Source organism: Oryctolagus cuniculus, chromosome 9, assembly GCF_051225735.1.
Source record: "Oryctolagus cuniculus isolate XC-2025 breed Fujian yellow rabbit chromosome 9, ASM5122573v1, whole genome shotgun sequence".
Lineage (NCBI taxonomy): Eukaryota > Metazoa > Chordata > Mammalia > Lagomorpha > Leporidae > Oryctolagus > Oryctolagus cuniculus.
Window position 1 is genome coordinate 88969578 of NC_142875.1, and position 72089 is coordinate 89041666.

At 39.2% G+C, this 72089-nt stretch overlaps 1 protein-coding gene across 1 annotated transcript; it reads left to right on the forward strand.

Annotated features, from left to right (window-relative positions):
- The first annotated feature begins 25513 nt into the window (after positions 1-25513).
- On the forward strand, positions 25514-26470 carry LOC100356508 (olfactory receptor 10H5). The gene has a single exon (XM_070048337.2). The coding sequence runs from the start codon at positions 25526-25528 to the stop codon at positions 26468-26470; it is 945 nt and encodes a 314-aa protein (XP_069904438.2). The 5' UTR covers positions 25514-25525.
- Positions 26471-72089: the final 45619 nt, after the last annotated feature.

The window sequence follows — 72089 nt, forward strand, 5'->3', positions numbered from 1 at the left end:
TATCTACTAAGTAAAGATTTCAACAGTTTGCACCCACACATACACACAAAGTATAAAGTACTATTTGAGTACTAGTTATACCATTAACTCACATAGTACAACACATTAAGGACATAGATTCTATATGGGGAGTAGGTGCACAGTGACTCCTGTTGTTGATTTAAGAATTGACACTCTTGTTTATGGCATCAGTAATCACCTGAGGCTCTTGTCATGAGTTGCCAAAGCCATGGAAGCCTTTTGAGTTGGCCAATTCCAATCTTATTTACACAAGGTCATAGTCAAAGTGGAGTTCTCTCCTCCCTTCAGAGAAAGGTACTGCCTTCTTTGGTGGCCCATTCTTTCTGCTGGGATCTCACTCACAGAGATCTTTCATTTAGGTCATTTTTTTCCACAGTGTCTTGGCTTTCCATGCCTGAAATACTCTCATGGGCTTTTTAGCCAGATCTGAATGCCTTAAGGGCTGATTCTGAGGCCAAAGTGCTATTTAGGATATCTGCTATTCTATGAGTCTGCTGTGTAAGGGATCCTATTTCAAGCAGATATTGTAAGCTTTGTGGCATTTTTGACAGACATTCAAAAAAAAGTAAAAGTTCCAAATTTTCAGACTTTGACTTTGATATTTCCAGTTGGTCCCCTGGAAATATCAAAGGATATATACCTCTCATTTTGTACAGATACCAACTAATAGGCTATTTGGATTATATTAAAGGTATTATCAAGATGTAAAGCAGTGCTAAATTTTGTTATGATAATGTAAAATGCTACTGATACAAATGTCCAATTGTTAAAAAGCCTAATGATCTTGTATTACCAGACATGATGATTATATTAATGAAAATGGCTCAGAGGCCTAAAAAGTTTAAATGTTTTATAAAATCCTACATGTACATGGAAAATACTGTGTGGAATAAGCAAGTGCCTCTTCTTGTTGGTTAATGAGTTTATAATTTTAAACATGGCTATTTAAAGCCTTTGTCATCCAAAGTTTTGTATTCTCCAAACCCTAAAAATCAAAAGGAGATGGACACCTGACTGTCGTAGAAGTGACAGAGCTATGGGTTAAGAGCAGATTGGCCAGCATGTGTGGAATGATGGCAAAGGTGTAGAGGATTTCAGAGATGGAAAGAGCACAGAGGAAGAGGTACATGGGTGTTAATAGGTTGGGCTCACTCCAGATGGTTGCCATGATGAGCAGGGTCCCCAGCAGTATGAACAGATACATAAGCAGGAACAATAGGGAGAAAATCAGCTGAAGGTGGGTGATAGAAGAAAGGCCAACTAGGATGTTTTCAGACATGGAGGTGTAGTTTAGCCCTATCGTGTCAATTGCACCTTGTTGGGGAGAGAAGAGAAAGACCCAGTGGTTAAGAACTCAGGTTTTTTATTGAATTCTACCTTGGGAGGATATCTCTGAAACTCCTTCATTTATACAAGTTATGGTTAGTTTATCTGGAAGAAGTTATTAACATGCTTGTCCCTCAGTGTCTTCAAAGGTTTAGTTCCAGGACTCTTGTAGATACCAAGACCTACAATTACTCAAATACTCTCTATTTTATGGTATAGTCATATAGTCAGGGTAGATATTCAATACAGCTGTTAACACATTGCATGGGATGCCTGCATCCAATATGTGAGTGTCTGGGTTTGAAGTCACAGTTATAATTTGGTTCTAGCACCATTTTAATGTACCCCCTTGGAGGCAGCAGTTGAGACTGAAGTGTTTGGTTTCCTGCTGCCTACGTCAGAGGTCTGGGTTGAGTTCCTATCTCTTGGCTTCCACCTGTTTCTGTACTGGCTATTATGTAAATTTAGGATTCTCTCTTTCCCTCTCCTTCTCCCTTCCTCTCTCCCACTCCCTCTCCCTCTCCTTCTCTCTGTCTCTCTCAAATGAAATAAAAATAAACAAAAGTTAAAAAACAAAATGACATATATTTGTCTATAACATTCACACATTATCCTATATACTTTGAATCATCCCTAGATGACTTATAATACATAACATATAAATACTATGTGAAAGTTATTATACTCTATTATTTATGGAATACTGACAAGAAAACCTATACTTGTCTGATACATATGTTACTATTTGGTGCTTAATTATATTTCAATCTGTAGTCTGTGTATGTGAATCCAGAAGACTTGGAGGATTGTTTGTGACAACGTGTTGAGGTTTAAATAAGATCATCTACCTACAGGATTTCACATAGCTTCTGAATGAAATGTATCAAGAATGCAATAAGTAATAACACTGATAATAACAATAGCCCTTAATACTTTTCAAAAAATCTCAGTGATGGGAATTCAGCACTCCTGTGCTGAGTGTCCACTTTAGAGATAAGGGATCCTAGGCGGATTACTATCTCTTTGTGACCTTATTTTTTCATCACTAAAAATAAGTTGATAATAATAATCCCCAAATTGCTAGATTTTATGAAGATTAAATAAGATTATGCTCATAATATGCCTACAGGACTTTTTGGAATAAACACTTAAGAAAATGAGGATAGACTTGGCAAGAATCAGGTCCTCTTAAATTATAGCAGCCCCTCGGTGTAGTTCACCATTCATTGGTGAGTTAAACTCATGTGTCTTTTTGTTAATTACTGCTGTTTGGAATTTCACTCTATAACTTTATTTAATACTTGAGATATTAAGTTTATATATAACATAAAATAGCTTTTATATATGTATTTAGCCTATATTAAATGTTTCTAAATACACACAAATGGGCACACCCTCCTTTCACCAAAACAAAAAAAAAAACACTCTCTAAGATTTTAGTTGTTTGGGTTATTTGAAAGGAAGACAGACAGAGACAGAGACACACAGAGAGAGCTCCCATTCAATGGTTCTCTCTTCAAATGCTTATGACAGCTAGGATTGAGTTGAGCAGAAGCCAGAAGCTGGAAACTCAATCCTGTTCTCCTTTGTGTGTAGTAGGAACTCAACTACCTCAGTCATCACCTCTGTCTACCAGGGTGTGCATTAGTGGAAGTTGGAATGAACAGTGGAGCTTGGACTTGAACCCAGGCACTTTACTGTGGGATGTAAGCATCCTAAGTAGCAGCTTAACCCACTGAGTGAAAGACCTTCCTTAAAGCATTCTTTTAAAATGTGAAATCACACCAAAAAAGATCTTGTACTAGACAATGAAAGAAAAATTGATAGGGGATCCAAGATGGCTGAATAGTGAAAAGATGTATTGCTTCAGACAAAGGGAAAATAGCAGGGACAAAAGTGGAAGAAGCACATTCCCAGGGGAGAGTTGGAGTGAAACCTGTAGAGGAAAGTCTACAGAAGGAAGAGGGATGTCTTAGAAGAGAGTGATAGAGGTGGATGTGCATCAGTGTGCATGGACACCACACATGATCCCCTCAGCCCAGAGCTGGAGGATACACCAGCTTTGGAGCTCAAGGTGAGCACAAACTGCAGCAGCCCCTGCTACTGTTGATATTGCCTGAGGGAGAGCCTTGTGGACCACAATGTTTCTGAAACTTAACTAGAGCCCTGATAGAGGACAGGATAACTGCATAAACCACTGATTAAAAAAAAAAAAGCATGTTTATTTCTCCCCATCCCACGTAAGTGTGCCCAGCAACTGGCAGGGAGAAGGCACTGTTTTGACACCAGTAGCTGTTGCAGTGGCTGTGTGTGTGTGTGTGTGTTTGGAGGATTTTACCAGAGGGAAAAAAATCTATTCTCCACTGACATTGAGTCTGTTTAGGGGGTTGACAGGGAGCTAGTTACCCACATAGGACTGTGAGGTGTCCCCAACTTCTCAACATATCATATGCTCTAGGGCTCAAACCATCAAGGTGGAGCACCCACAGGCAGCTGGCTCTGGGAATGTCTTTGCTGTCTCTATGGACAGAACAGGCTAGTGGGTCAGAGCAGATCCTCTGCATCCTGTGACTATAGGAAATTTGTGTGCTGAGGTAGTGAGAATTCTGTAACTGCATGATAGTACAACGGTGTAGCTGGGTCATGGGTAATCATTGTGTCCAGTGCCAGAGGCTCAGAGCTCTCTTATGCCTGGGGTGTGTCATTTCAGAGGGGACTGTGCTCAAACTAAGGACTGCATGGATCCTTTGTGTAGTTCATTTGGCAGTGCAGCTGAGGGTTGCACCCACTGTGGGCTAATCCTGGGCATTGATCACCTTGGAAGAGAGGCAGTGGGAATGCGATTATGCCAACAGAGGTTATAATTCCCTCCCCTGCTGAAAATAGAGGAAATCTACCATGCCCAACTTGGGTGTCACCCTAGATACTTTCCCCACCTTGGGGCCCTGACTAGAGCTCCCTAGCTGCACCCAGCACGCATCTTAGGGAATTCAATGACAGAGCAGACACTCCTCTAAACCACAGAGGCATGGATCAGAAATAAAATCAATCAGTGGAGAAAATCAATGAATATTTCCTAAAAATAAAATTCATAAATTCAAGATACAAGTATAAGGAAGACAACATGACTCCCCTAAAAGAACACAACAAGCTTCAGTAGTAGAATGTGAATATGAACACATTGATGAAGTGCCTAAAAAAGGAATTCAAAAGATTGATCATAGAATTACTTAGAAGCAATGAGAAGCAAATTCATGAGTTAAAGAAATCCATACATGACATGGATGAAAAAATTCCCATGACTTTTAGATTTTGAAGAGAAATCAAACTGAAATACTAGAAATGAAGAATTCGGTATGTTAAAGAGAAATAGAGTGGAAAACCTTAGAAACAGACAAGGTGAGACAGGAAATAAAAAAATACAATCTAGAAGAAGATTCTTTAGAGATATTTGTCAGACCGAAAAAAAGAAGTAATTAGATAAATTAAAAACCAGTGTTTACTACTTATGGGATATTATCAGATGACTCAAAATATGGGTCTTATGAGTTCCTGAAGGTGTGAAAAGAAAGAATGAATTAGAGGCTTGTTTAGTGATATAGTTACAGAACACTTCCCTGATTTGGAGAAAGAAAGGCCATGAAAGTACAGGAGGCAGGCAGAACCCCGAATAGATATGATGACTAAAGAGCTTCTCCAGGACACGCTGTAGTCAAACTTTCAGCAGTAAAACATAAAGACAAGACATTCATAAATGAATATACACCCAATGGCAGGGCATCTGACTATTTTAAAGAAATGTTAATGGATCTAAAGTGAGACACAGACTCCAATACAATAGTAAGGTGGGACTTTGACAATGCATTTTCTTTTTATTTTTTTATTCATTTATTTTTAATTTTATTTAAGGGATACAAACTTCATACAGCTCATATATACAAATTTAGGAACAAAGTATTCTTCCCACCCTACCCTCCCTCTCACCCACACTCTCATCCTTTCTTCCTCCTCCCTCTCTTTTTCCATTCTTTTTTTTACTAAGATCTATTTTTGATTAACTTTATACACATAAGTTTAGCCCTACACTAAGTAGAGTTCAATAAGTAGTATGAGAAGATAAAAAAAAAAAAAACCTCAACAGTAGGAACAAGGGCTATTCAAAATCATCGCATCTCAAAGCGTCAATATTACTTCCTATAGATTATGTTTTAGGTACTCTGTTAGTTACCACCAATCAGGGAGAACATATGGTATTTGTCTTTTTGGGACTGGCTTCTTTCACCAAGTGTAATGGTTTCCAGTTGCATTTTGCTGAAAATGACAGGATTTCATTTTCTTTAACCACTGTGTGATATTCCATGATGTGCATATCCCATAATTTCCTTATCCAGTCTTCAGTTGGCAGACATTTGGGTTGAATCCATATTTTAGCTACTATTAATTGAGCTGCAACAAAAGATGGGGGCACAGATAACTCACTCATACCGATTTCATTCCACTTGGGTATATTCCCAGGAGTGGGATGGCTGGGTCATATGGTAGGTCTATATGAATATTTTTGAGTTATCCCCATACTCTCTTTCACAGTGGCTGTACCAGTCTACATTCCCACCTTTGTCTATTTCTTAACTGGATTGTATGTTTTGTTGATGTTCTTGAGTTCTTTATGGATTCTAAATATTGATCCATTATCAGTTGCATAGTTTGCAAATATTTTTTCCAATTCTATAAGTTGCTTCTTCATTTTGCTGGATATATCCTTTACAGTGCAAAAGATTCTTAACTTGTGCATTCCTATTTCTCTATTTTGGCTTTGATTGCTGGTGCTTTGGGGTCATTTCCAAGGACTCTTTGCTAATGCCCATGTCTTCAGAGTTTTCACAATGTCCTCCTCTAATAATTTGATAGCATCAGGTCATAGATATAGACTTTAATCCATTTGGAGAATTGATTTTTGTATCAAGTGTATGGTAAGTGTCTTGTTTCATATTTCTTCATGCACACATCCAATTTTCCCAGAACCATTTGTTGAAGAGACTATCCTTTCTGCAGGGATGGATTTCAGCACATTTGTCAAAGATTAGTTGGATGTAGATGCACAGATTGATTTCTGGGCATTCTATTCTGTTCCATTGGTCCACATGTCTACTTATGTGCCAGTACCATCCTGGTTTAATTGTAACTGCCCTGTAGTATGTCTTGAAATCTGTCATTGTGATGGCTTTGTTTTTGTTTTTGTTTTAAATGTACTTTCTTTATTTTTTATAAAATTTTTATTTTATAAATATAAATTTTGAAAGTACAGCTTTTGGATTATAGCAGTTTTCCTCACCATAACCACCCTCCCACCCACAAACCATCCCATCTCCTACTCCCTCTCACATCCCATTCTTCATTAAGATTCATTTTTAATTGTCTTTATATATAGAAGATCAGCTTAGTTTATACTAAGCAAAGATTTCAACAGTTTGCACCCACACAGACACACAAAGTATTAAGTACTGTTGAAGACAAGTTTTACTGTTAATTCTCATAGTACAACACATTAAGGACAGAGATCCTGCATGAGGAGTAAGTGCACAGTGACTCCTGTTGTTGATTTAACAATTGACACTCTTATTTATGATGCCAGTAATTACCCGAGCTCTTGTCATGAGCTGCCAAGGCTATGGAAGGTTGAGTTCACAAACTCCAACCTTATTTAGACAAGGCCCTAATCAAAGTAGAAATTCTCTCCTCTCTTCAGAGAAAGGTACCTCCTTCTTTGATGGCCTGTCCTTTCCACCGGGATCTCACTCACAGAGATCTTTCATTTAGGGTCATTTTTCGCCACAGTGTCTTAGCTTTTCATGATGGAGAAACTCTCAGGGGCTTTTTAGATGGCTTTGTTTTTGTTGATTCAGATTCCTTTAGCTATTCGGGGGCTTTTATGTTTCTGTATGAATTTTATCATCATTTTTCTAGGTCTGACAAAAATGTTTTTGGCATTTTGGTAGAGATCACATTGAGTCTGTAAATTGCTTTGGGTACTATGGATAGTTTGATGATATGACTTCTTCCAACCCACAAACATGGAAGATTTTTCCATTTTTATGTCTTCTTCTATTTTTTTCTTTAATGTTTGTAATTTTTATTGTAGAGATGTTTCTTTTTCATTTTTTATTTTCCCCCAAAAGAAATATTTTATTTAAGAAATACAGATTTCATGCATTTCATAAGTACAACTTTAGGAATATAGTGATTCTCTCACCATACCCATCTTCCCACACCTCCTCCTCCTCCCTCTCTAATTCATAGTCCCATTCTCCTCTTGGACCCATTTTTAATTAACTTTATACACAGAAGACTAACTCTATACTAAATAAATAGTTCAACAATTTGTACCATAAAACAAACAAACAAAAAACCTGTTCCTCAACAGTCAAGACAAGGGCTATTCAAAGTTATTGCATCTTGAAGTTAATTTAACTTCTTTTCTTTAGAAAATTAATTAAATTTAAGGAAGCACCCTAGAATGATACATCTTTTGAGAACACTTAGACATAGTCATAATATCACTCTTTGTGGACAGAGGTCCTGCATGGGAAGTTAGTGCACAGTGAATCTTGTTAATTTAACTATTAACACTCTTATGTATGATGTCAATGACCACCAAAGGCCCTTGATATGAGCTTCCTAGGCTGTGGAATCCTTTTGGATCCACAAACTCTGTCAGTATTTAGACAAGGCCATAAGCAAAGTGGAAGTTCTCTCCTCCATTCAGAGAAAAGTACCTCCTTCTTTGATGACCATTTCTTTCCACTGGGGACTCACCCACTGAGGTCCTTCATGTAGGATATTTTTTGCCTCAGTGTCTTGGCTTTCCATGCTGGAAATGCTCTTGTGGGCTTTTCAGCCAGACCAGAATGCCTTAAGGTCTGATTTGAGGTAAGAGTAGTATTTAAAGCGACTGTCATTCTTTGAATTTGCTGTAAGGAGTGCTTCCCATATTGGAGCATTCACTCCTTTTTAATTCTATCTATTATTATTATTATCAGACCCTTAATACAATTCACATGATCACTTTAACACTTAAGATGGTATTTTTACCACCCAGCTTAAGGGGTTTGGAGACCCATGGAAAGATTTTAAACTGTACCCTTAGAAGTAAGTCCATAGTAATCTATGCAGAATTATACAGCTTTACAGTTACAAACTTCATGCATTTCATAATTAAAATTTTAGGAACATGGTGATTCTTCCCACTGTGCCCACCATCCCATACCTCTTCCTCGTCCCTCTCTTATTCCCACTCATTTTTTACTGAGATCTATTTTTAATTAACTTTATACACATATGTCTAACTCTATGTTAATTAAAGAGTTCAACAAATAGTATTTAAAAAATAAAACTGTTCCTCAATAGTCAAGTCAAAGGCTGTTCAAGCCATTACTTCTCATAGTGTCAATTTCACTTGTACAGATTGCCTTTTAGGTGCTCTGTTAGCTATCAGAGGTCAAGGAGAACATGTGGTATTTGTCACTTTGGACTGGCTTATTTCACTAAATATGATGTTTTCCAGATTCATCCATTTGGTTGTAAATGACTGGATTTAATTTTTTTACTGCTGTGTGGTATTCCAAAGCGTACATATCCAATAATGTCTTTGGTCAATCTTCAGTTGGTGGGTGTTTGGGTTGATTCCATGTTTAGATTTGTGAATTGAGCTGCAAAAATCATGGGGATGTTTTCTGGTGTTTCAATTCTGTTCCATTGGTCTATCCATCTGTTTCTGTACCAGTACCATGCTGTTTTGATTACAACTGCCCTGTAGTATGTCCTGAAATCTGGTATTGTGATGCCTCCAGATTTGTTTTTGTTGCATAAGATTACTTTAGCTATGTGTTTCCATATGAATTTCAGCATCATTTTTTCTATATCTGAGAAGCATGTTCTTAGTATTTTGATTAGTATTGCATTGAATCTGTAAATTGCTTTGAAATTATGGACATTTTGATGATATTGATTCTTCCAATCTATGAACATGAAACATTTTATCTTTTTTTGTATCTTCTTATGTTTCTTTCTTTAATGTTTTGTAATTCTCATTGTAGAGATCTTTGACATGCTTGGTTAAGTTTATTCCAAGGTATTTTTTGTAGCTATTGTGAATAGGATTGATCTTAAAGTTCTTTCTCAGCTGGGACATGTCTGTGTTTACAAAGGCTATTGATTTTGTGTATTGATTTTATATCCTGCTACTTTAACACACTCTTCTATGAGTTCCTGTAGTCTCTTAGTGAAGTCTTTTGGATCCCCTACATATAGAATCATGTAATTTGTGAATAGTTTGACTTCCTCCTTCCCAACTTGTATCCCTTTGATTTCTTTTTCTTGCCTAATGGCTCTGGCTAAAACTTCCAGTAGTATATTGAATAGCTATGGTGAGAGTAGACCTACTTGTCTAGTTCTGGATCTCAGTGGGAATGCTTCCAACATTTCCACATTCAATGGGATGCTGGCCGTGGGTTTGTCATAGATGGCCTTGACTATGTTGAAGAATGTTCCTTCTATACCCAATTTGTTTAGTTTTCATCATGAAAGGGTGTTGTATTTTATCAAATGCTTTCTCTGCATCTCTTGAGATAATTATATGGTTTTTCTTCTGCAGTTTGTTAATGTGGTGTATCACATTGATTGATCTGTGAACACTGAACCATCCCTGCATACCAGGGATAAATCCCACCTGGGCTGGGTGGATGATCTTTCTGATGTGTTATTGAATTTGAATGGCTAGAATTTTGTTGAGGATTTTTGTGTTTATATTCATCAGGGAAGTTGGTCTGTAGTTCTTTTTCTCAGTTGTGTCTTTTTCAGGTTTAGGAATTAAGGTGATTCTTTCATAGAAAGAATTTGGGAAGATTCCCTTTTTTCAATTGTTCTGAATAGTTTGAGAAGAATTGGAGTTAGTTCTTCTTTAAATATTAGAATCTTGCAGTGAAGTCATCTGGTCTTGGGCTTTTCTATGTTGGGAAGGTCTTTATGACTGATTTAATTTCCATCTTGGTTATGGGTTTGTTTACATTAACTATGTCTTCATGGTTCAATGTATATGTGTTGTATGTATCCAGGAAACTATCCATTTCCTCTAAGTTTCTTGGTTTTTTGGTATACACCTCTTTGTAGTAATTTCTGATGATTCTTTTTTATGTCTGTGGTGTCAGTTGTTACATTTCCTTTTTCATCTCTAATTTTGTCAATGGGTTTTCTCTCTCCTTTTATTGGTTAGTTGGGCCAATGGTGTGTCAATTTTGTTTATTTTTTCAAAAAACCAGCTTTTCATTTTGATGATATTTTGGGTCTTTTGTTCTTGTTATTGTTTCAATTTTGTTGATTTCTTATCTAATTTTAATTATTTCTTTTTTCCTACTAGTTTTAGGTTTGGTTTGCTGTTGTTTTCCTAGAAATCTTGAGATGCACTGATAGCTCATTTATTTGGTGCCTTTCCAATTTCTTGATGTAGGCACCAATTGCTATCAACTTGCCTCTTAACACTGCTTTTGCTGTATTCCATAAGTTTTGATATGTTGTTTTGTCATCTTCAGGCACTACATTAATCTCTTCATCTTCACATTCCAACACTGAAATGTTATTATGTACTTTTGGGGAGATGTCATGTTGTCTTCCTTATTCTTTTTTCTGGAATTTCTGTTTTTATTTTTAGGCATTTTTGGAGATACTTGTTTTCTTTCCCTCTGTTGGCTTTTATCATTGAACTATTCCTCTGTAGTTTAGTGGAATGTCTGCTCCTTCAGTGAATACCCAGAGGTGTGTTCTGCGTATGGCCATGTGGGGCAAGTATCTAGGGTGACATTCAAGTTGGGCATGGTATATCTTCTCTGATTAACAGAAGGAGAGTATGGTCAACTCTGTTGGTGTAATCACATTCTCACCTCCTTTCCTCCAAAGTTATCAATGTCTGGATGTTAGTTCTCAGATGAAATACTCATCTGTGCCCCTCCATGAACTGCACAAAGGATCTATGCAATCCTCTGTGACCGTAGATCCCACTGCAAAGTCTTACCCCAGCAGTCAGGGAGCAGAACTCTGAGCATGTGGAGCTGCATGCAGTGATTGCCCAGAGATGCAGCTACACACCACACCCTCTCATGCAGTCCCAGAATTCCCACAATCTCAGCACACAGGACTCCACACTCATAGATGCAGAGGATCCACTCCACCCTATTAACCTGTCCCATCCACAGAGAGCTTGAGATGTTCTCAGAGCCAGCTGCCTGTGGGTGCTCTGCATAGATGGTTTGAGTCCCATTGCCTGTGAAATGAGAGGCTGGGGTCATCCTACAGTCATATGTCTGTGACCAGCCCCTGTCAATCCTCCAAGCCAGACTCAAAAACAGTAGGGAATGTGGGTTTTTCTCCTCTGGTAAAATACATGGATCATACACATGAACAGGAGCTAACAGTCACAGACCTACTCATTTCACAATCTAGTCATCTATTTGCCGGTTGCTGGGCATGTGCAAGAGTCTCTGCAGCTGGCACTATTGTCAGATTTTCTCCTCTCCACTCACTGCTGGGTGCATGCACCCAAGCTGCTGTGGGTACCATTGCTGACTAGATGGTGTCTGTCCCTGCCAGTTGCTGGGTGCATGCACAAGAGCTGCCATAGCTGCTACCTACTTATGTCCAAATTAGCACCTGCCCTTTCTCAGCCAGCTGCTGGGCACCATTTGGAGGGGATAGGGAGAGAGAAATGTGCCCTATTTTCTCTGGGTGAGTGGCCACCCTGTTCCCCTCAGGACTCTGGGCCAGACTCAAAGACTGTAGTCTGCTAGGTTGTCCCTCCAGCTATATCACCAGTGGCATGGGCTCTGCAATGTGATCTCACTATGCTCTCCAAAGCTGGCACTCAGGGCTGCTGGGATCCTGTGTTGTGTTCATGCTCATTGTTGTGCAACCACACCTTCCACACAGATCCACAGTGTCTCTCCTTCTGCAGGCTCTCCACTGCACTTTCTGTGCAACTTGCCCCTGAGAATGTACTTTCTCCCCTTTATTTTCACCTAGCCTAGAGCAGTCTGCCCTTTCTCTATTCTACCAACTTGGAAACTCTTGTTTCTCTCCTGCACATTTTATAATATTTTATTTTATTTTACTTTTGAAAGTTTGACTACAATGTGTCACGGTGACGATCTTTTCAGTTCACCTTTATTAGGAATTCTATGTGATTCCTGTACTTGGATTCCCTTTCTCCAAATTAGGGAAGTTTTTTGTTACTATTTTCCTGCATACACCTTCTCATCTATTATCTCTTTCCACACCTTCAGGAACTCCTAAGATCCATATGTTTGGTCATTTGATAATATCTCATAAATCTTGGACATTGTTTTTAATTTTTTAAATTTCCATCTTCACTTTTTGGTCTGACTGAAAAATTTCCAAAGATTTATCTTCTAGCTTGGATATTCTTTCCTCTGCCTTACCATGTATATTGTTGAGGCTTTCCACTGATTTTTATTTGACATATTAAATTATTTATTTATAAAATTTCAGTTTGATATCTCTTCAAAATCTCAATCGCATTGAAAAATGTATTTCCATGTCACATATGGATTTGTTTAACTCATGAGTTTGCTTCTCATGGATTCACAATAATGCTATGATCATTCTTCTGAATTACTTTTCAAACATTTCATCAATTTCTTCATTTTCCCATTCGATATTGAGGTATTTTTGTGTTACTTTGGTGGAGTCATGTCTTCTTTATTCTTGATTATTGAATTGCTGCATTTATTTTTAGGCATTAGTGGAAATTCTTGTTAGTTTTCTCCTTTGGTGGATTTTATCTTTGAACTATGCCTCTGTTGCTTAGTGGAGTGTCTGCTCTTTCAGTAAATATTTAGAGGCATGTGTTGGGTGTGGCCTAGGAGTTCTGGTTGGTGTTCCAGGATTGGGTGACAATCCAGGGTGACACCCAAATTGGGCATGGTAGATCTTCCTATTGTCAGCAAGGAGAAGGTATGATCCCAGCTGTTGGGATAGTCATACCCTCATCTCTATTTCAGGGTAAATCAATAGCTGGGGTTAACCCACAGTGGGTACAACCCCCATCTATGCTATCACATGATACATAAAAAGCATTTGTGTGGTCCTCAGTATGAGCAAGGAACTTTCTTCAGTGACACCCCACAGGCCATCAGGAAGCTCTGTGCCTCTGGTACCAGACACAATAATTGTCCAGAGACCCAGTTACACCTTGCACCCTATCATGCAGTCACAAAAAAATTCCACAGTCCCTGCTGTGGCATAGTGGGTAAAGCAACCGCCTGCAGTGCCAACATCCCATATGGGTGCCAGTTCTAGTCCTGGCTGTTCTACTTTTGATCCAGCTCTTTGCTATGACCTGGGAAAGCAGTAGAATATGGGCCAAGTCCTGGGGATACTGCACCCGCATGGGAGACCCAGAAGAAGCTCCTGGTTCCTGGCTTTAGATTGGCTTAGCTCCGGCCATTGCGGCAATCTGGGGAGTGAACCAGCAGATGGAAGATCTGTCTCTCTCTCTCTCTCTCTCTCTCTCTGCCTCTCCTTCTCTCTTTGTGTAACTCTGACATTCAAGTAAATAATAATTAAATCTTTAAAAGAAAATTCCCTGGGGCCGGCGCCTTGGCTCACTTGGTTAATCCTCCGCCTGCAGCACCGGCATCCTATATAGGTGCCAGGTTCTAGTCCCGGTTGCTCCTCTTCCAGTCCAGCTGTCTGCTGTGGCCCAGGAGGGAAGTGGAGGATGGCCCAGGTGCTTGGGCCCTGCACCCGCATGGGAGACTAGGAAGAAGCACCTGACTCCTGGCTTCAGATCAGCGCAGCTCCAGCAGTAGCAGCCATTTAGGGAGTGAACCAACGGAAGGAAGACCTTTCTCTCTGTATCTCTCTTTCACTGTCTATAACTCTACCTGTCAAATAAATAAATAAGAATATATATTTTTTTACTTTTGAAATTTATATTTATTAAATAAAAGTTTTCTATAATTATAACATATCTGAATAGAGCAATACTGAGTAAGAACATTAAATCAGGAATAATGTGTTCAAATGAAAGATCAGCAACAAATATCTTCATTAATAAAATCTACAAAATTGAAAAAAATAACACCAATCTTTTGAAAAGTTAGAGGGGTAACTTTTCCAAACTCATCATATGAGGCCAGCTGGTAAAGCCATTATGGAAGTCTGTTTGGAGATTCCTCAGAAACCTGAATATAACCCCACCATACAACCCAGCCATCCCACTCCTTGGAATCCACACAAAGGAAATTAAGTTGGCAAACAAAAGAGCTGTCTATATCTTAATGTGTATTGCAGCTCAAATCACAATAGCTAAGACCTGGAATCAACCCAAATGCCCATCAACAAAAGACTGGATAAAGAAATTATGGGATATGCACTCCACAGAATACTATACAGCAGTAAAAAAAATGAAATCTGTTCATTTACAACAAAATGGAGGAATCTGGAATACATCATGCTGAGTGAAACAAGCCAGTCCCTAAGGGACAAATATCATACGTTCTTGATCGGTGACAACTGACTGAGCACCCAAGAGGAAACCTGTTGAAGTGAAATGCACACCACGAGAAAAAATGACTTGATCAGCCCTTGTCCTGACTGTTGAAGAACAACTTACTATTTTGTTCCTTTTAGCATTTTTTGTTCTACTTAATGCCATTGGTTGAACTCGTTAATTAACATGCAATTATTCTCAGGTGTTTAAACCCAACTGAAAAGTGATCTCTGCCAAACACAAGAGTGGAAATAAAAGAGGGGGGAGATGTACAGTATGGCCCATGCTCATCAGACATGCCCCTAGTGGTAGAGTTAGAAACATGCCAGGGGACTCCAATTCAATCCCATCAAGGTGGCATGCACCAATGCCAGCTCACCAGTCAAAGTGATCAGTCTCGATTCACAATTGATCATAATGATAGGACCAAGAGTCAAAGGGATCACCTAAACAAGACTAGTATCTGCCAACACTAACTGACAGAATCAAAAAGGAGAGAACAACCCAAGATGGGAATTGGGACACACAGCAGACTCATAGAATGGCAGATGTCCTAAACAGCACTCTGGCCTCAGAATCAGCCCCCTAGGTTTTAGATATGGCTAAAAAGCCCATGAGAGTATTTCAGGCATGGAAAGCCAAGACACTCTGACAAAAAAAAAAAAAAAGGCCTAAATGAAAGATCTCTGTGAGTGAGATCCCAGCGGAAAGAATGGGCCATCAAAGAAGGAGGCACCTTTCTCTGAAGGGAGGAGAGAACCTCCACCTTCACCATGGCCCTGTCTAAATAAGATCAGAGGTGGCGAACCCAAGAGGCCTCCATAGCCCTGACAGCCCATGACAAGAGCCTCGGGTGACCATTGATGCCACAAATCAGATTGTCAATTGTCAAGTCAACAACAGGAGTCACCGTGCACCCACTCCCCATGTAGGATCCCTGTCCTCAATGTGCTGCACTGTGTGAACCAATGGTAAAACTACTACTAAAACAGTACTCTATACTCTGCGTTTCCGTGTATGTGCAAACCGCCGAAATCTTTCCCTGGCATATACTAAACTGATCCTCTGTATATAAAAATAATCGAAAATGAATCTTGATGTGAATGGGATGGGAGAGAGAGTGGGATATGGGATGGTTGCAGGTGGGAGGGAGATTATGGGGGAGGGGGAAGCCGCTATAATCCAAAAGTTGCACTTTGGACATTTATATTTAGGAAATAAAAGTTAAAAAATAAATAAATAAACTTAGGTTTAATTAAGGGAATTATAAAAAGTTTTCTATAATAATAATAAAATCTCTGAATAAAGCAATACTGAGAAAGAACATTAAATGAGGAATAATGTGTTCAAACGAAAGATCAGCAACAAACGTCTTCATTGCTAAAATCTACAAAATTTAAAAAAACACCAATTTTTTGAAAAGTATTATACAAATTGTTAGGGAGGTAACTTTTCCAAACTCATTATATGAGGCCAGTTTTTCCTAAAGTGACCTGATAGATGCAAGATCTCTGTTTATCTCTGATTCTCTTTTTTCAAATAAAAACTTACAAAGCAGAGTCCCTGCTGAATATAATGCAACACTGTCATCCTGAAGTGGTGGCATCCCATATGGGTGCTGGTTCTAGTCCTGGCTGTTCTACTTCCTATCCCACTCTCTGCTCTGGCCTAGGAAAGCAGTAGAAGATGGCCCAAGTCCTTGGGCCTCTGCACCTGCATGGGAGACTCAGAGGAAGCTCCTGGCTCCTGGCTTCGGGTTAGCACAGCTCCAGCTGTTGCGGCCATTTGGAGAGTGAACCAGTGGATGGAAGACCTCTCTCTCTCTCTCTCTCTCTCTCTCCCTGCCTCTGCTTCTTCCTCTGCCTCTCTGTAACTCTGCCTTTCAAATAAGCAAATAAATATTAAAAAAAAAATAGACTGGTGGTTACCAGAGGCTGAGGAAGAAGGAGGTAAGTTTGGTGAAAATTGATAGAATTGATAGTAGACTGTAGATAGTTAGGGATAAATAGTTCTGGGATTCTATTGCATAGTAGACTGACTATTGATAATGCTAATGTGCTGTGTGCTTCTGTATTGAAAAGCTTGAAGGTAGAATTTTGTGTTTTCACTAAAAAGCAATGTTAAATGGTTAAGAGATATTCACCCTGACTGAATGTTGCACAATATATAAAAGTAAAAAATCCTATAGTTTCTCATATATATGCATAATTTTATGTCTCTAAAATTTTTAATAAAATAATAAAAACCTATTTGGCAGATATTTTATTTCTGCACACAAAATAATTTCATATATTTCTGGAGTTTCCTTTCAATGTTGAGAACTTTCGGTTCACTTGACTATAAAATCTATCCTCACTCCCCTTCTGGTGTTTTTTACTTTTTTTCTTTTGCTTTAACTTTGCATTTTTACTTGATGGTGTGTCAAGGTGTTGATTCCTCTTAATTTATTCTGCTTGCATGTTCACTTTTATTTATTTATTTTTTTTGACAGGCAGAGTGGACAGTGAGAGAGACAGAGAGAAAGGTCTTCCTTTTGCCGTTGGTTCACCCTCCAATGGCCGCCACGGCTGGCACGCTGCAGCCGGCACACTGCGCTGATCCGAAGGCAGGAGCCAGGTGCTTCTCCTGGTCTCCCATGGGGTGCAGGGCCCAAACACTTGGGCCATTCTCCACTGCCTTCCCAGGCCACAGCAGAGAGCTGGCCTGGAAGAGGGGCAACCGGGACAGAATCCGGCACCCCAACCGGGACTAGAACCTGGTGTGCCGGCGCCGCTAGGTGGAAGATTAGCCTATTGAGCCGCGGCACTGGCCTCACTTTTATTTTTGAACCTATTAATAAATATCTTCAAATCAACTTTATAAAAAATTTGATCATGAATTCTTCAAATAATCCATGAACCCCACTTTTACTTCTGAAATTTTGATTAAATGAAATTCAGCATTATCATTCCAATCTCCATGTTTACTTGCCCTCTTCTTTAGAACTTCTTCTGAGTCCATGCCAATTCATCATTTCTCCTTTTGATTGCATCCAATCTGTATTAAACTTCTCCTCACTAACATTAATTTTGAATTTGTGTTTTAAAAATGACATTTTTTTCTTTTTCACTGTTTACACTGTTTAGTCCCTGAATTTTCCAAAATTGCATTTCATCCATTCAGTTTAGTAAGCATTGTTGTTTCATACCCCCTTGCCTAGTAATTCCAAACATGAAGTCTTCATTAGTGGGCTTCTGGAACCATGGGGAACTGGGTGATTCTGAATGTGTCAATGATTGTTTCATGGTGCACTCTGATGGTCAAAAACACAGAGCTGGAGTCTTAGGCCCCCTGCATTCCATCTAAGGCTTGCTGCAGCATCTGCTGTGTGACCTTGGCCTTATTCCCTGCCCTCTAAGTACATTGGGTTCCCAGGGGCAACAATACTTGATGCTTCGTCTGAGGAGCAGGTGTCTACACTTTTTCAGACTCCTTTGCTCATGTCAGTTGACAGAAGGAACCAACCTGAAAAGTATCATAGTGGAGTCCTGTCCCATTTACTCCAAATGCCTACCAATCCAGGGGAAGAGGTGTGTGTGTGTGTGTGTGTGTGTGTGTGTGTGTGTATGATATCTAGGAGGAGGGAGGTATAGATTGATGTCTCAATGAAGAATACATCTGAGACAGGTGAGAGCAGATGCTGGGAGGAAAATGGACCCAGGCACAAACAAGAAGGCAGAGAAAGAATGAAAACAAGAAAAACAGGAGAAATGGAAGAATGGAGGAAAGAAATTTAAAAATGAAGAAATATGAAAGGAGTGAAGTGAAGAAAAAACAGAGGAAGGGAAGAAAGGATGAAAGAAGGAAGGAAGGCAGACAGGGAGGGACAGAGGGACAGAAGGGAGAAGGAGGAGGTGCAGGCATTCCCAGAGTCCCAGACATCCTCCTTGGACTTCCAGAACCATGAATTCCTCATCCTCAGAAAAGCTCTGTGGTGATGCCTTTGGGAACTTGTCACTGGGGAAGACACCTGCAGAGATAAAGCTTCCACCTCTCACACCACAGATCAAGGCACACTACATGGGTCCACCCTATGCCCCAGCAACAGGGCGTACATGCAGGTCTTCAAGGAAGGTAAGAGAAGCCCTCAGTTTCCAGGGCCACTTTCCAAGATGAAGTGCAAAAATCACGAAGGCTGGAAAGGAGAAGGCATGAGGAGCAAGGAAAACTGGAGTTCAGGGAGGATCTGAATTGGGGCCAGGAGCAAAGAGCAGGATAATAGAGGGAGGGATCTATAGCCTCAGCTGCCTGGCTCCAGGCTGGTTCAATCTATCCTGATTCCCTCTGGATATATAGATTTCAGACCGCTGGCCCCAAGAACTGTGAGAATATAATTATGTCTTGTTCTAATCCACTGAGTTATCTGCTGCCCACAGCTTTCCCCAATCTATAGTAGTCATGATCTCCAGGGTCCATTCCGGCTGAGTAATGGCCACTTTACCAGGTAAGGTGAGGGCAACTTTGAATGTGTTATTATGTATATGAATGCACTTAGTGGTAAGTGTGTACTTCTTCCTTCACTGTGTGTATGTGCCTGTGTTTTTTTTTCTTGTAGCTGTCATTGCAAAGTGACACAAATTCAATGTCTTAGAACAAGACATATTTATTTTCTCACAGTTCTTGGGGCCAGCAGTCTAAAATCCAGATGTCCAGAGGGCCACACACCCTCTTAAGACTCTAAGGGAGAATGCTTCATTACCCCTTTCAGCTTCTGGTAGCTCCAGACATTGGCTGCATCACTCCAATCCTTTCTCAGCAATCCCACGACTTCTGTGTGTCTTTTCCTTCCTGATTGTTTCCTCGGTGCCACTGTCATTGTGTCATTCAGAATCAGTGTGACTTTGGTGATTCATCTGGGTAAAATGACTTAAATCTACAACACAGGTGCATTAAAAGAGAGCTGAATGAGCTGAGTGATGTCCCCCCCTGAGGATCGAGGGCACAGGAGCAGAACCTGGGATCTAGGCTGCATTTGCACTAGCATAGGACTCTAAATGAGAGCTCTCAGCAAGAAATACAATGCCGGCCTCACAGCACCCACAATTCCAGGCTTATTCAGGGGACTTTGAGAGTCCTGCTTGTGATTTTTATCCATTGATCAAGTGTCAGAGGGAGAGAGGGAGCATAGAGGACCCTTTTGGTGATTGATTTTTAGAAAATATTTGTGTATTTCAAAGCAGGGACCCTGGAGCCTTTTTGTATCCAGGAGGGAAGAAGGAGTGAGCTGCCTGAGGGAACAGGTGCCAAGGACTAGAGGTCATTTAGAGTTTCAGAAGGAAGGTTAACTTGGAATGTTATTTAGGCCCTCTATTGCCATAGTGCCTACACAGGTTACCTAGCAGGGAAGAATGGGTGACAATCAGCTCAGCAAACAGCAATCAGCAATAAAGATAGAGCTAATGACAACAATGCCAGCTGGCATACCATGAAAACTTGTCTGTGCACTTTGCATCCCATCCACACACCCATGACAGCAAGCCTCTGCTTATTCCAATACACAGTCTGAACTTACGATTCGAGCCCTGTCTGTATCTGGTTGACTCATAGCCTATGACTTTATCAGAATTATCTCTGGCAGTCAAAGAAAGGGTCAAGCTGAGGAGAGGAGACAAGCACAGTGGTCTAGGGGGATGAGGGACATAAGCTGAGAGGTGGAGCTGTATTCATATAATGAACAAGTGAGGAGTGAGTTTCAGAGATGACTGCTAAGTGACAAGAGGAATGAAGAAGAGGATGGTGTCAAGGCTGGCTCAACTAGCTGCATCCTCTCGAGCCCATGGATGCTGGTTTCCGCATGAGGTGGTTCTTCCTGATATGACCCAAACTGTCCATTTTCTTGTGGGATTCTGAGTCTTGCAAACATTGGTGTGAATTTGCTTTGAGAGAACATTTAGCAGCAAGTCTCAAGATGGGGTTTGAGGGACTTTTTTTTTAAGATTAGCATGATCTCCTTCCTTGGAAATTTAAAACCTATTATCAAAACAGCTTCAGTTAGTCAAAGAGTATTTTTGTTGGACTTAACTGGAGATATTTGAATAAATTGTACTCATTACTCTATGACAGATTGTCATTGTTGATCTGAACAGCAATGGATATATTATTTGATTGATTCTCATTATTATCTTGCTCCACTGCTATACTCCTTGCATGACAGGACATATTACAATATGTTCTGAAAGTGTATCCTTTTATTTGCATGAATTCTTAAAATGTGTGCTGTTGTATGTAGATGCGTTCACTGTGATGTGTTGTTTATTGCTGAAGTTCTGATAATGTTTTCTAACATTTTTACTCATTACCATTTTTTCTTGCATTCAAAATTATTTTTGAATTATAAATGTTTGAGGCACAATGTGATAATTTGGCACATGTATACAATGTGTAATGACCAAATTAGTGGTAGTGAAAACTTCCATCTCTGGGCCGGCGCCGTGGCTCACTTGGTTAATTCTCTGCCTGCAGCGCCGGCATCCCATATGGGCACCGGGTTCTAGTCCCGGTTGCTCCTTTTCCAGTCCAGCTGTCTGCTGTGGCCCTGGAAGGCAGTGGAGGATGGCCCAAGTGCTTGGGCCCCTGCACCCGCATGGGAGACCAGGAAGAAGCACCTGGCTCCTGGCTTCGGATCGGCACAGAGTGCCTGCCGTAGCGGCCATTTCAGGGGTGAACCAACGGAAGGAAGACCTTTCCCTCTGTCTCTCTCTCTCTCACTAACTCTATCTGTCAAAAAAAAAATTCCATCTCCTAAACATTTACCATTTCAAATTTACATTTCAAATGTTGGGAACATTTGAAAACCTATCTTCTAGTTCTCTATAAAGTATTTAATAAATTGTTGTAAACTACAGTCACCCTTTTGTGCTATACGAGTCTAATACATGTTGCTCCTATCTAACTATATTTTTGTGCCCATTACCTGACTTCCCTTTAAGCATCCTCCCCTTCTTAATCTCTATTTCTATAATAGCAAAGGTCATTGCTTCTACATATAAAAGAGAACATACTGTATTTGTCTTTCTGCGCCAGGTTTATTTCACCTAACACAATGTCTTCTATTTCCACCCAAATTGCCACAAAATACAGGATTTCATTTTTTATGAGTGAATAGGATTCAGTTGTGTACCTGTATCACATTTTCTTTATCCATAATTACATCAATGAACACCTTGATTTATTTACTCTCTTGGCTATTGTGAGTGGCCAAAAATATGCTCACAAGAGTCATTGGGAGAGAAGGGGAGAGTGAAATATGGTTCTTCCTAAAACTGTACCCTTGAAATACATGAAATCTGCTCTCTTTATATTAATAAAAATTTAAGGAAAGAGAAAAATAATGGAACTTCAACAAATATATGTGTTAATGTAATGGGGTGCTAGTTAAGCTCGATAAAACATTATTTTAATTGCCAAAAAAAGTCATCCATGCTGCTATGTCAATGTCAACTTGTTACTAAATGTAATCTAGAATTTCATGGTATGCATTCACCACATTTTATTATTCTCCGTCAGTAGTAGGGGTTACCCATGCTTCTCCTGACTCTTTGCTTTTCCAGAAAATGCTGCAATGAATGTCCTGGATCATGCTCCCTCACTGTTCTGTGAGATATTCATTAAGGTGGAGACCTAGGAGCAGCATTTGTGAAACTTAGGAAAAGGAGTTTCTTAATTTGACCATGAACCACCAGGCATCAGTGAGAATGACTTATGTCTCTGTGTCATCACTTGTGGGCCAACATGTAACAGTATCCAATATTCTAAGTTTTTCTATTATAACATATATAAAGTGATACTTCTTTGTTGGTTTTTAAAAATTTGTTTAGATCTATATATTTTAATTGACATATTACTTAATGTGTTGTACTATGTGAATTAACAGTAAAACTACTACTCAAACAGCACTCTATACTTTGTGTGTCTGTGTGGGTGCAGTCTTGAAATCTTTACTTAGTATATACTAAGTTGATCTTCTGTATATAAAGATAATTGAAAATGAATCTTGATGAAGAATGGGATGGGAGAGGGAGTGGGAGATGGGATGGCTGTGGGTGGGAGGGAGGTTATGGGGGGAAAGCCGCTATAATTCAAAAGTTGTACTTTGGAAATTTATATTTATTAAATAAAAGTTGAAAAAAATTACATATTTATAGGGTACCATGTGAAGTTTTTTTTAAGATTTCTTTATTTGAAAGACAGAATTACAGAGAGACAGAGGCAGAGAGAGAGAGAGAGAGAGAGCTCTGTCTCTGCCTCTCTACTTTCAAATAAACTAAATTAGTAAAGAATCTTAAAGTATTTTTTGTTTTGGTGAAAGGAATGTCTGCCCATTAGTGTGTGCTTATATATACTTAACAGGCTAAATAGACATATAAAAACATAGTTATTTGCTCTTAAATACAGAAATATTTAATATCTTAATTTAAAGAGCTACAGAATGAAGTTACAAAACAACAGTAATTAACAAAAATTCACATAGATATAACTCACCAATGAAAGGGGAACTACTCTCATGGGCTGCTGTAATTTAAGAGGACCTAATTCTGGTCAATCATGCCTATCCTCATTTTCTTAAGTGTTTATTCCAAAACTTCCAGTAGGCATATCATAAGAATGATTTTATTTAATCCTCTTAAAACCCTGCCATTTCGGGATTAGTACTATAAACTTATTTTTAAGGATGAAAAGAATAGGCTGACAAAGAGACAGGAACCAACCCAAGGTCACATATCTCTAAAGTGGTTAAATACTCTGTTTCTACTACTGAGATTTTAAAATAATAATAGTAGCTATTATTATTATTATCACTATTACTGTTTGTTGGTTTCTCAATACATATCAAGAGCTGTGTGAAACCCTGAAGATGCATGATCTTATTTAAACCTAAACACATTATCATAATCAGTCCTCAAAATCAATCTACACCATAGATCCAACCAGCCATTAAACCCCAAAAGGTTGCATGCGTTTCAGACAAGCATATACTTTCTAGTCATATAACATATATACACATATGACTTTCTAGTCATGTAATAGAGCATAATAACCCTTTACATAGCATTTACATCATATTAGATATTATAAATCATCTACCAATGATTCAAAATATACGGGACAAAATGTGAATGTGAATATATAAAGGCCATGTCATTTTATTTGTTTCATTTTTATTTATTTTTATTTTTTGAAACACACACAGGAAAAGAGGGAGAGAGGAATAGCGAGATCCAGAGAGACAGAGAGAGAGAGAGAGATCCCCCCTAAAAGCACATAATAGCTAGTTCTGGGACAGGTGGAAGCTTGGAGACAGGAACTCAATTCAGATATCCAACATAGGCTAAAGGGACACATGTACTTGAGTGTTCTGTCTCCCAGGGTATGCATTATCAGAGAGCTTGAATCAAAATAGAGCTGAGACTTCAAACCCAGACACTCAAATATGGGCTTCAGGCATCCCAAGAGATGTCTTAACAGCTGCATTGAATATCAATCCTGACTACAGAATAATATATAGAGTATTTGAGTATCCACAGGTCTTGGTATCTTCAGGGATCCTGGAACTAAACCTCTGTGGACACTGAGGGACAGCTGTGTTAATGCCCTTTTACAGATGAACTAACCATGCCTTGAACAGGTAAAGGAGTAGATAAAAAAACTGTGGTACATATATGCAATGGAATACTATTCATCCATAAAAATGACTGCAATCCTATCTTTTGCAGCAAAATGGATGCAACCGGGGACCATTATGATTAGTAAAATAAACCAATACCAAAAAAGACAAATACCATGTTTTCCCTGATGTGGGGTAACTAATTAAAAGAATACCAAAAAATGTAAAGTATATGAGGAAAATTGACATATTGAGATTTGATTATTGATTAAAGTCCTTGTCTAAACTCTTGAGGAGCAGTGGATTTTCTACTTACTATTTGTTGAATTATTTATTTAGTGGAGAGTTAAGCTTGTGGTTATAAGGTAAATTGAAAGTATGTCATCAGAAAAATTAAAAGAAAAATTAGAAAGAGAAGGGAAGATGTAAGTGAGAGGGATAGGGAGGTAGAAAGTATCATTATGGGGGCCTGCACTGTGGCACAACAGGTTATTGCCCTGGTCTGAAGCACCAGCATCCCATATGGGCGCCCATTCTAGTCCTAGCTGCTCCTCTTCCAATCCAGCTCTCTGCTATGGCCTGGGATAGCAGCAGAAGATGGCCCAAGTCCTTAGGCCCCTGAACTCACATGGGCAACCCAGAAGAGGCTCCTGGCTCCTAGCTTCTGATTAGCGCAACTCCGGCCATTGCAGCCATCTGGGGAGTGAACCAGCAGATGGAAGACCTCTCTCTCTGCCTCTACCTTTCTCTGTAACTCTTTCAAATAAATAAAATAAATCTTTAAAAAAAAGTATTATTATGTTCCTAAAATTGTATATATGAAATACATGAAATTTGTTCCTTTTATATGAATATTTAAAAGTATAGAAAAATAAAATACACATGTATTCTTAATTTTAAAAAGAACTCAATAAAAAGCCTGAGCTCTTAACCATTGGATCTTCTTCTTCTTTCCCCAACTAGGTGTGACTGACATTATGGTGCTAAACCACACCTCCATGTCTGAATTCATCCTCATGGGCTTCTCCTCTTTCCCCAACCTCCAGCTGATTTTCTTCCCACTGTTCCTGCTTATGTATCTGTTCACACTGCTGGGGAACCTGTTCATCATGGCCACCATCTGGAGTGAGCACAGCCTACACACACCAATGTACCTCTTCCTCTGTGCCCTTTCCATCTCTGAGATCTTCTACACCTTTGCCATCATCCCACGCATGCTGGCTGATCTGCTCTTCACCCACAGCTCCATCACCTTTGTGGCTTGCGCCAGTCAGATGTTCTTCTCCTTCATGTTTGGTTTCACCCACTCCTTCCTGCTCACTGTCATGGGCTATGACCGCTATGTGGCCATCTGTCACCCCCTGCGCTACAATGTGCTCATGAGCCCCTATGGCTGTGCCTGTCTGGTGGCCTGGTCCTGGGCTGGTGGCTCGGTCATTGGGATGGTGGTGACACTGTCTGTTTTCCACCTGAACTTCTGTGGACCCAATGTGATCCACCATTTCTTTTGCCACGTGCCACCTTTATTGAAGTTGGCCTGTGGACGTCAGGTACAGGTGGTTGCTAAAGTCATGGGCCTGGTGTGCATCACAGCTCTACTGGGATGCTGTTTCCTCATCCTTCTATCCTATGCATTCATTGTGGCTACTGTCTTGAAGATACCTTCAGTTGAGGGGCGGCACAAAGCTTTCTCCACCTGTGCATCCCACCTTACTGTAGTAGTTGTGCATTATGGCTTTGCCTCTGTCATATACCTCAAGCCCAGTGGTCTTCAGTCTCTGGAAGGAGATTCCCTGATGGGCATAACCTACACAATCCTCACTCCGTTCCTCAGCCCCATCATCTTCAGCCTTAGGAACAAGGATCTGAAGATTGCCATGAAGAAGAGCTTCTTCAACAAACTCTTTCTCCAGAACTCCTAATGTTGCTCATTTTCTGCCTGGGAAGGTGGTGAATGGGGAGTCTTTCCTTCTTATCACTCTTCTTGTTTCTCTCCCATCATCCCTCCCCCACTCCCTCCTTTATCCCATTCTCTTTCAGTATCCATTTATTTCTTTGTTTAACCCCCTTTTTTCCTGCCTCCCTCCTTCATTCATTTTTAACAGTTAAACCAGTAATAGTTCCCATTTTTTAACTCTTTACTATCAGATAGATATTGTCTTTGTCTTGACATATTTATTGAGGTATAATTATCATACAATATATTTCACCCATTGAAAGATATATTTAATCATATCTTTTAAGGTAGTAACCTTAAAAATAAACTCTATGCACTTCAGCTATCATTGCCATTTTTATCTTTATGGATTTGCCTATTATGAACACTTCATATGAATGGAACACAATTTATGGTCCTTCATATCTGGCTGCTGTCACTCAGCATAGCTTTTCAAGGTTATTCCTTTGTGCAGCATATATCAATGCTTCATTCTTTTTGGGAGTTAAGTAATATTCAATATAATGGATCAACTACTTTTTATACATTTTTCATTGATAGCCATTTTGATTATCTCGAACTTTTTATTTTCATGAATAATGATGTTATAAACAAAAATGTGTCAGTTTTTGTGTGGACAAGTCTTCAATTATTTTACTATATACAAAGGAATGGAATTGGTTGATCACATGTTAACTCTATTTTTAATCATTTAACAAGCTTCCAGAGTATTTTTCAAAATGACTGCCCCATTTTATATTCCATTTTGAATTGACAGTGTGTGATTATTCTGATTTCTTCACATCTTTATCAATACTTCATTTTTAATTGACTTTGTCTTCTCCATGCTATATTTTTAAAAAATATTTATTTATTTCAAAAGTGAAGTTAGAGAGAGAGAAAGAAGCAAAGAGGGAAAGAGATATCTTCCAAATGCTGGTTCACTCCCCAAATAGCTACAATGGATGAAGCTAGACTGGTCTGAAGCCAGGAGCAAAGAGCTGCTTCTGGATCTCCCATATAGTTGCAGAGGCCCAAGAACTTGGTATACCTTCAGCTGCTTTCTCAGGTGCTTTAGCAGGGAGCTAGATTGGAAGTGGAGCAGCTAGAACTCGAGCCAGTGCCCACATGGATGCCTATGCCACAAGTGGTGGTTTTACCTGCTTATGTCACAGTGCTGGTCTCTCTTGGTGCTACCTTAATATGGTTTTGTTTACAATTCTCTGAAGACTAATCACAGGTATTAAGTTGCTCAACACACATGTTTTCAAAGTATAGAATTATTTAAGCAATTAAAAACAAAATAATGCAAAAAGTATTCATAAATCTAGCAGCCCTCAGAATCAAAATAGGTGAAGAAACTCCAGTCAAACATGATCTGGTGGCATTATGGAAAATACAGAGATGAATTGTAAAAGCTATTTAATTTACAATTTAATTTGTTATAGATCTTCCTACAATAAACTAAAGCTCAATGACTGTAATTAAACTCTATATTGGTTAGATCTCCTGAGTTGAGTGCAGTAGTACAGTCAATACAACTGACTTCCTACTACATTTACTTACCTAAACCATCATTGTATTCAAATTTTTTTGCATCAGTGTTAATAATAAGTTCAAGATAAGCTTTGTCAATAACCCTTTATCATGAAGATTGGAAAATTAATTTTTTCCTCTAAACACAGAGTTTTGGAAATAAAACTTTCACATAATTGCTCTGTGATCTTATCTTGTCCTAGTGATTTCTGAAGAGGTGATATTCAGGAATTTTCTATATTTACTACACAAAATTTTGTTTAGAATAAGTTTGGCAAACTAATTTTAACACACACAAATTATTTTACTTCACAAGTAAGCTCTGCAGATTTATTAATTCCATTTTGAATATGAGGAAACTGATCAAAAAGATACTAAATTAGTTAGCTAAACATTTAGCCCCTAAAGTGGAAAACTCATAATTAAACCTATTCTTTAATTTGGAACTGTCAATAAGAATATTTCTCAGAAGGCTATAGGAGGGGAGGTCAGTCTGTTGCAAATGAAGGAAGACCAGGACCATAAGTACACTGTTCTCATTGGATTAAAAACAGTGTGAGAGTATTAATTAGCAAGACACCTTATGAGTTTGGTCAAACTGATAACTGTTTTAAATAGAACTATTATTGTGGGAAGGCATTAAGTACAGGTTGAGTAACAATTATCTGAAATTCTTGGGGGAAAAAAGTGTTTTGGATTTTAGATTTTTTTCAGGATTTGGGACATCCTGATTATTATACATAGTAAGGTATCCTAGGAATGGGGCCCAATTCTAAAGCCAAACTCAATTTTTGTTTCATATACATCTTATATATATAGCCTGAAGGCTATTTTTTAAAAATATTTTTGTGGGGCTGACACCGTGTCATAGTAGGTTAAGCCTCTGCCTGAGGTGCCAGAATCCCACGTAGGCACCTGATCATATCCTGGATACTCCACTTCCAATCCAGCCTTCTGCTAACAGCCTGAGAAAACAGTGGAAGATGGCCCAAGTGCTTGGGCCCCTGAACCCACGTTGGAGACCCAGAAAAAGCTCCTGGCTCTTGGTGTCAGATCGATCCAGCTCTGGCCATTGGTGACCATTTGGGAAGGAAACCAGCAGATGAAAACCACTCTCTGTCTCTCCCAATCTCTGTGACTCTGACACTCAAATATATAAACCTATATTTTAATATTTTTGTGGGTTTCTGTTTTGACTGAAATCTGTCATATGAGGTCAAGTATGGAGTTTTTCACTTGTGGAATCATGTCAAAATTCAAAATGCTTGGATTTGAAAGTATTCCATATTTTGGATATTCATATTAGGGATGCTCAACTTAAATTATTTGCTCTATAAATATCTTGGCTCCCTTTTAAAGCCAGCTCTCTGGTTATACTAGAAGTTTTAGGGTATTTACTAGTAATATTTATGGGAATCTTTGCCTCCCTTACAAAATTTAAAGGGACCCAAGAAGGTAAACATCCCCTCTCCAGAGATATCATGGGTGAAGGAATGTTAAAGTGACAAGCACAAGGCCTAGGGTATAGCCCATGCTCTGTAGCTGATCATAGCTCTTGAGACAAATGGGAAGGTTCTGGCAAACAGGCAAGAATCACTCTGCACAAACTGTAAAGAGCTGATGGCAGAGGTAGCTTCTGGCTTATCGACAGGTATAGTCACAACGTTCCCTAGGATCATCACAGAAAGACAAACTACTTCCTCTTTAGAATCATCACTCTCATTGCATTCTGAAACTAAACCTTATTTTCATTCATTTACTTGACTTAGTATGAGTTGTTTTGCAAAGCTGCAACAAGCAGAGAAGGTAAACTTTAGTGCACCTATCAACATAGGGTAAGTGGCATACTCTGAACCCCAAGAGGTTGACAGGGGAAGGCAAGTGACACAGGGTACTGAAAGCACAACCTTGCCTTCCTTATTTATTTAAAGTGTTGGGTTTTTGGTTAATTATGAATTTTAAAAGTTAATTTTGATTCTACAAGTATCAAGTTATCTCCATGGACTCCATAGATATATATACTTCAAAAATAAATAAATTATTTTGAATGAAAAATATTACATTAAATATTATTGATCATGATTACTCAATTTTTTGGTGATGTAAAATGGAGACTCAAATTGGCTACCTCACATGCCTAATTTCCCTCCAAAGGAGAAAAAAAAGTTCACATTTCCTTTCCCTAGAAAAGCCAAAAACAGAAGTGACATTAACTCAACTGGCGAGGTAAAGTCATGATGAATTCCAAGAAATCAGTGTACATTCAGCCAGGGATTAGGAGTACTGCCCCTCCGCAATGCAGAAGTAGAAACAACCCCTATCTCTGCCCACTGGCACTGGCTGCCCTCCCCCCAGGTCCTGTCATCATTAATCAGGATCTCCCCTCTATGAATGCATTTCTACTTTCTGAAGTTTCCAACCCCTGTATTCCTTACTGTTTGCATTTCTTGCTAATGGCCTCCTCTGTGGCACATTTCTCAGTATTCCCAAGGTAGGTCCAGAGCCCAGAGAGGTGATTAGCAAGCAGGAACACTTAGAAAGACTGGTAAGGGAAGATCCCCAGACTCTAGGGGACCTGCTACTGCCTGATAATTGGAACCCAGTGTTGTGATGCTGATTGATAGAGGCCTGCTTGAGAGATGGGATTTGTTTCTTGACTCCTCTTGTTCTGCCCTTCCCTGAAGTTAACACAATCCTCTTGCAATTGTAATAAAATTCCATTCATCTCCTCATGTTTGTTTTCTTTTTTATTCCATTCCTAAATCTCCAGGTGTTTCTACCCAAATCCAAGACATTCTAAAAGAAATATTAAAATATCCCCTCTGCTTAAGCCATCCATTTTTAAAGATAACGGAGCAAACTCTAGAGTGGCCAACAAGGCCACATGGTCAGGTGCTACTAGCCCTTCCAGCTCTGACCTCAGTGGTCTTCCCACTATTCCTGCAGAAAACCAAGCACACCTAGACTTTAGGCCACTTGTACCAGCTCCAGCTTCCATCTGAAAACCCTTGATTGCTGTCTATTTTCAAATACCCTTAGGTCTATCCTAAAGTCTTCTTTCTCAGAAAGTTCATACTTGACTTTCCACACTGTTACCATCTCCATCAAATCCTTCATTGAAACACATTTATTTCCTTTACAGCTTTTATCACAATTGACACGCAATGTGATTTGTAAAGTCATTCCTCAGTATCCTTAGGGGATTTCTTCTAGGACCCTGCAGAAACTAAAATCCAGAATATTCAAAATGTTTGTGTAAAATGCATATATGCATGTAACGAATATGCATCAACCCATATACTTTTTTAAAGATTTGTTTATTTATTTATTTTTATTTATTTATTTATTTGAACATCAGAGTTACACAGAGAGAGAAAGAGAGGCAGAGAAAGAGAGAGGTCTCCCATCCTCTGGTTCACTCCCCAATTGGCTGCAATGGCCAGAGCTGCACCCATCTGAAGCCAGGAGCCAGGGGCTACTTCGAGTCTCCCATGTGTGTGCAGGGCCCCAAGGATTTGGGCCATCTTCTACTGTTTTCCCAGGCCATAGCAGAGAGCTGGATCAGAAGTTGAACACAGCTGGACTCTGGCCTCAGAATCAGCCCTAAAGGCACTCGGATCTGGCTGAAAAGTCCATGAGAGTATTTCAGGCATGGAAAGCCAAGACACTCTGGCAAAAAGATCTCTGTGAGTGAGATCCCAGTGGAAAGAACAGGTCTTCAAAGTAGGAGGTACCTTTCTCTAAAAGGAGGAGAGAACCTCCACTTTGACTATGACCTTGTCTAAACAAGATAAGAGTCGGAGAACTCAAGGGGCTTCCATAGCCTTGGAAACTCATGACTGGTGCATAGGGAGATTACTGATGCCATAAACAGGAGTGTCAATTTGTAAAGTCAACAACAGGAGTCACGGTGCACTTACTCCTCATGTAGGATCTTTGTCCTTAATGTGCTGTACATTGAGATTTAATGCTATAACGAGTACTCAAACAGTATGTTTCACTTTGTGTTTCTATGGGGGTGCAAACGGTTGAAATCTTTACTTAATGTATACTAAACTGATCTTCTGTAAAAAAAAAAAAAAAAGAAATTATCAACTCCCAACTTGACTCTCACTGGGATTAAACATGACAATAGGTCTGATCTGATTTCATCATCATTTAAAAAAAATCATCTATTATTTTTCACTTTATGTTTCTGTGTGGGAGCAAACTGTTGAAATCCTTACTTAAGGTATACTAAGCTGATCTTCTGTATATTAAGATAATCGAAAATGAATCTTGATGTGAATGGAAGGGGAGAGGGAGTGGGAAAGGGGAGGGTTGTGGGTGGGAGGGACGGTATGGGGGGGAAGCCATTGTAATCCATAAGTCGCACTTTGGAAATTTATATTCATTAAATAAAAGATAAAAAAAAAGAAGTTGAACAGCTGGGACACGAACCAGCAACCATAGGGGATGCCAGCACTGTAGGCTGTGGCTTTACCTGCTATGCCACAGCACCAGCCCCTGCTGATATACTTTAAAGTATCGAGATTATTTAAAATAGCTAATACCATCTCAAGATTACATAAGTAGTTGTTTCCTGTAATTTTAGGAAAAAAAAAAACAACAAAATTCTGTACATGTTCAGTCCACATATAATTTTATGTTCAATTTTTTAAGCCATGATTATTTCAATATGTGGATGAATAAATTGTGGATATGGAGATTCAACAGTATGATTATTTTTCATCTCTACTTTTTCCCTTCTTAAGTACAAACATTGAGATTGGTAATCTTGTCTAATTGGTCCAATGCCATATCTCCATGGTGCCTAGAAAAGTGTCTGGACATAGCAGGTGCTCAATAAATGTTTGTTGAATGAACATAGTCAGGTATGTCTTTTTTTTTTAAAGATTTTTTTGTCATTAAACCCATTTGACTTATTGGAAATGTAACCTAAGAGTTGGTCTGTGATTTGCCCAAGAATGACCAACTTCATCACATAACCACTCCACAGATCAACCTGAAGGTCAGAATTTCTTCTTTTAACTCTTGAAAGAGCAAAGTATTACGTATTTTATTTCCTAGAAACTATACCATGGAGACAAGTCATGGAAAAATTTGTGGATGCGTGGGGCCTCAGAGAGGAGACACTTCCTGGAGAACAGAACTAAGGTAGTAGGGCAGGGCCTAAAGTTCAGTTGAAGTAACAATTTTAACAGCATCACTACAATTCTGCCTCATCTGACTCCCGAGATGGACAAGCCAAAGGTTGGCACATACTGAGACAAGTATGATTTGTGTGTTTCAGGAACAGCATGGGTACTAGAGTAGAGTGGGTACTGGAACAGAGTGAGACAACAACAAGGTGAGGTCAGAGAAGAAGCAGGATCAGGTTTTAGGGCTTGGATGATACTGTAATAACTTCAGATTTTCTTCTGTATAAGACAGGGAACCATTAGAATGTTCTGAGTGTAGGAGATATGTTACTGATCACAGAGGGGAGGGCGATTGCCAGGGAAAGTATCATGGGTTCTTTTCCTCAGCTTAGTATAGAAATAAAAAGCTGGGAAACAACTTGAAAAGAGGCAGAAACTTTTAGTTGATTGGCAAGCAACAGAGAAAGCATATGTTCTGAGGGGAGACCAGGCAGAGTGCCCCAGTGGGATACTGACTTTGAGGAAATGTTCTGGGTTTTAAAGCATTATTTCTGTTCATTGTGTTATCCTATTGGGGTGCCCATTGGACAGAAGGTTTCACATACTTATGTTGATTGGTTTGGGGACCATGGAGATAGCAAGGGTCTCCTGTAGACTGTCTCCTTAGGGGCTCAGTCCCCTCCTCTGCTAGCTCTGGGTGGAAGATTGCAACTAACTTGAAGACATGGTTTAAAACCACAAGGTCACACAAGATAGCCAGGGTCTCTTGGAACACTCCCCAGCTGCTCAGCCCCTCTCCCTGCCAGCTCTGAGTGAAAGACTGCACCCACCCTGAAGGTGTGATTTAAAGCTACAAGATCACACATGCAGCACAAGAAGCTATTAATGGGGGAGATGCTGGCTGGCCTGGAGACAGGCTTTCCAGCCACAACTGGCAACCTGCTTGTGAAGGACACTCTACCTATGTCTGAATGTGCTCAGACTCCCATCCCCACTGGACAGCCTCAAGATATAATACAATGTATTTCTAAAAGGTTCAAATCTCCTTCTTTATTGAGAATATCCTGTAGAAGTAGAAGGCTGGAGAACAAGGGTCCACCTCGAAAGGTATGGAAACCATATAGGTGAAAGAAGATGGTTGCCAATACCAGGACATAGAAGTAAAGATGGTGAGAAATAGCTGAGTTCTGGGTGTATTTGGAAGGGAGAGTTAACTTTTATTTACTAATGGATTGAACATGGGGTAGGAGAAATAAAAATTGAAAATATGTCCAAGGAATTAACATTGATTTACAATTTTCTGAGCTAGGAAAGACTGTACTAGACAGAAGTATGTGTATATGAAATAAAAAGGAATCAGAGACAGAGAGACAATATCAATGAGAATATTCAAAGTTAGAACTTTGAACACATAAAATGTTGGGTGCCTACTACATAGTCATGTGGAGATACTGAGTAAGCAGTTTGAAAAGGGGAAAATAAGAATTTGTGGAATTAATGTACAGATAGTACATAAAGGCTTGATATTTAGATGAGACTCCCAATGAGGGAGGTGTTCTGATGTAGTATGAGGTTGGAAGGGTTTTAATGGCTTGTGTTTCAATGTTTAAATGAATGACCATTTGTTAAGTATCCCTTGTTATTCGTTTATCTAAAGTTTTTCTAATTACAAATTTCAAAAAAAAGAAAAAATAAAAGAGGGTCAGTTGTTTTAGTGCAATGGGTGAATCTTCCACCTACAACACCAGCATCCCAACTGTTCTACTTCCAATCCAGCTCCCTGATGATGGCCTGGGAAATCAATGAAAGATGCTCCAAGAGGCTGGGCCCCTGACACCCCCATTGAAGATCCAGAAGAGGCTCTTGGATCCTACTTCAGCCATCGTGTTCATTTCAGGAGTGAATTGGTGGATGGATTATCTCTCTCTCACTCTGTGTGTATGTGTGTGTGTGTGTGTGTGTACACCACTCTGTGTTACTCTGTTTTTCAAAAAAATAAATTAATCTTTGAAAGTATAAACTTCACTGCTTTAAGCATCTTTTTGTTTATTCAGATGTCAAATATGATGGAGAACATCAATCTAATCAGATGGGACATATAATCAGGAAGCAGGATTTGAAATCATGCAAATCTTGATCAAACATGGCCTTTAAAAGCCCCAGATAGCAATGACATTTTCAACAGAAAATAGAGAAACAATATTCTAACATTCAATGTTGAGGGTTTAAATTTCCTTTTTTTAAATTTTTTAAAGTTCTACAAATGTGTAAAATTGTACATATTCAGTGTAAATTAGTGATGCTCAATAAGGATGAGTATATTTATCCTTTTTAGCATTAAATATTTCTTTAAAAAAAGATTTTAGGGGCTGGCGCTGTGGCATAGCCGCTAAAGCCTCCACCTGTAGTGTCGGTACCCCATATGGGTGCCAGATCGAGTCCTGGCTGCTCTACTTCCAATTCAGCTCTCTGATATGGCCTGGAAAAGCAGTGGAAGATGGCCCAAGTCCTTGGGCCACTGCATCCACACGGGAGACCTGGAGGAGGCTCCTGGCTCCTGACTTCAGATTGGTGCAGCTCCAGCTTTTGTGGCCATCTGGGGTGTGAACCGGTGGATGGAAGACCTCTCTCTGTCTCTGCCTCTGCCTCTCTGTGACCCTGGCTTTCAAATAAATAAATAAATTGAAGAAGAAAAAGAGAAGGAGGAGGAGGAAGAAAAAAAATTTTTTTTAAAAAATTTATTTATTTCTCTGAGAGAAGGTCACTTTGAAGAAATCAGGTACAATGCTTAAAATTGCTGACATAAAAAAGAGGAAAATTAAAAAGTAAACCCAAGTTCTCTTCTAGAGACCTTTTCCCACCTCCTCTCAAAGTTAAAACAAATTGAAATTTTCCATTTTCCTGTGAGAGTCTTGGGGATTTGTGATGACAAGTGACATAGCAAGCAGAAAAGCATGCATTAAGTTGAGGGTGCAAAGTTTCTGGACAACTGCAGGAATGCAACAACTAGGATATAGGAAATGAACATAAATTTGTTCATGTTTCAGTGAAATTTTGATATTGCGCATGTGGTCAAAACTACCCATTTTTAAAATAAATTGTTCTATAATCTTACAGTTAATGCTGTGATTCCAGGTGGGTGAAGCTGCACTGTGCTGAGTGCCCAGGAAAAAAGCCCAAACCCTTATTAAAGCCTAATGAAAGCTTGATGAAAAATACTTGAACTTTGGCCCTGTAATGGCAGGTGAGAGAGTTGACAGAAGTGGACTGAGATGAAATACAGAGAAGAATTAATTCCATGACAGGTACTTGCTGTAAATATATGAATGCAGGACACATCACAGGCACTAAATTGATCAAAAATGTTCATGTATTTCATAGAATGTAAATAGAGATTGTAATTTAGGTGATCAGTGTTTCTGAATAGTTTTTGGCAAAGTAAATTGAACAACCTCTGAAAGATTGGTAGATACAATGAATACTCTCAAGAACTCAAATCTAGTTATAAAAATTCCTGACAAAAAAGAAAACAATTCATGAATAGCCCTAATACTAATATCTAACCCCAACTAGCCTAACACCTAACCCTGACCTAATTCTAAATTGTGATAGCTCTAACTCTACCTCTAACCCTGGTTCTGATTCTAACCCTAGCCATAATCCTAGCACTTAGGGTAGCCTAAAGCCTAACTCTAGCCATCACTGTAAAACTATCCTGATAACTAATTCTAACCTTAACCCTAATTCTCATCCTAAACCATAACAATAACTCAAAGTCTAGTCCTAACCCTAACACCAATCCTTCACCTAACCTTAAGCGTAACCCTAATGTTAACACTAACTACAAATCCAAACCTAGCTTTAAACTCAGCCTCATTCTAATCTTAGCCCTAATAATAATCCTAACCTTACTTTAGTTCTAACTATAATTCTAAACCTAACTCTCACCCTAAATTTAATCCTAACCCTCTTCCTAGCTCTAACCCTTTCTGTAAACATAACCATAACAATAATAGACCTAACTATAATCATAAAAGTAACACCATAATTCTAAATCTAACCCTAGCCCTTAACATAAACCTATATTTAACCTTAATCCTAACCAGAGCACAAACTCTAACCTTAACCCCACCATTATTAACTCTTGCCTTACTACTAAATATAACACTAAACATAGCTGTAACCCTAGTCCAAAACCTAAATATAAACCTAGCATTAATCCTTACTCTCGCCAGGTCCTAACCTGATTCCAAATCTAACCTTATACCTAACCATAACTTTAATTCTAAGTACTATTATAGCCCTGACTGTAACATTTACCCTAATCCTATGCCTCAGCCAAGCCCTAAACTGACCCTAGCCCTAAGTCTTCCCTACTCACAGACCTTATTGTACCTGTAAACCTAGTTCTTCCATAGTATGAAAACTAACCATTAACTTATCCTAAGCCCAGCTCCAATACTAAACATAACCCAAGATCTATCTATAACCCTAACCATAACCATAACCATGGCTGCAACTGAAGCCCTTACCCTAACAATAAGCTTTACTCTCAACACAACTCTAGTACATCATTGTTATAATTTAAAAAAAAAGGAAGGAAGGAGTGAGGGTGGGATCATGGGAAGGAGGGAGGGTCAGGTGGCAAGTATCATATGCTCCTAAATCAGTATACATGAAATACATGAAATTTGTTTACTTAATATAAGTAAAAAAGTTATTTAAAAAAGATCCTCACCACAACATGCTATTTCAAATTTTCAAATTTAAAACATAAAGGTTCTAAAATGGACATGAGAGTCACACAAGATTAACTTGAAAGGATCTACAATTAAATTGACATCTGATTTCTCATCAGAAACCCTATGTCTAGGAGAGAAATAGTCCAAGCCTAAAAGAAAAAAAAACCTGCCAATCCAGAATACTGCACCCAGCAAAGCTCTTATTTATAAATGAAGGTGAAATAAAGACCTTCCAAGACAAACAGAAATTGAAAGAATTTGTAACCATTCCTCCAGCCTTACAAGTGACACTTAAGGGTGTGCCACACACAGAAACTGAGAAAGACAGTCAAAATCAATAAAGAATGTGAAGGCAGAAAGTCTAGTAAAAGTACAAATGATATTCAAAGCAAACAATAGGAATATCTGTGGAAAAATGGTGAGACCAACTCATTACTTATCAATAATCTTGAATGTAAATGGCCTACATTCTCCAATTAAAAGATACTGAGTGATTGGATTTAAAAACAAGACCCAACTATTTACTGCCTACAAGAAAAACAGCTCACCAACAAAGATACATGCACATTGAAAGTAAAAGGACAGAAAAAGATATTCCATGCTAATGGAAAGCGAAAAAGAGATGGTATAAACGTCATAATATCAGACAAAATAAACTTTAACACAAAAAATGTTAAAAGAGATAAAGAAGGGCATGAGGTAATGATTGGGGATTAATTCAGTGGGGAGATATGACTATAAAAGTATATGTACCAAACCTGTGGGACACAGCAAAAGCAGTGCTAAGAGGAAAGTTTATAGCAATTGGTGCCTACATCAAGAAGCTGGAAAGGAACCAAACAAATGAACTCTCCATGCACCTCAAGGATTTAGGAAAACAGCAGCAAATCAAGCCCAAATCCAGAAGGAGGAAAGAAATGCTAAAGATCAGAGAAGAAATAAACAGAATTGAAACCAAAAAAAAAAAATACAAAAGATCAACAAAACCAGGAGCTGGTTCTTTGAAAAAATAAACAAAATCGACACACCATTGGCCCAACTAATAAAAAAAGGAGAGAGAAGACCCAAATCTGTAAAATCAATGATAGTAATGGAAATGTAACAACAGACACAACAGAATAAAAAGAATCATCAGAAACCACTACAAAGAGATGTATGCTAACAAATTGGGGAACCTGGAAGAAAAGGATAGATTCCTGGACACATACAACCTTCCTAAACTGAGCCGTGAAGATATAGAAAATCTAAACAGATCCATAACCATGGAAGAAATTGAATCAGTAATAAACGCACTACCAAAAAAGAAGAGCCTAGGACTGGATGGCTTCACCACCGAATTTTACCAGACATTTAGAGAACAACTAACCCCGTTCTTCTCAAGTTATTCAAAACAATTGGAAGGGAGGGAATCCTCCCAAATTCTTTCTATGAAGCCAATATCACCTAATTCCTAAGCCTGGAAAAGACACAACAGAGAAAGAAAACTACAGACCTATCTCCCTGATGAACATAGATGTAAAAATACTCAACAAAATTCTGGCAAACTGAATCCAACTGCACATCAGAAAGATCATTCACCCAGAACAAGTGGGATTTATCCCTGGTATGCAGGGATAGTTCAATATTCGAAAGTCAATCAATGTAATACATCACATTAATAAATTGTGAAACAAAAATCATATTATTATCTCAATAGATGCAGAGAAAGCATTTGACAAACTACAACACCCTTTCATGATGAAAACCCTAAGCAAATCGGGGTTAGAAGGAACATTCCTCAGCACAATTAAGGCAGTTTATGATAAACCAATGGCCAGCATCATATTGAATGGGGAAAAATTGGAGGCATTTCCATTGAAAACTGGCACCAGACAGGGATGCCCACTCTCACCATTGCTATTCAATATAGTCCTAGAAGTGTTAGCCAGGGCCATCAGGCAAGAAAAAGAAATTAAAGGGATACAAATGGGGAAGGAGGAAGTTAAACTATCCCTATTTGCAGATTACATGATACTGTATATAGGGGACCCAATAAACTCCTATAAGAGACTATGGAACTCATAGAAGAGTTTGGTAAAGTAGCAGGATACAAAGTCAACGCTCAGAGATCAACAGCCTTTGTATACACAGATAATGCCAGGGCTGAGAAAGAACTTCTAAGATTTACGATAGCCACAAAAACAATAAAGTACCTTGGAATAAATTTAACCAAGGATGTCAAAGACCTCTATGATGAAAATTACAAAACACTAAAGAAAGAAATAGAAGATGACACACAAAAAAATGGAAAAACCTGCCATGCTTATGGGTTGGAAGAATCAATATTATCAAAATGTCCATTCTCCCAAAAGCAATTTACAAGTAGAGTTAGAAACATACCAGGGGATTCCAATTCAATCCCATCAAGGTGGCATGTACCAATGCCATCTCACTAGTCCCAGTGATCAATTTCTGTTCACAATTGATCATAATGATAGGACTAAGAACCTAAGGGATCATATAAACAAGAATAGTGTCTGAAAATACTAGCTGATAGAATAAAAAAGGGAAAGAACGATCCAACATGGGAAGTGAGATACACAGCAGACCCAGAGAATGGCAGATGTCCTAAACAGCACTCTGGCCTCAGAATAAACCCTTAAGGCATGCGGATCCAGCTGAAAAGCCCATGAGAGTATTTCAGGCATGGAAAGCCAAGACACTCTGGGGAAAAAAAAAAAAACTTACATGAAAGATCTCTGTGAGTGAGATCCCAGTGGAAAGAACGGGTCATCAAAGAAGGAGGTACCTTTCTCTGAAGGGAAGAGAGAACTTCCACTTTGACCATGGCTTTGTCTAAATATGATCAGAGTCGGTGAACTCAGGGGGCTTCCATAGCCTTGGCAGCTCATGACAAGAGCCTAGGGTGATTACTGATGCCATAAACAAGAGTGTCAATTTGTTAAGTCAACAACAGGAGTCACTGTGCACTTACTCCTCATGTAGGATCTTTATCCTTAGTGTGCTGTACATTGAGATTTAATGCTATAACTAGTACTCAAACAGTATTTTTCACTTTATGTTTCTGTGTGGGAGCAAACTGTTGAAATCTTTACTTAATGTATGCTAAACTGATCTTCTGTATATAAAGAGAATCAAAAATGAATCTTGATGTAAATGGAAGGGGAGAGGGCGTGGGAAAGGGGAGGGTTGCTGGTGGGAGGGACGTTATGGGGGGAAGCCATTGTAATCCATAAGCTGTACTTTGAAAATTTATATTCATTAAATAAAAGTTAAAAAATTTCACATATTTAATGTAAATTTTATGAATTTGAACATGTATATATACCTGTGAAGCCATCATCACAACCAAGGCAATAAACCAATCACCTCAAAAAGTTTAAAAAAATAAAATAAAATATTAAAAAAGTATATGTACCAAATCCCAGGGTACCTGTTTATTTAAAACAAATGTTAATGGATCAAAAGGGAGACCTAGACACTAATACAATAGTAAGGAAGGAATTCAACATCACACTTCCATCAATGGACAAATCAACTAGACAAAATGCCAACAAATAAATGACAAAGCTGAGGTATAATATGGGCCAAATGGACCTAATTGGTATTTATAGAACATTTGATTCCACAGCTGCAGAATACGCATTCTTTTCATCAGTGCATGAGACATTCTCTAAGATAGACTATATGCTATGCCATAGAGCAACTCCCAACAAATTCAAAAAAATTGAAATCATACCATGTATCTTTTCTGACCACAACAGATGGTCTGAAAAATTAAACAAGAAATTCTAGAAGCTGAAAATTAACAAGAAATTCTAGAAGGGGTCAGCATGGTGGCATAGTGGGTAAAGCCACCAGCTGCATTCCCACAATCCTTATGGGCAGTGATTCATGTTCTGTTTTCTCAACTTCCCATCTAGCTCCTTGCTAATGGCCTGGGGAAAGCAGCAGAGAATGGCCCAGCTTCTTGTGCCCATGCTATCCCTTTGGGAGACCTGGAAGAAGCTCCTGGCTCCAGGTTTCAGCTTGAAGCAGCACCAGCCATTGCAGCCATACAGGAAGTGAACCAGAGGATGGAAGATCTCTCTCTCTCTCTCTCTTGCTCTCGCTCTCACTCTCTCTCTTCCTCCCCTCACTTTGTCCCTCCCCTCCTCTCTCTATAACTCTGATTTTCAAATAAATAGATAAATCTTTAAAAACAAAAAGAAAATAAACACTAGAAAATATGCAAATATGGAGAGCAAACAACATGTTCCAGAATGAACAAATCATACAAGAAATCAAAAGGGAAATAAAAAAATTTCTAGAAACAAATGAAAGATAGAGCACAAAATATCTTATGGAATACAGTAAAAGCAGTAAGAGAGAAGTTTATAGTTGTTAGGGCCTATATCAAGAAATTGGAAAGGCATCAAATAAATGAGCTATAAATGCATCTCAAGGACCTAGAAAAAGAACAAACCAAACCCGAATTAGCAACAGGGAGGCAATAATTAAAATTAGAGAAGAAATAAACTAAATTAAAACCAAAAAATACAAAATATCAGTGAAAAGAAGAGCTGATTGTTTGGAAAAAATAAACATAACTGATACACCATTTGGTCCAACTAACCGAAAATGAGGAAGAACCAAATTAATAAAATCAGAGATGAAAATGGAGATGTAGGGGGTCTGCACGCCAGTGCTCGAAGGGGAGTGCGTGCCACACAGACAACAGCGGGGAGACTTGGGACGTCCAGGGCTCCGAGTCCACACATCGGCGCTGGAAGGGGAGCGGACCTGCGTGGAGAGCGTGGGAGCCCACAGTTTGGGACACCAGCGGCAGACTCAACACACCAGCGCTGGAACGCGAGGTGAGCCGAACCTCAATAGCCCGAGACACCGGCAGGCAAGCGGAGAGAGGAGACTGGAGGGAACGACCCCCCGGGGGGGGGGACAAAAGTTCACCAGGCTAACTGGAAGAGAGACAGAGAGAAAAAAAAAAAAAGGTGACTGGTACGGACACGGGTTTCTCTCTCTCCGCTCACCTCTCAAGGGCAAGCAAGACAAAGAGCAGGCACCATCTTGGACATACGTCATAAGCAGAGCGACCTCAGGTCTGCACCGGCCCTGAGCCTAGCAGAAAAACCTGACTCTGGGCAGGGCGAATTAACAGGAGATTAGGACCTAGTAAATTTGTGGTGCTACTGAACTGAGACTGTGAAAAACGAGACGGTGGGGGAGAGAACTCACAGAATTCACGTGAGCACTCTCCAGAGACGCTACAATTCCGTAACTTTGGCAACCCAGTGGGAGACTGAAGGAGAATTTGAGCCCACTCTGAGGGCAGAACAGATTCCCTGTGTGGTCCTTGGGAAAGAGCTTCCGATCTCTGGCTCCTGTGGGTATATCATTTGCCTGCTAACTACCTCCAACTTCGTTCAGCTGTGCAGAATAACGTCCCTTTTGAATCAAAAAAAGAAAGAAAGAGAGAGAGAGAGAGGTTTACCATGCCTAAACTGGGAGTGTCACCTTTGGCACACCAAACAGAGCTCTCAGGCCACACCCATCTCAAGCCCTAAGGCTCCATCAAAAACAGATAGTCCACTTAATCTAGAGTCATAGTATAACAAGAAAAAGCACCACAGTGAAGAAACCAAATATCTCCAATATGACAAATAACAAACGCAAAAACCAAGGTAATAAAAACAAGGAAGTCACCATGAAGCCCTCAAATGAAAAAGACACCCCAATTCAAGATTATGGGGATGATGACATAGAAGAAATGCAAGAAGCAGATCTCAAAAAATTGATAAGAACATTAAGAAGTTCTCAAAAACAAATTCTTGAACTACAGAAATCCTTAATGGACAAGATAGAAAATCTCTCTCGTGAAAATGAAATATTAAGGAGGAATCAAAATGAAACGAAACAACTAGTACAACAGGAAACTGGGATAGTGACTGAAGTGAAGAATTCAATAGATCAAATGAAAAACACAATAGAGAGCCTTACAAACAGAATGGGTGAAGCAGAAGAGAGAATATCAGACTTAGAAGACAGAGAACAGGAAAGGATACAGTCAAACCAAAGAAAAGAAGAGGAAATTAGAAATCTAAAACATATTGTCGGGAATCTTCAGGATACTATTAAAAAACCCAACATTCGGGTTCTAGGAGTTCCTGAAGGCATGGAGAGGGAGAAAGGATTAGAAGGCCTTTTTAGTGAGATATTAGCAGAAAATTTCCCAGGTTTGGAGAAGGGCAGAGAAATCCTAGTACAGGAAGCTCACAGAACCCCTAATAAACACGACCAAAAGAGATCCTCACCACGACACGTTGTAATTAAACTCTCCACAGTGAAACATAAAGAAAAGATCCTAAAATGTGCAAGAGAGAAACGTCAGATTACTCTCAGAGGATCTCCAATCAGACTCACAGCTGACTTCTCATCAGAAACTCTAAAAGCTAGGAGGGAATGGCGAGATATAGCCCAGGTACTAAGAGAGAACAACTGCCAGCCCAGAATATTATATCCTGCAAAGCTATCATTTGTGAATGAAGGTGAAATAAAGACTTTTCATAACAAACAGAAATTGAAAGAATTTGTTGCCACTCGTCCAGCCCTGCAAAAGATGCTTAAAGATGTGTTACACACAGAAACAAAGAAACACAGTCATCAATATGATAGAAGGTAAAGGAAGGAAACCAAGGAAGGAAACCTCACAGCAAAAGATCACAGGGAATTCAAAGCATATATTAGAACTTATCTTTGGCAAATGGCAGGGCAAAGTTACCACTTATCATTAGTCACATTGAACGTGAATGGCCTGAACTGTCCAGTTAAAAGACACCAATTGGCTGATTGGGTTAAGGAACAAAACCCATCTATTTGCTGCTTACAAGAAACACATCTTTCCAACAAAGATCCATACAGACTGAAAGTGAAAGGCTGGAAAAAGATATACCATGCCAACAGAAATGAAAAAAGAGCGGGCGTAGCCATCTTAATATCAGACAAAAAAGACTTTATCACAAAAACTGTTAAGAGAGACAAAGAGGGGCACTATGTAATGATTAAGGGATCAATTCAACAGGAAGATATAACAATTATCAATGTATATGCACCTAACTACAGGGCACCGGTTTATCTAAAAGATTTGCTAACGGACTTAAAGGGAGACTTAGACCCCAATACAATAGTACTGGGGGACTTCAATACTCCACTCTCAGAAATAGACAGATCAATAGGACAGAAGATCAACAAGGAGACAGTAGATTTAAACGACACTATAGCCCAAATGGATCTAACAGATATATAGAGAACTTTCAATCCTACAGCTAAAGATTTTACATTCTTCTCAGCAGTACATGGAACCTTCTCTAGGATTGACCACATACTAGGCCATAAAGCAAGTCTCAGCAAATTCAAAAGAATTAGAATCATACCATGCAGCTTCTCAGACCATAAAGGAATGAAGCTGGAAATTAGCAACTCAGGAATCCTTAGAGCATACGCAAACACATGGAGATTGAACAACATGCTCCTGAATGAACAATGGGTCATAGAAGAAATCAAAAGAGAAATCTAAAACTTTCTGGAAGTAAATGAGGATAACAACACAACATACCAAAACTTATGGGACGCAGCAAAAGCAGTGTTAAGAGGGAAGTTTATATCAATAGGTGCCTACATCAAGAAATTGGAAAGGCACCAAATAGATGAGCTTTCAATTCACCTCAAGGATCTAGAAAACCTACAGCAAACCAGACCCAAATCTAGTAGGAGAAGAGAAAGAATTAAAATCAGAGAAGAAATCAACAGGATTGAATCAAGAAAAACATTACAAAAAATCAGCCAAACTAGGAGCTGGTTTTTTGAAAAAATAAACAAAATTGACACCCCATTGGCCCAACTAACTAAAAAAAGAAGAGAAAAGACCCAAATCAATAAAATCAGAGATGAAAAAGGAAATGTAACAACAGACACCACAGAAATAAAAAGAATCATCAGAAATTACTACAAGGACTTGTATGCCAGCAAACAGGGAAACCTATCAGAAATGGATAGATTCCTGGACACATGCAACCTACCTAAATTGAACCAGGAAGACATCGAAAACCTAAACAGACCCATAACTGAGACAGAAATTGAAACAGTAATAAAGGCCCTCCCAACAAAGAAAAGCCCAGGACCACATGGATTCACTGCTGAATTCTACCAGACATTTAAAGAAGAACTAACTCCAATTCTTCTCAAACTATTCAGAACAATCGAAGGAGAGGGAATCCTCCCAAATTCTTTCTATGAAGCCAGCATCACCTTAATTCCTAAGCCAGAGAAAGATGCAGCACTGAAAGAAAATTACAGACCAATATCCCTGATGAACATAGACGCAAAAATCCTAAATAAAATTCTGGCCAATAGAATGCAACAACACATCAGAAAGATCATCCACCCAGACCAAGTGGGATTTATCCCTGGCATGCAGGGATGGTTTAATGTGCGCAAGACAATCAATGTGATACACCACATTAACAGACTGCAGAAGAAAACCCATATGATTATCTCAATAGATGCCGAGAAAGCATTTGATAAAATACAACACCCTTTCATGATGAAAACTCTAAGCAAACTGGGTTTGGAAGGAACATTCCTCAATACAATCAAAGCAATCTATGAAAAACCCACAGCCAACATCCTATTGAATGGGGAAAAGTTGGAAGCATTTCCACTGAGATCTGGGACCAGACAGGGATGTCCACTCTCACCACTGCTATTCAATATAGTTCTGGAGGTTCTAGCCAGAGCTATTAGGCAAGAAAAAGAAATTAAAGGGATACAAATTGGGAAGGAGGAACTCAAACTATCCCTCTTTGCTGATGACATGATTCTTTATTTAGGGGACCCAAAGAACTCTACTAAGAGACTATTGGAACTCATAGAAGAGTTTGGCAAAGTAGCAGGGTATAAAATCAATGCACAAAAATCAACAGCCTTTGTATACACAGACAATGCCATGGCTGAGGAAGAACTTCTAAGATCAATCCCATTCACAATAGCTACAAAAACAATCAAATACCTTGGAATAAACTTAACCACGGACGTTAAAGATCTCTAAGATGAAAATTACAAAACCTTAAAGAAAGAAATAGAAGAGGATACCAAGAAATGGAAAAATCTTCCATGCTCATGGATTGGAAGAATCAATATCATCAAAATGTCCATTCTCCCAAAAGCAATTTATAAATTCAATGCAATACCAATCAAGATACCGAAGACCTTCTTCTCAGATCTGGAAAAAATGGTGCTGAAATTTATATGGAGGCACAAGAGACCTCGAATAGCTAAAGCAATCTTGTACAACAAAAACAAAGCTGGAGGCATCACAATACCAGATTTCAGGACATACTACAGGGCAGTTGTAATCAAAACAGCATGGTACTGGTACAGAAACAGATGGATAGACCAATGGAACAGAATAGAAACACCAGAAATCAACCCAAACATCTACAGCCAACTTATATTTGATCAAGGATCTAAAACTAATTCCTGGAGCAAGGACAGTCTATTCAATAAATGGTGCTGGGAAAATTGGATTTCCACATGCAGAATCATGAAGCAAGACCCCTACCTTACACCTTACACAAAAATCCACTCAACATGGATTAAAGACCTAAATCTACGACCTGACACCATCAAGTTACTAGAGAACATTGGAGAAACCCTTCAAGATATTGGCACAGGCAAAGAGTTTCTGGAAAAGACCCGGGAGGCACAGGCAGTCAAAGCCAAAATTAACATTTGGGATTGCATCAAATTGAGAAGTTTCTGTACTGCAAAAGAAACAGTCAGGAGAGTGAAGAGACAACCGACAGAATGGGAAAAAATATTTGCAAACTATGCAACACATAAAGGGTTAATAACCAGAATCTACAGAGATCAAGAAACTCCACAAAAACAAAACCAACAACCCACTTCAGAGATGGGCCAAGGACCTCAATAGACATTTTTCAAAAGAGGAAATCCAAATGGCCAACAGGCACATGAAAAAATGTTCAAGGTCATTAGCAATCAGGGAAATGCAAATCAAAACCACAATGAGGTTTCACCTCACCCCGGTTAGAATGGCTCACATGCAGAAATCTACCAACAACAGATGCTGGCGAGGATGTGGGGAAAAAGGGACACTAACCCACTGTTGGTGGGAATGCAAACTGGTCAAGCCACTATGGAAGTCAGTCTGGAGATTCCTCAGAAACCTGAAGATAACCCTACCGTTCAACCCAGCCATCCCACTCCTTGGAATTTACCCAAAGGAATTTAAATTGGAAAACAAAAAAGCGGTCTGCAGCCTAATGCTTATTGCAGCTCAGTTCACAATAGCTAAGACCTGGAACCAACCCAAATGCCCATCAACGGTAGACTGGATAAAGAAATTATGGGATATGTACTCTTTAGAATACTATACCGCAGTAAGAAACAACGAAATCCAGTCATTTGCAACAAAATGGAGGAATCTGGAACACATCATGCTGAGTGAAATAAGCCAGTCCCAAAGGGACAAATACCATATGTTCTCCCTGATCGGTGACAACTGACTGAACACCAAAAAGGAAACCTGTTGAAGTGAAATGGACACTATGGGAAACGGTGACTTGATCAGCATAGCCCTGACTGTTAATGAACAACTTAATACATTATCCCTCTTAGTAGTTTTTTTGTCTGTTCTACTTAATACGACTGGTTTAATTCTGTAATTAATACACAGTTATTCTTAAGTGTTAAAAATTAACTGAAATGTGATCCCTGTTAAACATAAGAGTGGGAATAAGAGAGGGAAGAGATGTATAATTTGGGACATGCTCAAGCTGACTTGCCCCAAATGGTAGAGTTAAAAACATACCAGGGGATTCCAATTCAATCTCATCAGGGTGGCATGTACCAATGCCATCTCACTATTCCAAGTGATCAATTTCAGTTCACAATTGATCATGATGAAAGGACTAAGAGTTAAAGGGAGCACATAAACAAGTCTAGTACCTGCTAACACTAACCGATGGAATAAATAAAGGGGAGAGTGATCCAACTTGGGAAGTGAGATACTCAGCAGACTCATACAATGGCAGATGTCCTAAGTAGCACTCTGGCCTCAGAATCAGCCCTAAAGGCATTCGGATCTGGCTGAAAAGTCCATGAGAGTATTTCAGGCATGGAAAGCCAAGACACTCTGGCAAAAGATCTCTGCGAGTGAGATCCCAGTGGAAAGAACAGGTCTTCAAAGAAGGAGGTACCTTTCTCTGAAGGGAGGAGAGAACCTCCACTTTGACTATGACCTTGTCTAAACGAGATAAGAGTCGGAGAACTCAGAGGGCTTCCATAGCCTTGGGAACTCATGACTGGAGCATAGGGAGATTACTGATGCCATAGACAGGAGTGTCAATTGGTAAAGTCAACAGCAGGAGTCACTGTTCACTTGCTCCTTATGTAGGATCTCTGTCCTTAATGTGCTGTGCATTGAGATTTAATGCTATAACGAGTACTCAAACAATATATTTCACTTTGTGTTTCTATGGGGGTGCAAACTGTTGAAATCTTTACTTAATGTATACTAAACTGATCCTCTGCAAAAAAAAAAAAAAAAGAAAGAAAGAAATTTTATCAACTCCCAACTTGACTCTCACTGGGATTAAACATGACAATAGGTCTGATCTGACTTCATCATCATTTAAAAAAAATCATCTATTATTCCTCACTTTATGTTTCTGTGTGGGAGCAAACTGTTGAAATCCTTACTTAATGTATACTAAGCTGATCTTCTGTATATTAAGATAATCGAAAATGAATCTTGATGTGAATGGAAGGGGAGAGGGAGTGGGAAAGGGGAGGGCTGTGGGTGGGAGGGACGGTATGGGGGGAAGCCATTGTAATCCATAAGTCGCACTTTGGAAATTTATATTCATTAAATAAAAGTTAAAAAAATCATCTATTATTTTTCACTTTATGTTTCTGTGTGGGAGCAAACTGTTGAAATCCTTACTTAATGTATACTAAGCTGATCTTCTGTATATTAAGATAATCGAAAATGAATCTTGATGTGAATGGAAGGGGAGAGGGAGTGGGAAAGGGGAGGGCTGTGGGTGGGAGGGACGGTATGGGGGGGAAGCCATTGTAATCCATAAGCTGTACTTTGGAAATTTATATTCATTAAATAAAAGTTAAAAAAAATCATCTATTATTTTTCACTTTATGTTTCTGTGTGGGAGCAAACTGTTGAAATCCTTACTTAATGTATACTAAGCTGATCTTCTGTATATTAAGATAATCGAAAATGAATCTTGATGTGAATGGAGGGGGAGAGGGAGTGGGAGAGGGGAGGGTAATGGGTGGGAGGGACGGTATGTGGGGGAAGCCATTGTAATCCATAAATCGTACTTTGGAAATTTATATTCATTAAATAAAAGTTAAAAAAAAATAAAATGGAGATGTAACAGCTGAGATGACAGAAATAAAAAGAATGATCATGAATTACTACAAAGAGCTATAAAACAACAAATTTGAAAGTCTGAAAGAAATGGAAGATTCCTAGGCACATTATAATCTATGAAAATTGAGTCATAAAGACATAGAAAACCTAGACAGTCCAATAAACAAGATGTAGACTGAGTCAGTAATAAAGACTCTCCCAAGGGGGAAAAAAACCTTATTACCAGATGGCTTCACTGCTGAATTCTGAACTTTCAAAGAACTAATTCCAATTGTAATCAAGCTATTCAAAACAATTGAAAGGGAGGGAGTTCTCCTCCCAAACTTCTTCTATGAGGCTAGCATCACCTTAATTTATAAACCAGATAGAGATACAACAGAGAAAGAGAGCTATAGACCAATATCCTTGATGAACATAGATGCAAAAATCTTCAGCAAAGTACTAGCTAATTGAATTAAATAGTACATCAGAAAGATCATTCACCTGGACCAAATGAGACTTATTCCTCGTATACAGGGATAATTCAACATTCAGAAATCAATAAATGTGATACATCACATAAGCAAAAATTAAAGAATAAAATTAATATGATTATCTCAATAGTTGCAGAAAAAACATTTGATACATCCTTTTTTTTAATTTTTTTGACAGGCAGAGTTAGACAGTGAGAGGGAGAAACAGAGAGAGAGTTATATAGACAGTGAGAGAGAGACAGAGAGAAAGGTCTTCCTTCCATTGGTTCACTCCCATAATGACCGCCACGGCCAGTGCTGCGCGATCTGAAGCCAGGAGCCAGGTGGTTCCTTCCGGTCTCCCATACGGGCGCAGGGACCCAAGCACTTGGGCCATCCTCCACTGCCTTCCCAAGCCACAACAGAGAGCTGGACTGGAAGAGGAGCAACCGGGACCAGTACCCGGGCACCCCAACTGGGACTAGAACCCAGGGTGCCGGTGCCGCAGGTGGAGGGTTAGCCAAGTGAGCCATGACGCCAAACGATACATCCTTTCTTGATAAAAATCTTTAGCAAACTGGGCATATAAGGAACAGGGGTTTTTTTTATTTTATTTATTTGAAAGTCAAATTACACAGAGAGAGAAGGAGAGGCAGAGAGGGAGAGGTGTTCCACCTGCTGGTTCACTCTCCGGTTGTCAGCAATGGCCAGAGCTGTGCCAATCCAAAGCAACCAGCCAGGAGCTTATTCCAGGTCTCTCTTTTGGGTGCAGGGGCCCAAGGACTTGGGCCATCTTCCACTGCTCTCCCAGGCCATAGCAGAGAGCTGGATTGGAAGTGGAGCAGCCAGGACTCGAACTGGCACCCACAGGGGATGCTGGCACTGGAGGTGGCAGCTTTACCTGCCATGCTACAGCACCAGCCCCAAGGAACACTTTTTAATACAATCAAAGCAGTGTATGTCCAAGAGCAAGCACCAGATTGAATGTGGAAAAGTTGGAAGCATTTCCACCAAGATGCCCACTCTCACCATTATTATTCAATAAAGTACTGGAAGTTTTATCCAGAGACATTAAATCAAGGGATTTAATCAAGAAATTAAATCAAGGGATATAAACTGGAAAGGAGGAAGTCAAATGATCCTAGTTTGCAGATGATATGATTTTATAGAGAGAGGAAACAAAGTCCAAACCTAAAAGAAAGAAAACTGTCAACTCAGAATACTGCAACCTGAAAAGTTCTCATTTATGAATGAAGGTGAAATAAAGACTTTGTGTAACATACAGAAATTGAAAAAATTTGTCACCACTCATCCAGCATTACAAATGATGCTTAAGGCTCTAGCCTCCTCCTCTGGTCTCCTTCTTGTCTCTGCTCTTTTCTCTTCTCCCTTCTATCTCCTGCTCACTCTCTCTTCTCTCCTCGCTAGCTCCTCTCCTCTCTGTCTCTCTCTTAGACTGTCCTTCTCTCTCTTTTTCCTTTCTTCACCCCACCCCTCCAATCTGCTGGGTTTCCCCAATAAACCCTGTCCCTTAAAAAAAAGATGCTTAAGGATGTGCTATACACAGAAAGATAGCCCTCATCATGAAACAATATGAAGGCAAAAAATCTCCAAGGAAAAATACAAAGAATATCCAAAACAAATAATAGGAATATTTATGGGAAAATGGCAGGGCCAAGTCATTACTTATCAGTAGTAATCATAAATCTAAATGGCCTATATTTTCCAATTAAAAGACTGGCTGGATGGATTTGAAAAAAGACCCATCTACTAGCTGCCCACAAGAAACACACCTCATCAACAAAGATAAACGTAGACTGAAAGTGAAAGGATGGAAAAACGTACACATTCAAATGGAGAGCAAAGCTGAACTGGTGTAGCCATCCTAATATCAGACAAAATTGCCTTTAACACACAAGCTGCTAAAAGAGACAAAGCATGACTTTATGTAATCATTAAGGGATCAAATCAACCAGAAGATATGACTATAATAAATGTATATACACCCAATGCCAGAGAACCTAGCTATTTAAAACAAATGTTAATGGATCTAAAGGGAGACAGAGACGCCAACACAATAGCAAGGGGAGAATTCATCACACTTTCATCAATGGACAGATCAACTAAACAGAAAATCTAGAAAGAAACAGCAGAGCTAATCTACACTATGCACCAAATGAACCTAATTGATATCCACAGAACCTTTCATCCCCCAGTTGCAGAATACAGTCTTTCCATCAGTGCATAGAGCTTTCATTAGATAGACCACATGCTAGGTCATGGAAGAAGACTCGGCAAATTCAAAAATATTGAAACCATTCCATGACTCTTTTCTGACCACAGTGGAACGAGTCTGGAAATTAACAATTCAAGAATCTCTGGAAAATATTCAAAAACATAAACTGAACAATAATCCAGAACCTATAAAGACCTCAAAAAACTCAATAGCAACCAGCAGACAATCCTGTTAAAAAGTGTGCAAGGACTCTGGCCTCAGAATCAGCCCTTAAGGCATGCAGATCTGGCTGAAAAGCCCATGAAAGTATTTCAGGCATGGAAAGCCAAGACACTCTGACAAAAAAAAAAAAAATGACCTAAATGGAAGATCTCTGTGAGTGAGATCCCAGTGGAAAGAACAGGTCATCAAAGAAGGAGGTACCTTTCTCTGAAGGAAGGAGAGAACTTCCACTCTGACTATGACCTTGTCTAAATATGATCAGAGTCGGTGAACTCAAAAGGCTTCCATAGCCTTGGCAACTCATGACAAGAGCCTGGGGTGATTACTGATGCCATAAACAAGAGTGTCAATTTGTTAAGTCAACAACAGGAGTCACTGTGCACTTACTCCTCATGTAGGATCTTTATCCTTAGTGTGCTGTACATTGTGATTTAATGCTATAACTAGTACTCAAACAGTATTTTTCACTTTGTGTTTCTATGTGGGTGCAAACTGCTGAAATCTTTACTTACTATATACTAAACTGATCTTCTGTATATATAGAGAATTGAAAATGAATCTTGATGTGAATGGAAGGGGAGAGGGAACGGGAAAGGGGAGGGCTGTGGGTGGGAAGGAAGTTATGGGTGGGGGAAGCCATTGTAATCCATAAGCTGTACTTTGGAAATTTATATTCATTAAATAAAAGTTAAAAAAAAGTGTTCAAGGAACTTTAACAGGCATTTCGCAAAACATAAAATTTAAATGGCCAATAGGATCACTGCTCAAGATCACTAGCCATCAAAAAAGCACAAATCAAAACCACAATGAGGTTTAACCTCATACTATTAGAATGGCTCTCATACAGATAGATAAATAAATGCTGGGGAGGATGTGGGGTAAAACATGCAAACTAGTACAGCCAATGTGTCAAACAATATGGCAATACCTCAAAAAGCTGAAAATAGCCATCCTACTCCTGGGAGTTTACCCAAACCAAATGGAATAGGCATAGGAAAGAGTTCTGAGTGCCACATATTTATTGCAGCCCAATTCACAATAACTAAAATATGAAATCAATCCAGATGCCCATCAAACAATGATATGATAAGAGAATATGGAACGTTTATACTAGGCAGTGTGGCTCAGTCTAAAATTGTAATTATTTGAATTGCAATCTGCACAAAATTTTTCCTGTGCATAACAAGTTGAGAGGAAATAGCTAAAATTTAAGTAAACTTTATAGCCAATGTATGCATTCCCACTAAACTAGTGTTTTTTTTTGCTATTAACTTGTAAAACATCTTATTTGATGAAGTAGAAAGCCCTTGTCTGTGATGTACATTTACAATATGTTATCTGAAAAATTAAAAGCAAGACAGAAAGAAAGGCAGAAGGAAGGAGTATGGGAAGGAAGGAGGGGGAATATTATGATATTCTTAGTCTGGCATCTATAAATCTTCTGGAATCTGTTAAAATTAATTAAAATTAACATAAGAGGAGGGGCTCTAAGATGGTGGAATAGGGAGGGAGCTCACTGATAGTCCAGGAAAACATAGTTTAATAAAAGTGGAGATAGTAAAGTCTCAGGGAAGAGTTAGAGAAAAAACTGCAGAGGGAACTCTTCCGGAATTAGAGGGACACAGTGGATCTATGTGGAGGACACGGTGCCCATGGCCCGGGAGCCCAGCTGCCGAGAATCTTCTCCTCTGCACCAGCACTGGAAAGGGAGGTGAGGTGAAACCGCAGGAGCCCGAGACACTGGCAGAAAAAATGACAGGAAGAGCCAAGAGGCAATGAGGCTTGAAGCTCTGTGGAGGAAAGTATACAAGCCTAACTAGAGGAGAGAAAAAAAACAAAAGGGTCTGTACATACAGGATTCTCTCTTTCCACATACCTTAAAAGGCATGCAAGACAATAGAGCAGGCACCATTCTGGGCATACATAACAGCTGCCCCAGCTAGGGGCTGTGCCTGCTCTCAGCCAAACATAAAAACTTGACTCTGGATGGAAGTAATTACAGCAGACTAAGACCTAGTAAATGTCTGGAGCTTATGAGCCGGGACTGTGAAAAAAAAAAATTTGAGGGTGTGTGGGAGAACTCACAGTGAGGCTGAGATGTGAGCAGTCTCAGTATGAGACGCCACAAACTCAGTAGCCTTGGCTACCTGGTAAAAGACATTGCAGGAGAATCTGAGCTTACACTGAGGACTGTACAGATCCTTGTGTGGTCCTTGAGACAGAGAAGACAAATATTATAACCACTGGGGCTAGCACTCAGGCACTGATTGCCATCAAGGAGAAGAGCTCAGCTGAGCAGAATTACTTCCCTTCCGAATAAAAAAAAAAAGAGGGAGAGAAGATTTACCACACCAAACCTGGGTGCATCACGTTTGGCACACCCTTAACCCTGAAGAACTGAATAAAGTTCTCTGGCCACACCAACCACAAGCCTCTAGAGATTCACCAATAGCAGACAGTCCACTTAATCTAAGTCATAGTATAATGAGAAAAGCCACCACATGGGAAAAAAGAGGAAGAAACTAAAGAATATCTCCACAATGCCAAACAACAAATGCAAAAACTGAGGAAACAAGAACAAGGAAGACACCGTGATGCTCCCAAATGAACATGACACTCCAATACAAGATTATGAAGATAATGAGATAGAAGAAATGCAAGATATGGAATTCAAAAAATTTATGATAAGAACATTTAGAAGTTATCAAAAAATGCATGAACTACAAGAATCCATACAGGACAGGACAGAAAATCTCTCTCATGAAAATGAAATCTTAAGGAGGAATCAAAATGAAATGAGGAATTTAGTAGAACATGAAACTGAGATATTGAAGAGAAATCAAAATGAAATGACGAATACAACAGAACAAATGAAAAACACATATGAGAGCCTTAAAAACAGAATCAGTGAGACAGAAGAGAGAATACCGGACTTAGAAGACAGAGTACAGGGAAGTATACAGTCAAACCAAAGAAAAGAAGAGGAAATTAGAAATCTAAAAAATATTGTTGGGAATCTACAGGATACTATTGAAAAACCCAACATTCGGGTTCTAGGAGTTCCTGAAGGCATGGAGAGAGAGAAAGGATTAGAAGGTCTTTTTAGTGAGATACTAGCAGAAAACTTCCCGGGTTTAGAGAAGGAAAGAGACATCCAAGTACAGGAAGCACATAGAACCCCCAGTAAACATGACCAAAAGAGATCCTCACCATAACACATTGTAATCAAACTCACCACAGTGAAACATAAAGAAAGATTCTTACATGTACAAGAGAGAAACGTCAGATTACTCTCAGAGGATCTCCAATTAGACTCACAGCAGACTTCTCATCAGAAAACCTACAGGCTAGGAGGGAATGGTGAGATATAGCCCAAGCACTAAGAGAAAAAAACTGCCAGCCCAGAATATTATATCCTGCAAAGCTCTCATTTGTGAATGAAGGTGAAATAAAGACCTTTTGTAGCAAACAAATTGAAAGAATTTGTCACCCCTTGTCCAGCCCTGCAAAAGATGCTTAAAAATGTGTTACACACAGAAACAAAGAAACACAGCCATCAATACCAAAGAAGGTAATGGAAGAAAATCTCCCAGTAAAAGATCACAGGAAGTTCAAAGCATATATTAGAAATATCTTTGGAAAAATGGCAGTGCAAAGTCACTACTTATCAATAGTCACATTGAATATAAATGGCCTCAACTCTCCAGTTAAAAGACAGACTGCCTGAATGAATTAAAAAACAAAACCCATCTATTTGCTGCTTACAAGAAATACATCTTTCCAACAAAGATGCATGCAGACTGAAAGTGAAAGGTTGGAAAAAGATATACCATGCCAACAGAAACCAAAAAAGATTTGGCATAGCCATCTTAATATCAGACAAAAAAGACTTTATCACAAAAACTGTTAAGAGAGACAAAGAGGGGCACTATGTAATGATTAAGGGGTCAATTCAACAGGAAGATATAACTATTATAAATGTTAATTCACAGAATTACAGGGTACCGGTTTATTTAAAAGATATGTTAAGGAACTTAAAGGGATACTTAGACTCCAATACAATAGCAGTGGGGGACTTCAATACTCCACATCCAGCAATAGACAGATCAACCAGAAGATCAACAAGGAAACAGCAGATTCCCAAATGGATCTAACAGATATATACAGAACTTTTCATCCTACACTTAAAGAATACACATTCTTCTCAGCAGTACATGGAACATACTCTAGGATTTACCATATACTAGGCCATAAAGCAAGTCTCAGTAAATTTAAAAGAATCAAAATCATACCATGCATCTTCTCAGACCACCACTGAATGAAGCTGGAAATTAGCAACTCAGGAATCCCTAGAGTGTATGCAAACACATGGAGATTGAACAACATGCTCCTGAATGAACAATGGGTCATAGAAGAAATCAAAAGAGAAATCTAAAACTTTCTGGAAGTAAATGAGGATAACAACACAACATTTCAAAACTTATGGGATACGGCAAAAGCAATGTTAAGAGGAAAGTTTATAGTAATAGGTGCCTACATCAAGAAATTGGAAAGGCACCAAACAAATGAGCTATCAGTGCATCTTAAGGATGTAGAAAAACTGCAGCAAACCAGACCAAACACAGGCAGGAGAAGAGAAATAATTAACATTAAAGAAGAAATCAATAGAACTGAATACAAAAACAAAACAAAAACAAAAACATTACAAAAGATCAACAAAACCAAGAACTGGTTTTTTGAAAAAATAAACAAAATTGGCCCCCCCTTTGGCCCAACCAACTAAAAAAAGAAAAGACCCAAATCAATGAAAAAGATGAAAAAGGGAATATAACAACAGACACCACAGAAATAAAAAGAGTCATCAGAAATTACTACAAAGAGTTGTATGCCACCAAACAGGGAAATCTATCAGAAATGGATAGATTCCTGGACAGATACAACCTACCGAAATTGAACCATGAAGACATAGAAAACCTAAACAGACCCATAACTGAGACAGAAATTGAATCAGTAATATAGGCCCTCCCAATAAAGAAAAGCCCAGGACCACATGGATTCACAGCTGAATTCTACCAGACATTTAAAGAAGAACTAACTCCAATTCTTCTCAAACTATTCAGAACAATCAAAAAATAGGGAATGCTCACAAATTCTTTCTATGAAGCCAGTATCACCTTAATTCCTAAACCTGAAAAAGATGCAGCAGAGAAAGAGAATTACAGACCAATTTCCCTGATGAACATAAACTCAAAAATCCTCAATAAAATTCTGGCCAATAGAATGCAACAACACATCAGAAAGATCATCCATGCAGACCTACTGGGATTTATCCTTGGTATGCAGGGATGGTTCAACATTTGCAAATCAATCAATGTGATACACCACATTAACAAACTGCAGAAGAAAAACCACATGATTATCTCAATAGATGCATAGAAAGCATTTGATAAAATACAACACCCTTTCATGATGAAAACTCTAAGCAAATTGGGTATAGAAGGAACATTCCTCAATACAATCAAAGCAATTTATGAAAAACCCACGGCCAGCATCCTATTGAATGGGGAAAAGTTAGAGGCATTTCCACTGAGATTTGGTACCAGACAGGGATGCCCACTCTCACCATTGTTATTCAATATAGTACTGGAAGTTTCAGCCAGTTTTCTTTAGGCAAGAAAAATCAATTAAAGGGATATAAATTGGGAAGGAATAAGTCAAACTATCCCTCTTTGCAGATGATGATTCTTTGTTTAGGGAATCCCAAGAACTCCACTAAGAGACTATTGAAACTCATGGAAGAGTTTGGCAAAGTAGCAGGATATAAAATTAATGCACAAAAATCAACAGCCTTTGTATACCCAGGCAATTCCTTGGCTGAGAAAGAACTTCTAAGATCAATCCCATTCATAATAGCCACAAAAACAAATACCTTGGAATAAAGTTAACCAAGGATGTCAAATATCTCTACAATGAGAATTACAAAGTCTTAAAGAAAGAAATATAAGATGATACCAAAAATGGAAAAATCTTCCATGCTCATGGATTGGAAGAATCAATATCATCAAAATGTCCATTCTCCCAAAAGTAATTTATAGATTCAATGTGCTACCAATCAAAATTCCAAAGACATTCTTCTCAGATCTGGAAAAATATACTATATACTAAATTGATCTTCTATATATAAAGATAATTGAAAATGAATCTTGATAAAGAATGGGATGTGAGAGGGAGTGGGAGATGGGATGGTTGCAGATGGGAGGGGGGTTATGGGGGGAAAAGCTGTTATAATTCAAAAGTTGTACTTTGGAAATTTATATTTATTAAATAAAAGTTGGAAAAAATGTCCATTTCACTCTAACACACTGCATTTTAGGTACTATATTAGTTACCCCAGATCAGGTAAAACATATATTTGACTTTGGATCTGGCTTATTTCAGCAAGTATAATGCTTTCTAGTTGCATTCATTTTGTTGCAAAAGTCAGGATTTCATTTTTTTTTACTGCTGAGTAGTATTCCATAGTGTTTATATACCATAATTTCTTTATCTAGTCTTTGATTGATAGACATCTGGGTTGATTCTATATCTTAGCTATTGTGAATTGAGCTACAATGGACATGGATAGACAGATAACTCTTTCATATGCTTATTTCATTCTTTTATGTAAATTGCTTGAGTGGGATGGCTGAATCATAGGTAGATCTACATTCAGCTTTCTGAGTTATCTCATTGCTGTCTTCCACAGTGGCTGCACCAATTTACAGTCCCACCAACAGTGGATTAGTGTACCATTTCCCCCACATCTTAAACAGCATTTTTTTTAACTTTTATTTAATTTCCAAAGTACAGCTTATGGATTACAATGGCTTCCCCCACCCATAACTTCCTTCCCACCCACAACCCTCCCCTTTCCCGTTCCCTCTCCCTTTCCATTCACATCAAGATTCATTTTCAATTCTCTATATATACAGAAGATCAGTTTAGTATATGTTAAGTAAAGATTTCAACAGTTTGCACCCCCATAGAAACACAAAGTGAAAAATACTGTTTGAGTACTAGTTATAGCATTAAATCACAATGTACAGCACACTAAGGACAGAGATCCTACATGAGGAGTAAGTGCACAGTGACTCCTGTTGTTGACTTAACAAATTGACACTCTTGTTTATGGCATCAGTAATCACCCTAGGCTCTTGTCATGAGTTGCCAAGGCTATGGAAGCCTTTTGAGTTCACCGACTCTGATCATATTTAGACAAGGTTATAGTCAGAGTGGAAGTTCTCTCCTTCCTTCAGAGAAAGGTACCTCCTTCTTTGATGACCTGTTCTTTCCACTGGGATCTCACTCACAGAGATCTTCCATTTAGGATCTTCCATTTAGGTCATTTTTTTTTTTTTGTCAGAGTGTCTTGGCTTTCCATGCCTGAGATACTTTCATGGGCTTTTCAGCCAGATCTGTGTGCCTTAAGGGCTGATTCTGAGGCCAGAGTACTTGAACACCATATTTTGTTTTTTGATTTCCATATGAGAGCCATTCTAATGGTAGTGAGGTGAAACCTCATTAAGGTTTTGATTTGCATTTCCCTGACTGCTAGTGATCCTGAGCATTTATTCAAGTGTATATTGGCCATTTGAACTTCCTCTCTTAAAAAATGCCTGCTTGTGTCCTTTGTCCATTTCTTACCTGGATTGTTTGTTTGGTTGTTGTTAAATTTCCTACCTCTTTATTGATTCTAAATATTAATCTTTTATCAGTTTCATAGTTAGCAAATATTTTTTTCCCATTCTGGAACTGGCCTGTCCCAAAAGATGAAATTTGAATGGTCAAAAAACACATGGAAAGATGGTCAGGATCAGGGCCAACACTGTGGTGCAGTGGGTTAAAGCCCTGGCCTGAAGTGCCAAGATCCCATATGGACGCTGGTTCTAGTCCTGGCTGCTCCTCTTCCAATCCAGCTTTCTGCTATGGCCTGGGAAAGCAATAGAAGATGTCTCTCTACCTCACTCTCTAACTCTGTCTTTCAAATAAATAAAATAAATCTTTAGAAAAAAATGTTCACTACCACCAGGGAAATACAAACTAAAACCACAATGATCTCTCATCTCACCCACGTTAGACTGGCTCTCATACAGAAATCAACAAATGATAAATATTGCTAAAGATATGGGGTAAAATGTTCCCTAACTCACTGTTTGTGGGTATGTAAACCAGTACAGCCATTGTGAAAGAGATAATTCAGGGGCCAAGGCTGTGGCATAGCAGGTAAAGCACCTGCAGTGCCACAGTGCCGCTATATTCCCACTAAACTGTGCATTTTGCTTTTAACTTGTGAGACTTCTTATCTGATGAAGTAGAAAACTTTTGTACTATGATGTGTATTTATAATATATTATCTGAAAAATAACTACAAGAAAGAAAGGCAAAAGCAACAAATGTGGGAAGGAGGGAGGAAGGGAGAGAATATTACGATGTTTTAGACTGGTATCTACAAACCTTATGGAATCTGTTAAAAGTTAATTAAAATAAACATAAGAAATAAAAAACAGCCATACAAATGGACTTTCCAACTCTGGGTATATTCTTTTTTAAAAGTTTTATTTATTTTAAAGGTAGTTACAGAGAGGCAGAGGGAGAGACACACAGACAGACAGACAGACAGACAGAGGGGTCTTCCATCTGCTAGTTTACTCCCCAAACAGCTACAATGGCCAGAGCTGTGCTGATCCAAAGCAAGGAGCCAGGAGCTTCTTCCAGGTTTCCCACGCAGGTGCAGGGGCCCAAGGACTTAGGCCATCTTCCACTGCTTTCCCAGGCCATAGCAGAGAGCTGGATCAGAAGTGGAACAGCCAGGACTCAAACTGGTACCCATATGGGATGCCGGCACTGCTGGCAGCAGCTTTTACCTGCTACACCACAGCATCAGCCCCAGTGGGTATATTTTTAAATGACAGGAACACATGAGATCATAGTGGTCCTTGAACCTGCGTGGTTTTTTCTCTTTTTTAATTGGATTTTTAATTTTAAAAAGTTTAAATCTTTTGGAAGATTCCAAGATGGCGGAATAGGGAAAAGATGTAGTGCTTCATAAGAGGGGAAGATAGCTGAAAATGGGGAGGAAGTGCCTTCCCAGGGGAGAGTTGGAGAGAAATTTGCAGTGGAAATTCTAGAGAAAAGGGACAGTGTGGAAAGTGAAGACGTTCAGCAATGAATTAGGACACCACACATGAGTACCACAGCAGAGTGCTGCAGGATACCCTAGCTTCATATTCAAGATGAGAGCAGACTGTGGCAGCCCATGACACTGGTGATATTACCACAGGAGAGCCTTGCGGACTGTGCTGTCTTTGAGTCTGGCCTGGGGCCCTAACAGCGGGAAGGGCAGACTACTCACCCAACCCAGGAAAAGGAAAGCATGTTTCTTTTCTCATCATCCCGCTAAAGGATTAATATCCAGAATCTACAAAGATCTCAAGAAATTCAACAACAACAAAACAAACAGCCCAGTTAAATAATTGTCAAAGGGTCAAACAGGCTTGTTTCAAAAGATGGACTTTGAATAGCCAGCAGACACATGAAAAAATGCTCAGGATCAGTAGCCACCAGGGGAATGCAAACAAGAACTGCAATAAGCTTTCATCTCACCATGGTTAGACTAGTTCTCATACAGAAATTGAAAGACAATAAATGCTGGGAGGGTGTGGGACGAAAGATTCCCTAATCTGTTGATGGCAATGTAAACTAGTACAGCCATTGTAAAAAACAGTATGATTATACCTCAGGAAGCTGAAAATAGGTCTACCATAGGACCCAGCAGTCCGATTTCTGGGAATTTACCTAAACTAAAAAAAAATCAATATATGAAAGAGTTCTCTATATCCCCATGTTAATTGCAACTTGATTCACAATAGTAATAATATGGAATCAACCCAGATGTACATCAACTGATGAGTGAATAAAGACATCGGGGATAGTAGGGAATACTACTCAGCCATAAAACAGAATGAAAGTCTGTCCTCTGCCACAAAATGGATGCAACTGTAAACCCTCCCCTGCACCAAGGAGAAGCACTTGGTCAGGTCAGAAAGGTAAGAAAGTGAAAAGGGGGAGATTGACTCTCAGACACCCTTTTGCACATTCAGGGTCCAGTTTTCACCTGGGAAATTTTTAATCTTACCAAGGCGTAACCATAGCCAGGGAACCACGTTCTCCCACCAAGTTATTCTTGGTCCCACGCATCCACTGTTTCTCTCCTGAAAGGAAAGTGGAGATGACAGGAAAGGGCAAGTAAAAGGTGAACAGGGTTTCAGCCACACAGGAACAGCTTGGCTGGGTGTTCCCTCCAAATGTGATGGGTTCCACAAGGGCCAGACAGCTCACCCACTGGTTCACCTCAGAGAGAAAAGGAAAGTTTGGAGGAAGGAAGAGTCTTGGTCATCACCCACAGAGTATCAAAGCTCCTGACATGTGATGGGCCATGATACTCCCCACATCAGGTGGAAGGAGAGGTGTACACTCAGAAAGCAGGGACTCTGATGACTGTATGAGCTGTATGAGCTTCCAAAGAACCAGGACCACAATGGGGGGGGGGGGGCATTGTAAGAGTAGGCAAAGCATGAAACAACAGCCAGACCAGGTTTATTCAAATGATAAGCCTGGGAGAATTCACTCCCAGGTGAACCTACAGCAGAGAGTTGCCAATTAACACATATCAGAGAGAGGAAGAGAGAGAGAGAACCTTCACTTTCTGACTGATGTGGTGCAATCAGCTGGAAGGGGATTGGGATGTCTGAACTAGAGCTGCTGAGACAGTGGGAGAGCTTGGGCTAAAGCTAAAGGTCCTTTGAGATAACAATATGGGCTTGGAAGGGTTTGGGCTGAGGCTGGACTCTGTGGCTGAGCTGCTGAGATGGGGGAACAAGCTTGGGAAGAATTCAGTACAGAGTAATTGGCTATCATACTGATTAGAAAATCAATATTATTACCTGCAGCATCTACAGGGTTCTAGGAAGGACTTGATTTTATGGATTTGTGGAGTCATGTGAGTTTCCAGGCTCTATCGGTCCTCAAGCAATGGCATGAGGAAACTGGGAGTCCTCCTGCCTCTTCAAGCTAAGTACAACTCCTTTTCTAATGATTCTCTCATTTATATTGAGGTTAAAAGCCGGGTGGAACTTTCAGCCAGGGACATTTCTTAGACCCATGTTCCAGCTTCTCACACCTGAAACATCCTCTTGAGTTTATTTACCATAGATGAATACCCCCTGGGCTAACCCTGAAATTACCAGGTGCTTATTACAGTGACTGCTATTCAATAAGCCTGCTGCCTAGACTGCTTCCCAAGTTGGAATACCCTTTTTCTTCAAGCCCTGTACCTATCATTAAACACCTGAAATGTATCTAGCATGTAGTTTGTGGGTGTCTGGGGTCCCAAGAATGTTTCTGAAGCTTCCTCAGAATCTCTGGGTGCTGACCAATGAAATGAAAATCACATAGAATCTATCTTTCAAAAGTGCTAGGGTATGCATTAGTATATTTCTTTAAGACTTTAATAGCCATCCCTGGAATAAAGCTGGACTTTCTTCCTTATATGTTACCTCTTTAACTTTATCATAATTTACAAGCTTGATATACTAAATAATAAAAAATAATATGGTCTCAAGTCTCCAAAGTCTTAGGGCCTCTTTGATAATTCCATTAAGGTGTTGTTGTTGGAACTGATGAAGACCCCACAACATAGCACTTAGGTTGTTCAGCTACCAGAGAAATCTACACAGACTTGGGCCTCAGATATGCTGCTTCTCTTTCAGAATGCAACAAGTAAATAAGATAATGTGCAGATCATCCCAGGTCAAGTTAAAGACAAGAGTTAGAGCCTGAAACTCCTTAGTAAATTTGATATGATCTTCTGAAAACTTCCATAGCTTTTGTTTATAGTGACTTGTCAGTCATGGAGAAAGGAACATGTACTCTGTCCCAGCATCTCCATTTACCACCTTTCTCAAGGGACAGAGCTTACTTTTTTCAGCTGGTAGGAGGCCCTACTGTGAGTGACTCGTACCAGAGGCTGTACTCTGGTAGGGGGAGACAGGATGATTTGCAGGGTAGAGGCCATGAGCGAATAGGAGGTAAAGGAGAATCATGTGCTGAGAGGGTGAGATGAGCACAGTAGTGGGATATGAGTTCAGGCTTGTGAAGGACCTGCCAATAGTCAATCATCCACCATAATTATCATTGTCTTTGAGAGCAGGGATACAACAGATCCCATAACTCCTTCTAAGAGTGGAGTTTTGAAAGAGTACCATAAAGACTTAGATGCAAACAACTTCTGGCCATTCTTGTTGCCTCATACATAAGAGGTCAGGTTGTGAGATTATGTTAAAGTTAAGATTCTGTTTAGTGGCCAGGTCTCTCCATTTCTAGTTTATCTTGGTCAGTGTTGCAAATAAGCTTCTTCATCAGAAACCAAAAGAAAATATAAAACCTTTATACTCTTGGCACCTAATTGCAAACTAACTCCAAAAAGGAGGGTGGGAGTGAGGAAGGGAGGGAGAATAGGGTGGGAAGTATCATTATGCTCTTATAATATAAAATAAATGGAATTTGCTCCCTTCATGGGTTCAAGCCCCAGTTGCTCCCTGATGATGTGCCTGGGAAAGCAGCAGCAGATGACTCAAGTGATTGGACCCCTATACCCACATGGGAGACCCAGAAGAAGTTCTGAGCTCCTGATTTTGGCTTGGCCCAGCCAGGGGAGTAAACCAGTAGATGGAAGATCTCTCACTCTCGCTCTCCCTATCTCTTTCTGTAACTATACCTTTCAAATACATAAATACATATTTTAAAAATCATTGAATAAATACAATAAAAACATTTTAATGCAATACCCTCAGCAATGCAATAAAACATTTGGCATTTAATGTTAGGTACTTGAGAAATATGTATCAATTTAATAAAGGAGGTTAATATCTCATCTTCATTTTACTTCTTAAAAATTTTATTTAAGGTATACAAATTTCATGTATTTCCTATGAACACATTCAGGAACATTGTGAAACTTTCCGCACTACCCTGCATCTCATTCATGCTCCCAAACCTTCTTTGTACTCCCTCTACAATTACCATTCTTAATTTTACAAGGATTTAGTTTCACTTAACTTTAAAAAAAATAAATTAATCCTACACTAAGAGTTCAACAAATAGTATAAAGTGTAAAAAAAAAAAAACTGTCCCACAACCATCAAGACAAAGGCTGTGAAAGTAATCTAATCACAAAATGTCACTTTTATTCCTATAGATTACCTTTTAGGTACTCTATTAGTTACCGCAAATCAGGAAAAAACATATGATATTTAGGATTTTGTTTTTGTTTTTGTCTTTTGGTGCCTGCTTATTTCACTAAGTATAATGGTTTCCAGCTGCATCCATTTTTTGCAAATGAAAGGATTTCATTTTTTAGCACTGTGTAGTACTCTATATTTCTTTATCCAGTCTTCAGTTGATGGACATTTGGGTTGATTTCACATCTTAACTATTGTGAATTGAGCAGAGGTAAACATGGGGGTACAGATAATTACTCCATAGGCTGATTTTTTGTATTTATGATGGCTGAGTCATACAGTAGATCTATATTCAGCATTCTGAGGTATCTCCATACTGTCTTCCACAGTGGCTGCACCAGTTTACATTCCCACCAACGTGGATTAAGGTATCATTTTCACCACATCCTCACCAGCATTTGTTTTTTGTTGATTTCCGTATGAGAGCCATTCTAGCTGGAGTAAGTGAAACCTCATTGTGGTTTTGGTTTGCATTACCCTGATGGATACTGATCCTGAACATTTTTATGAGTCTGTTGGCCATTTGAATTCCCTGTCTTTAAATATGCCTGTTTAATACTTTGCCCATTTTTTAACCGGATTGTTTGCCTTGTTGTTGTTGAAAAGATTCCTTGCATTCATAGTTCAAAAATATTTTCTCACATTCTATCAGTTGCCTCTTCACTTGGCTGAGTGTTTCTTTTGTGGTACAGAACCTCATCAATTAGATGTAAGCCCATTTGTCAATTTTGCTTTGATTGCCTATACTTCTGGCGTCTTTTCCAAGAAAGAATTCTTTGCCTATGCCAATATCTTGTAGGGTTTCCCGAATGTTCCCTAATAATTTCCTAATAATTTGAAGGTAGCAGCTCATAAATTTTGGTCTGTGATCCATTTTGAGTGGATTTTTGTGTAAGGTGTAAGTTACAGGTCTTGCTTCATACTTTTGCATGAGGAGATCCAGTTTTCCTAGCACCATTTGTGAAGAAATTGTCTTTACTCTAGAAATTGACTTCAGCTACTTTGTGAAAGACAAGTTGGTTATAGATGCATGGATTTATTTCTGGAGTTTCTATTCTGTTCCATTGGTTGACATGATTGTGCCAGTACCAGGCTGTTTGGATTATAACTCTCCTGTAGTATATCTTGAAATCTGGTGATGTGATTGTCAGGGATTTATGAAGAAGAAGCTGCACTCTAAGCTGCCCTGCAAGAGGAAATGGCCTAACCACAGACCGTTGTTACAACTATGTAACCCTTCTACTAGGACTACAGGGCCTAGGAGGGCAGCGTTGCTATGACTACAAGACCCTGGGAGGGTGGTGTAGGGGCAGGGTTGCTCTTCAAAAACTGTATATAAGTGGACCCTCAGACTCTGTAAAGCAGAAGTTGCTCAGCCTCTCTCCCCAGTCTGTAATGCCTTGTGCCTGCAGGGTAGTGCCTTGTGCCCGCAGGAGTTTGGCTGAGCAGTCTCTCCCTCTAGATGCCATAATAAAGTTGTGTACCTCAGTCTTCTCAGTCTCCTTTGTTGAACCCGTCGTTGGCTTCCTGGCCAGTTGCTGATGCTCAGGAAGCCAACAGTGATGCCTCTGGGTTTTTCTTGTATAAGATTGTTTTAGCTATTCAGGGTCTTCTGTGTTTCCATAAGAATTTCAACACCATTTTTTCTAGATTGTAGAAGAATGTCCTTGGTGTTTGGATTGGAATTGCATTGAATATGCAAATTGTTTTCAGTAGTATGGACATGTAGGTGATACTGATTCTTCTAATCCATGAACATGGATGATTTTTCCATGTTTTTACGTCTTCTGCGTTTTTTTAATGTTTTGTAATTTTCATCATAGAGAACTTTGACATCCTTGACTAATTTATTCTAAGGTATCTTATTTTTTGCAGCTATTGTGAATTCATCTTTTGTGAATTCAGCTATTGTGATTCATCTTTAAATTTCTTTCTCAGCCATGTGTACAAAGGCTATTGATTTTGTGTGCTAATTTTATATCCTGCCACTTTACCAAACCCTTTTATGAATTCCAATAGTCTCTCAGTGGAGTCTTTTGGATCCCCTAAATATCTAATCATGTCATCTGCAAATAAGAATAGTTTGACTTCCTCCTTCCCAATTTTTCCCTTTATTTCTTTTACTTGCCTAATGGCTCTGGCTTAAACTTCCAGGACTATATTAAATAGCAATGGTGAGAGTGGGCGTCCTTGTCTGGTTCCAGATCTTAGGGGGAATGATTCCAGCTTTTCCAATTCAGTTGGATGCTGGCCAGGGGTTTACCATAAACTACCTTGATTGTGTTGAGGAATGTTCCTCTATACACAGTTTGCTTAGGGTTTTCATCATGAAAGGATGTTGAATCTTACCAAATGCTTTCTCTGCACTTATTGAGATAATCATATGGTTTTTGTTCAGTTTGTTAATGTGATGTATCATATTGATTGATTTGCAAATGTTGAACCATTCCTACATATCAGGGATAAATCCCATTTGATCCTAGTAGATCATATTTCTGATGTGTTGTTGAATTTTATTAGCTAATATTTTTGAGGATTTTTGCATATATGTTCATCAGGGAAGTTAGTCTACAGTTCTGTTTCTCTGTTGTTCCTTTTTCTGGTTTAGGAATTAAGGTGATACAGGATTCATAGAGTTTAAGTACACCCTCCATTTCAATTGTTTTGGATAGCATGACAAGAATTGGAATTAGTTCTTGTTTAAATGTCTGGAAGAATTCAACAATGAAGTCGTCCAATCCTAGGCTTTTCATTCTTGGTTGGGTCTTTATTACTGATTCAATTTCTATCTTGGTTATTGGTCTGTTCAGGTGTTCTATATCTTCATGAGTCAATTTTGGTAGATTGTATGTGTCTAAGAATCTATCCATTTCTTCTAGGTTTCCTGATTTGTTGGCATACAGCTCTTTGTAGTAATTCCAGATGATTCCATTTATTTCTGTGGTATCTGTTGTTACCTTTCCTTTTCCATCTCTGATTTTATTGATTTTGGACTTCTCCCTCTTTTGTGGGGTAGTTGGGCCAATGGCGTGTCAATTTTGTTTATTTTTCAAAAAAAAAGCGCCAGATCTTCATTTCACTGATCTTTTGCATTGTTTTTGTTTGTTTCAATTTTATTTATTTTGTCTATAATTTTAATTTTATCTTGCTAATTTGTGGTTTGGTTTGTTGTTTTTCTAGGTCCTTGAGATGCACTTATAGCTCATTTATTTTGTGCCCTTCCAATTTCTTGATGTAGGCACTGATTGCTGTAAACTTCCCTCTTAACACTGCTTTTGCTATATTCCATAAGTTTTGTTATGATGTATTGTCATCTTCATTCATTTCCAGAAATATTTATTTCTCTTTTGATTTCTTCTATGATCCACTATTCATTCAGGAGCATGTTGTTCATTCTTCATGTGTGCATATATTCCAGAAATTTTTTTTGTCCAACTGAAAGACTTCCAAAAGTTTGTCTTCTAGCTCAGATATTCTTTCTTCTGCCTCACAAAGTCTATTGTTATGGTTTTCCAATGTATTTTTTTTGACATACAGAATTTTTCATTTCTAATATTTCAGTTTGACCACTCTTCAAAATCTCAATCTCATGAGAAGGCATTTCCTCCATGTTATGTATGGATTCCTTTAACTCATGAATGTGTGTCTCCTTGCTTATGATTAATCCTATGAGAATTCTTTTGAAATCCTTTTCAAGCATTTCAGCAATCTCTTCATCTTCATGTTCTAATATTAAAATGTTTTTGTGTTCTTTTTGGGGAGTCATGTTGTCTTTCTTATTATTGTTTCTTGAATTTACTTATTTATTTTTAGGCATTTGTGAAGATTCTTGTTGGTTTTTCCTCCAATGGCTTTATCTTTTAACTATGCCTCTGTGGCCTATTGGGATGTCATCTTTTTCTGTGAATACTGAGCGGTTTTGCTGGGTGTTTCCAGGGAGCTTTGGTCAGAGCTCCAGGTTTGGGCGGATATTCAGGATGACACTCAAGTTAGGCACATAGATCGCCTCTTGTTAACAGAAGAGGAAGTATGGTCTTCTATGTTAACATAATCACATCCTCACCTCCTCCCTTCCAAGGTGATCAATGCCCAGGTGTTAGCCATTGGAGGGTGCTTTACTCATCTATACTTCTACATGAACTGCACAAAGGATCTCTGCAGTCCTCAGTGCACAGATCTCCCTGTGATGACCCCCACCCCGGGCTATAAGGGAGCTCTGAACATGTGGAGCCACACACAGTGTTTTCCCAGAGACCCTGCTACACCTTGCACCTTTTCATGTAGTCACAGTGTCTCCACAGTCTCAACACACAGGGTTCCCATAGTCACTGGGTGCAGAGGATCCATCTGCCCCATTACCCTGTCCCATCCACAAAGAGGCAGAGACATTCCCAGAGCCAGCTGCCTGTAGGGCGCCGCACCTAGGTAGTTTGAGCTCCAGAGCCTGTGGTATGTTGAGAGGCTGTGGGCACCTCACAGTCTCATGTGGGTGCCCAGTCCCCTGTCAATTCTCCCAACCAGACTCAAAAACAGTGGGGAATGTGGACTTTTTCCCTCTGGTAAAATCCCTGGATCACACATTTCCACAAAACCCACCATCCATAGCCCTAGTCTTTTCATTGTTGTGTCTTTTCCCCACTGATTGCTGCTCATGTATCAGAATCTTTGCAGCTGGGACTAACAGTGGAATGGCTCCTTCTCCCCACGCATTGCAGGATGCTCACACCCAAGCTGCTGCACTTGCCTCTGCTGACAAGATGGTGACTGTCCCCACCAGTTACTGGATGTGCCCACAAGAGCTGCAGCAGCTGCTTCCTACTTATGTTCAAAATGGCTCCCTCCCTCTCTCGGTTTCTGGGTGCCACTATGTGTGTGGGCTGGGGTTGGGGAGAGAGAGACACGCCCCTTTTCTTTTTATTTCAATGAGCAGACACTCTGTTCCCCTCAGGGCTCTGGACCAGACTCCAAGACAGTTTAGTCTGCTAGGCTTTCCCTCCAGCTATACCACCAATGGCCCTGGCTGTTGCAATCCAAAGCTGGCACTTTCTCTAGCTCAGAGCTGCTGGGGTTATGTGTTGTATCCATGTTCATTACTGTGTGTGTGCACCTTTCACTCAGATCCATGCCATCTCTCCTCCTTCTGCAGAATCTACACTGCAGTTTTCCCTCCAACTCTCCCATGAGAATGCACTTTTCCACTTATTTAAAACTATTCTCCCCTAGCTTAGAGCAGTCTGCCCTGCCCCTATTCCACTATCTTAGACTTGTTCATCTTATTTTTTAAAAACCAAAAGCTCCTTCATGATTATAGTTACAGTTTCCCATTTAAGTAGGCACTCTGAGGGTGAGTCCATGGAATAGACATAGAATTACCCATAGCTGAGTTTCTTTGAAATCTAGGAATGGAAAGGAAAGCATGGCTCTGCTTGAGGCCAGTAGTGTTCAGACATCCATCTTGAACTCCGGCATT

What these genes read in the sequence shown, in the direction of transcription:
- LOC100356508 (XM_070048337.2), top strand. Translation starts at nt 25,526, where the DNA reads ATGGTGCTAAACCACACCTCCATGTCTGAATTCATCCTCATGGGCTTC.